General features: G+C 41.2%; 1 protein-coding gene and 1 pseudogene across 1 annotated transcript; both read right to left on the reverse strand.

The window, feature by feature from the left end:
• Window positions 1–3072: 3072 nt before the first annotated feature.
• IL6ST (interleukin 6 cytokine family signal transducer) lies at window positions 3073–45968 on the reverse strand. The gene is made up of 16 exons (XM_075541047.1): window positions 45744–45968; window positions 27422–27500; window positions 25737–26042; window positions 24396–24516; window positions 20931–21097; window positions 18940–19091; window positions 17705–17864; window positions 15449–15531; window positions 14448–14658; window positions 13749–13931; window positions 10729–10830; window positions 10448–10594; window positions 9825–9965; window positions 7933–8029; window positions 5399–5480; window positions 3073–4656 (listed from the first exon to the last, which is right to left on the reverse strand). The coding sequence occupies exons 2-16, from the start codon at window positions 27483–27485 to the stop codon at window positions 3940–3942; spliced, it is 2733 nt and encodes a 910-aa protein (XP_075397162.1). The 5' UTR covers window positions 27486–27500; window positions 45744–45968; the 3' UTR covers window positions 3073–3939.
• Window positions 39121–41192, reverse strand: LOC142439980 (WW domain-binding protein 11 pseudogene; annotated as a pseudogene).
• Window positions 45969–72089: the final 26121 nt, after the last annotated feature.

Here is a 72089-nt window from a genome sequence, read left to right on the forward strand (position 1 = left end):
CCTGTCTCTTCCTCAAACACTCACGCAGCATTGCGTTTTCTAGGACCAGTCTCAGTGCTTCCGCGTACCTTTTTATTTAAACCGTCTCTTTCAGACTATTCATGTAAAGGCTCGATAGTGTCTGCTTATGGAAAATAAATTAGAGAACCAAAAAAATCACTAGTCAATAAGCAAGCTGCATTTGCCTACGGTCAAACTACCAGGCAAACCAATGACTGCCAGGGCAGCACCCAGATGTGTACATATTCATTAGACCCTGAGCCCATTAGGAAGAGTAACATTGGGGGACTTGTCGGGAAAGGGGTCTCACTCACAGGTGCTGGGAGGGGTGGGGGGGCATCACATCAGACTGCTCAGCCCTCAAGATAGCCCAGCACTCTCCCCTCACTTTTATTTTTGTGTCACCATGCAGTTGTTTGCCATGTATCTGTTATCAGGAGAATGATGAGGCTTTCTACTCCCAGAAACTTGTCTCAGAAACCCAGAGGCAGTTCTGCTGTCCTCCAGAGGCACTATGAGTTGGAATCAACCCGATAGCACAGAGCTTGAGGTGTTTTTACATTTACTGTGTTATCTACCATCGCACCATGTGACCCTACAGGGCGGAGTAAGGCTGTTCCCGAGGTTTCCCGAGACTGAAAATCTTTTTATTATTTATAAATAGTTTCACTGGGGGCTCTTACAGCTCTGATAACAATCCACACATAAGACTGCAGACTTCTATAGGAGCAAACAGCCTCATCTTTCTCCAGCAGAACAGCCATGGGATTTGACTTACTGACCTTGTGGTTAGCAACTCAACTTACCTCACCCATCACAGTATCGACAGTGAAATGGAGGATCACACACACAAATTAAGAATAATTATTTATTTCTTAAATTTGAAGGATTAAACCTGATATATGAAAGAATATTTACGATAATATGTAGTGACAACATAAACACGAGTCATGATTACATTTAGTACATGCAATTCACTGCAAAGGTACACACACACACACACACACACACACACACACACGTTTTAGACGAGCCTTCCCAAGAAGTGAGCTTAAGTGGGGGTAAAATAAAGTAATGAGTGGACGTTAAAGTACAATATTTAAGAGGAAATGGGACAGAGAGGGGTAAAATAGACATATGCACCAAACACCAATCATTCAATTGTAGTCCTACTGAGTTACAAATTTGAGCATATTATTCAGTATACATACACATTAAGACAAAAGAATGTTCAGATCCAGCTTTGAAACTCCTCTTTGTAGCACAGTACATGCTGGTGTCCCTGGAACAGCATCTGAAACATGCAGCTATCAACTGAAACAAATTCAGGATAAAGGCTCCGAGATATCACTGTCGCCTTAAAGGAACTCTTACCGTCTCTAACAGCTTATATGAAACCCATTGAAACGAACCAGCTGGAGGGAACTAGCGACTGGGGAAGGCCCACGCTGAGCCCCTTCCCCTTTCTTAACACAATGCATACCGGATCACCATCATCATGCACAAGGGGACACATATTGATGGCAGATATGATGGGGAAAGAGACTGACTCAAAAGACATTTTTACATTTAGCTGTGGATGTTTTTAATTTTAACTTTTTACTTGCAACTCAACAGAAAAGTGAGAATGAGAAAGCACTGCTGAGGGAAGGCTGGCGGTCTCCCACGGGCCTTCGTTCTGTGTAGGAGGACTGAAAAGGAAATGCTGGGAAGACCAGTCCCGAGAATAAGGCTGTCGGCTTGCTACTTTATATCTCCTCTGACACTTGAGCTGACCTGAAACCAGTTGCACTTTATGGCTATTGGTTTTCTTAATTTACAAAAAAGTATACACTCAGTATAATAGATAACCCAAGTCTATCTTTTAACATTTCACTTGGAGTTTTAAGTAGCTTACTACTTGGACACTTTATTCAATAAACCATTACTAAAACATTAGTATTCTCAAATGCAAACAGTTTTTTAGATTAAATATATATAATTGCAGTTTAGTGTACACGTGGTTTAAAATTCTGCCTGGCTGAATGAAATCAGATGCAAATAATTAGGTGGCCTGTGACAGGAGAAGGAGTCCTCCTTGCTTGGCTCAGTTAACAATAGCTTAGGGAAGTCTACTCTATAATTGGTTACATTGATGTCGTAATTTTAATGAGTTCACTGTATAGGTAATCAAAAAAAATCCTGTAAAATGCTATTTGCCTATTCTAGAGCTATTTCAGATGATCCCTTTGAGAAGTGGGCATGAATAACCTTCAGCATTGTTCACCTTGAACTTCACAAGAAGCCCTGGGGGGCACTGATGGCTTCCTGGGGCAAAACTCCTTATCTGGGAAGGGCAGATCTAAAACAATCAGGCCCAGAACAGAGGAGAACATAGCAGAGAAATGACTGTTTCCTCCTTGCTTGTTCTCAAACTATTCTGTATGATTTGTGTTAAAAAACCAAAAAAAGTTCAAACGTTTAGTTTTGGATGGGCAGGAAGTCTGCAGTTTTTGCAGTTTCCCTGATTTAGGTGAGACGTGAGGACAGCCCATCACAGACCCCACAACACATGCCGGGTTAGTTTCCTTGGGCCTCCAAGGGGACTTCAGAAGCAGTGGAATCGTTTTCCCAGAAAGAGGTTGTTTTCTGCCGTGTTGCCATCACTTTAAACAATGACAACATTTGGGGATATTCAAGTTTCAAAGAATAGCAAATGTACTAACTTACATGTGGACTCATTTTCAAAAAAATAAACCACATTTGTTCCTTGTCCTAGCTAAAATACATGCAGTAAAACATGAGCTATTCTAAGACATGCTCAAGGAAAATAATTCTGGGTTTAAAATCAGTTTCAGGACTGCTTTTCTCTATAGGGCAAAGATGTATGCTCCGTATTAGTGCTATTTGGCGCCACTGAACCAGCTCCGACCCATAACGACCCAATAAACAACCGAGTGAAGCACTGCCTGGTCTTGTTCCAGCCTCACAATTATTCCTATGCCGGAGCCCATTCCTGCAAGTCGTTGAGTGCCTTCCCCTCCCCCCTCCCCAAGAGTGATATATTCACTTCCGGATGAGTGAGTGAGTGAGTGAGTGAGGGAGGGAGGGAGGGCGTGCACAGGAGCCCTGTGATGGGTCTATGGCACTCCTGTGGCTGGTGTACAGCCAGTAATGGCACTGTGCTCGCTACGGGCTCCAACACATTTAAGCTACAAATACATGCTGATTTTGTTAACAGAAGCTTTAGTGGGAAGGGTCAATAATTTTGCATAGAAACATATTACATTTAGTCCTTTAGAAGTGGCAAATGATTAAAAAAATTCTTAGGATAGTTACTGAAATTCATTTCTCGATCTGGGTGCTCTGCTGAGTTTGTGAAAATGGGTTCCGAAAGACATGGCTAATAAAAATAGAGAAAAATTTAAAAATCATGATTATGTAATATTTTAAGGAATATTTCTATAATCTGCCAAGATTTTGTTGTTGTTGCTCAGACTATAAATCCTTTTTAAATCATGTTGCCAACCTAAAGGTTTTAGACCTTTTTCCCTTAGTTTTTTATATTAAATATCCCCATTCCTTTACTTGATGATTAAATTCGGCAAAATACATATGGCTGTAATCACTAAGTATTCTGCTGCTTATGACTTAATGATTCTGTTTTCTATGTAGCAAAACAAAAAGGCAATCTTTCCACTTTCTTCAGTGCAAACGTCCTGAAACAGCCCAAAGTCATTCAGCTATTCAGGGGACGAAGTCCGTTTGTGTAGTGCTTAAAGTAATCCTAGAAAGTCTGGAATGGGAACAGTCCACGTGAGCAAGCGCACAGTGTACTTTCTGTCCTTGAGAGAAGTGATTATCTTCAGTGAGTGGGTGTTGCTTTCATCTGAAATGACAGATAAAGTATTTTCAGCGTTGTCTTACGGCCCCTCCTGGCGTGGTGGCAGGAACAGTATTTCACTGAGGCACATAGCCCCCTTGTCGTACAGTCTGTGGTAAGTAACTTTTTGGCATTCCTTCATCCATCCCCAATTTCTCTGCTTCTCCTTGAGTACCTAAACCAAAAACATCTGCTGTAGCAACTTCCTGAAACACTTTTATTTGCCCAGAGCCACGGGGCTGTGAAATATGGTCTGGAATTGGCTGCTGTTTAAATCTGACAAAATCTTCCTCAGTGAGTGAAGCTTGCTCTGACCTTTCAATATGTGGAACATCTTGGCAGGTTTCAGGCTGATGGCAGTTTTGTTTGAAATACTGCTGCCTGGGCAATACATCATCACCGCTGTCTATGTTATCTGCTACCTGTAGGTCTTCTGGCCGCTCCTCTGAATCTAACAAGGGCTGGGTAGACTCAGATCTTGAGAAGACTTGAACCGATGGAACCTGGTGCCGATAGCCACTATGGACCACAGTGGAGTACTGGACGTTGCTGGAAGTGGTCTGTGCAGATTCATTCTCATCACTGCTGGAAATGCTGGGCCTAGAGGATGACATGCACGAAGACCCTCCAATGCCACTGCTGTGTCCCTCGGTGCTAATTTTTTCCTTCTTAAAAAGGTCCAATGATTTCAGATCTTCTGGCAAAGGCTTTTTGACATTTGCTTCTATTTCCACAACACTCACATCAGTGAAATTGTTATCTGGAAACATTTGCTCTTTTGAATTAAAATTGTGCTAAGAAAGAGAGGAAATGCATTATTAGCTACTGCATATATTTATGCTGTTTCACAAACATGAGAACTCTTTCCCCCACAAACTTCATGAAGCACCTCATCTAGTTTAAAGCCACAGCAACAACTAAATATCACCGGCTCACTGCTCTCCACCTGCCCCGCAAACACTGAAATCAAGCTAACAAGTATACTCGGGCTCTATTCTCCAGAACTCCCCAAGCCTATTATGATAAACTCGTGGCTACAAATAGCTTTTCAAAAGCAAAGGTAAATGAGTAGAGAGTCTAGTATGAACTGAATTAAATATAAGATACATCAGAAAAAACAAACTTGCACAAACAGATTGTAGAATATGAAAGTATACACTTTGACGTTAGTGCAATTTAAGGATCTTTTAAAAAATCATTTCCCTTTTTAACATATTAACATCTGTTAAAGACGCTTGTGTTTCCTGAAATCACTCCATATCCATATTAAAATAGTAGATGCATTAAACTCAAAATATCTTTCACGCTAAATTTTTCTATTTTCAAATTCTATCACATATTTTAAAAATTTAATCTTTAATATCAAAATCCACATTTATGAGGACAATAAATCCCTAGAATGTGTAGGTATTTGTGTAAATTCATTGAAGAGTCTATTTGTTTTCCAATTTACGCTGATAATCTTTTGGTTAAGTTACACACACGAGTGCTAATGAGCCTTGACGTCACAGATAACTCAGAATCACTGTGTCTTACCCTTGGAGGGGTGTGAGGAGACCACTGGGCAATATGGCTCTTTGAAGGGTCTGGAACATTGGGCCAGATATGCTTTTTAATCCTGGAGAGAAAAGAAATATGGCATAAAGAACCACATGTCAAAATAAGGGTCTCTATTTCTAAACACAATCACCTAAGAATGTATGACCCAAACCAGTTAATCAATGAGAAATAACTACACTGCTCCAAAGATTAAAAATTACTTTTATTGGCACCAACAAAAAATACTGTTGTAACTGCATAATGATTTTAATACATTCAGAAATAAAAACTGTTAAGGCTACAGCTAATAATAAGCATTCAATTAAAAAAATCTGAAATAGAATCTTGTTAGAAAAGTAAATATAATTATCTTATCTCTAATCTCAAGGCCACAAAACAGTTGTTATACTCTCATGTGCCAAAATCCTATTTTAAAAGATAAATTTGCAGTGAAGATTTAGATAGCATTTTATCATTGCAACATTTTATTGAAACAAATAAAATATAACAAATTTGATGTTTTTTAGAGAGGGAAGAAACAGTCAACATATGCAAATCATTCAAGATATCCATTACCTAAACTTTAAAATAATTTTATCTACATGTAATTCATGTATCACACAATTCAATAGTTTAAATATATTTTTTAAGTTGTACAAAAAAGTTGTACAATCACTACCACTAGCAATTTTAGAACATTTTTTTCTTATACTCATTATTAGCTCCCCATTTCCCGCAAGCTCCTTTGCTATAATCCCAAGAAACCATTAATCCTATTACTGTCTTTACAGATTTATCTGTGCTGGATTTCATATAAAGAAAAACATACAAAAACAAAACAACACCCCCCCCAAAAAAAAACCCACTAACAAAATAAAACAAATTTAATTGAACAGAAAGTTAAATAAAAACTAGGGCAACCTAAGAATGAGTTAAAGGGAGAGATGATAGGTGTGAAAGTTTAAGCTGACTGCATCTGCATCAGTCCACGCTCCAATGCACGTTCTGATAGCAAGGCCGTTCGCATCCCCGATCAATGGTCGGAGGGATTCCCTGGAGGCTTCAAGTACATGAGGATGCTGTAAATGGATTTGGGGTTTCCACTGTTGTCTATAGATAACTCCTGCAAATTAGCTCCTCCAAATGTACGCTCTCTGGGGTGGCTTTAGTGGTTATGTGTCGGGTCACTAGCAGCAGTAGGAAACCACCAGAGATGAATAGTGGGAGGAAGCTGGGACTTTCCATACCATAAAGAGTTAAGTCTTAGGAAGTCCTAGGAGCAGTTCTGCCCTGTCCCATAGAGTCAATGAGTTGACAATTGACTCCATGGCAGTGTTTGCTTTGGCGTTGGCTTGCATACTGTCTGTGGTGGCTTGCATGGTGCTGTGATGGTGGAAGTTATGTGACCAGTATTTCAAACACCAGCAGGGTCACCCACAGCAACCAGGTTTCAGCACAGCTTCTAGGTAAGAACAGACTACAAAGAAGTAACAGGCAGTCCACAGCTGAGGAATTAAGCCACTGACAATCTTATGAGTAGCATCAGAACACTGTCAGCTGACAGTGCCAGAAGATGAGTCTCTCAGGCTGGAAGGCACTCAAAATATGACTGAGGAATAACTGCCATCTCAAAGTAGAGTTGGCCATAATGACGTGGACAGAGCTACCCTTCAGCACCTTTATTTACCGATGGGGCATGACACAAAATAGGAAATAGCTGCAAACATCTATTTGGACTTGGAATTTGGAGTGTCTGAAGTATAAATCTATAAAAATTATATTTTATGCTTTCTCTGTTGATCTATTTAAAATTTTGTTCTAGTTTTTATTTTATTATTTTTTGCTTCCTTTTGGATTGAAAATTTTCTGTTTTTGTTCTGATGGTGTCTGTTTTGTTTTTTTGGTCTTCTTTAATTTTCTGTAAATTAAACTCAGGATACATAAACCTAGGGACAGTAAAGAGTTATTAAGTTTCTTAGGGTTATAGCAGGGGAGGATGGAGGGAAATGGCAAGTTAATAATAATGAGCATAAGAATAAAAAAATGTTCTAACATTGATTTGGTGATTGTATAACTTAAATAATAACTTAAACCATTTAGTTGTATGGCATGTGAATTATGTCAATAACACTGTTAAATAAATAACTCATATGCCATATAAAAATTCATGTTATAAAAGACTATTCAGCAATGAAAGAGAAAATATGAATATAAACAACAATGAATTACTATGCTAAGTGCAAGATGTTTAATTCCTTTTATATGAAATTATAGAAAAAAGAAAGTACTACAGTTAACAAAAGGCAGTTCAGTGATTGTCTGGAGGCAGGGTTAGGTGAGTGTATTATTGTTGTAATAGGTCCCATCGAGTGTCCCCACCCCATCCCTTTACAAGTCAAAACACTGAAAGTGACGTGGGGGAACATTTCAGAATCATGTAAATGTTCTATATGATTGTAGTGCAATGCATGTGCATATAATGATCAAAACTCCATTATATGTACTCAAGGCTGAAAAATACCCATACTTACAAGTCTCGCTTATTAAAGCAAAGTAATACTCCCAGAAGAGTTGTCAATAGGAATGCTAAGCAAACAGGCACAACGATGGCTTCAATTTCTCCTTGAGCTAAAAACAGAAAGTGAGATGGGCAAACATTGTTGACACACATGCTGAAAAGAAATGATATAACTTCCCTGTCAGGTTATGGGAGAAAGCATGAAATGCTATCCTCTTGGTACTCTTCTACCTTCTTAGTAAAGCTCACCCTAGCCCTGCTCCATCCTTCCCCTATCCAATAAAGCCAAACTCTGCCACTGAGTCAATGCTGACTCACGGTGACCCTACAGGTCAGGGTATGACTGCGTCGGTGAGCTTCCAAGGCTGTAACTCTTTATGGGAGAAGAAAGCCCTGCCTTTCTCCCATGGAGCAGCAGCTGGTGGTTTCTGACTGCTCACCTTGTGGATCGCAGCCCAACACATAACCACTAAGCCACCAGTAGGCCTAAAATTAATGCTGGTTGAGAATAAAATTAATTCTACTTAGTGAAGAAATTATATGACCTGGTAGGTTAGAGCTTCTAAACCTAGCCATTTGTCACAGCTATGATGTATACTCAGTGAAATCATAGCAACAGTTTATTTCTGAATTCTAACCTTCATTCTAGAGAAACTCTAGCAGGACAGATGAGTACTGAACAGAATGGGCTATACAACTATTTTTGTTGTTACGTTGTTAAGACCATTTCACTGTTTCAACATGTATAATTCAGTGGCATGGATTACACTGTACAGCCATTCCCACTGCTTTACTGAGTTGTTCCTCCTCCTCTGACAAGCTCAACTCACTGTCCCCCCCAAGGTTCCTGTCTAGCTAGTCTTGTGAGAGTTGCTGTTGACAATTTGGAGGAGTCTTGGTGGTATAGTGGTTATAAGTTGGGCTGTGACCCGCAGGTGAGCTGTAAGGAACCACCAGCCATTCCACAGGACAAAGATGGGCTTTCTACTCCCTTAAAGTTACAGCCTGGGAAACTCACAGGGGCAGTTCTACCCTGTCCTGTAGAGTCATTGTGTTAGGCTTGGTGGACTAGAGAAACAAATTCAGTGACACTCATATATGTGTAAAGAAGAGCTTTATATCAAGGAATACTTATATATCAGGAAAGGATCCCAGCCTAGTCTAACTCAAGTCTGTAAGTCTAAGTCACTCATCAGATTCACGCAACCACATGCACTGATGCAGAGTATCACAGGCCAGTGTGTGAAAAGTCTCGTGGATCCAAAGTCAGTGGAAAACATGGCAGGGCTCCAGCAGCTCTCAGGGTGACCCGCAAGCAGGAAGGCTTCCAGAGAGGTATGTGTCTGGGTTACACTGTCAGGTGAGGTCATCAGGCTCCAACCTGATTGACAGATTAAACTCCACCGCTCTACGCTTTTATATATCTTCAAGCTGCCAAGAGATTAGGTAGCTAGCACAATCACTCTAAGTTGGAATCGACTCAATAGCAGTGAGTGAGCTGTCAGTTTGATCTCACATACATATTACCTTCAGAGAGCATATTGATTAGGTTACTAGTTAGGCTGCACTGCTATTTGATTTCAGGTTTAAGGAGTTCCTTCAACATCCATGGCTCCAATAGTTCTGCAGCCCAAAACCTTCTTAATGATGTTCCGCATTTCCCCCAATTCTGATCAGGATTCTTTCTTTAGAAGCTTGAGTAAAGCTTCAATAATGACAGTGGGGAATCATTCAGTTTTGGTCTCGTGGGAAAAGGAGAAAAAAGTGTGTGAAACAATGACCCACACATTCTGCATCCTCTTATTTTTTTCTGACTCTTCTTCCTCTTAGAGAAGAGAGACCAACTGCCTAGTCTGGCTGCGTTTTGTTAAAAAGAGAAAGATCACAAAGCATGTTATTCCTTACCAAACTTTGGAGTAGTAAAAGTGAAGTCAGGACCATACATTCCACCTTCATCGGTATATGCTGCCATGCGCACCATGTACAGTGTATCACTCGTCAAAGAAGACAGTGTATATTCTGTGTGGGAAGAATCCACATTCACGGCTGGAAGAAAAAAGCAAGCAAGTTTTTCTCAACCATTCCACGTTTTGTTTCATTTGTACTACGCGTGTAGTGGTTACACACTGGCCGGCTAGTGTCAAAATCAGTAGTTCAACACCTCCAGCCGCTCCACAGGAGATCGATGGGGCATTCTACAACTGTAAAGAGTTACAGTCTTGGAAACCCACAGGGGCAGTGTGATAGAAGAGAATTGAAATTATAAAAGTATTCAAAGGAAATGCAAATATTTTACTAGAAAGAAAACTACTTTCGTAACTGTAAGACAGTGTTATTTTCTTATAAGCACGAAGCAGTGTTTCATTAATTAGATCATTAACGTAGCCATGAGGCATAATCTCAGGTGACTCTTTTCTGAGGAAAATATACTACACACCAAGAAGTGTAACATAAAAAGGTAAAGAGTCAAACTAATATTTAAAATCGGACAAAAATGTGAATCTTCATAACTGATATGGTCTTATTACCAGTTTCATTTCCCAAGGCAGTTTTATAAAGTATAGTATAATTCCTGATAAATCCATTTTGATCATCAACAGGAAGTTCATCCCATTCTAAGACGGCTTCATTTTTTCCCACTTTCTTTGTCCGAACAGTAGGTCCTCTGGAAGGTGCTGTAATGAAATAAATGTATTTGCTAACTGAAAACCATTGCAGTTTAGTGAAATTCCCTTATCTTAAAACTATATGACCATGACATATCTTTTTATAAAATTGAAATAATTTCCCAGAGGAAGTCTGAGCTTACCAGCTTGTTTAAGGTAGGCCCTTATTGATTCAGGGGTTCCTGGGCCATCACCATATACCGGAGTCACTGTCACCAAATAACATTTGCTTTTCATGAGGTTTCCTAAAGTAAGCAGAGTAGGTAACATATTTAGTTTCCAAAATGAAAGTTGTTTGTTGTTCCACTGTCAATATTTATAATTTACTCTTATACAATAGATTCGAACTACACTGAGTAAAACTGTTTATAAAACATGTTATTAAAAAAAAACCAGGTTATTTTATTGCCAATATAGTAGATAAAAGACAGACTATTTAAATATTATTAATACAAATAAGGGTTTCATTTGTAGTCAGAATTTATATAATTAGCCTTATAGTTTGACAATTCAAAAAACATACATAGTTATCAGAAAATAGTTTAATAAAGCAGATACCACCAATGAGACTTACAAAAAGCACAGACTAACAGAGGGCCAAGAAGTCGCCATTGTTTTGTCAGTTTGTTGCCCCGTGGGGGCTTAAATGCTACTCTGATGATAGAAGCTAAGCCACCACTTTCCAACTGCCAGCAGCTCACCCATGGTCAACAGATTTCAGTGGCACTTCCAGACTAAGGAAGACCTGCTGATCAACTTCTGAAAAAAACCCAGCACATTGTCTGATTGTCTCCTCAAAGTAGACTTGGCCTTAATAACACAGATGGATGAAACTTATAGGACTTTCTTTAGCTGGTGTGAAATGAAATGTAATTAATGAGCTATTAATATAAATGTAAATGGACCAGTGACCAAACACAACAGAAATAAATGTCGCCCGGTTCCGGCGACAGCCTCCCTTGTTGGGTGAGTTCATTGTTCTAGCCAATGTGTCAACCCACCTGTCCAGTTATTTCAGCTTAAGGAATGTCGAGCTTGTTTTTCCTTTTGATTTTTTAAATAATTTTTTACATTAATTATAGAGTTGGATGTTTAGATGTTTCACATTATTTTTCATTGTAGCTAATAATCAAGAGCAAGTATCAACGACTTTAGGCCTTTCTTTCTCTCCTGTCTTTTGAATGACTTGTTTGCTTTCTTCAGGTATATGTTTATAATGTCTGACTCCTCTGGTCCGTAGTATTCAATATTCAACCTATTCTTGAGATTGTTTGTAAACTGAGGTGAAAAATGATCAAGGTTGTAATTTCACTCTCCAACTTGCATAAGAGCAATTGAGGGTCTGTTCCACAGCTGGCCCCAGGCCTTGCTATGACTGACTGATATATAGAGGTTTTCTATCATCTGTTTCAATAGACAGAGTCCATTTGATTCTTGTGTAGCCCATCTAGGGAGTTTCCTGTGTATAGTTCCCATTGTACTTTTGAAAGGGATATTTGTAATGATTAACTCATTGGTCTCGTAAAATTCTATCATGATATCTCAATGTTGTTTTAATCACCCAGGCCATTTTTCTAAATACCAATATTTCTTTTGTTCTAACTTTCACATTCTAATTATTAGTGCATAATCTTGAGTAATAGTAATATTAGCCGGTCTTCCTTAAAGGCGTATTACTGTATCATGAGCGGCACCAGGCTTCAGGTTAGATCTTGACATGGTCTTATGATGAATGTGACGCTATTCCGGTGCATGCAACATGCAAACCACCACAATATGGCACAGTGAGTGATATGAGGGGGCACCCCCAACAAAACAGATTTTTTCCCAAAGCTATGTATTTAATTTTTTTAATACAAAACAACCATATCACATTCAAAGTACTCTCCATTACACTTAATTAATTTGTCAAATCTGCGATTCCATTCTTGGAAACATTTTTCAAACTCATCTGTTGGGATGACTGACAGCATCTACCTTGTTGTGTTTTTTTCCACCTCTTCTAATGTCATCAAATCTCTGTCCTTTCATGTCCCTCTTCATTTGTGGAAACACAAAGAAGTTGCATGGAGCAAAGTTAGGTAAGTAAAGTGAGTGGGGCAAGAGAGGCATGCTGGTTTTTTGCAAAAAAAAACTGGAACACTGAGATGGCTACGTGAGCAGGTATATTGTTGTGGTGGAAAAAACAGTCCCCTATCTGCCAGAAATCAGGCCTTTTTTTGTCGCAGTGTTATGCTATCTTTTCAGAACCTCTAAATAGAAAGCTTGATTAACAGTCTGACCTGGTGGAATGAACTGCAAATGCATTATAAATCAACATTTTCGTCCATTCAGGAAGTTGATGGGCATCCAGAACAAGGTTTGTCATCAATCGACATTTTGTCTTTTTTTGAAATGAGAAAACCACTCATACACTTGAGTTTTTCCCATAGAGCTGTCCTTATAAGCTGTGTTCAACTTCACAAAAGGTTTTCTGAATTTTTTTCGGAGCAGGCAACAAAATCTCACAGCCGCATGCGGTTTTCTTAAATCAGCCATCAAAAAAAACCCTGCTTTCACCAGAGGGAACCTTCCAAGGGGATGCCACTGGGCACAATAGCTCAGAGTGAGTTGCTTGATGCTCACTTGGCAATAGAGCTTTTTTTCTGTTTTGGAGGGGGGATACCCACTTGTAGACTGAAGTACTTTTAAAACAGAGTAATCCAATATAGAGCTCTATAATATCATTTGTTTCTTTCCTAGCTCTTCCAAAACTGAGCTTTAGTTTTGCTCCCTCTATTCAGTAGTGATAAGATGCTGAACAAGTTGTCCAAGTGCTCAAAGAAACTACTTTCTCATCAGAAAAATGAAGACATTAGATACAGAGAAGACATACAGCCAGTTAAAAAACAGAATGTAGATGACCTTACAGTTATAGTTTTGGAGCATCACACTAATGATCAAACTATTGAGTTATAAAAGGAAAATTAAACATAATAGGCCGTTTTATCCATGAAGACACCCTACAGTTCAGATAGGGCAAGTGTGACTTGACAGTCACATGTGTAGTATGTAACACTGTGCTACTTACTTACTACAGGGATATTCAATGGACTACAGTATCTAAGAGCCAGGAAAGCATATATAAAAGAAAGATCTGTTTACATCATTTTTCTAAGTTTACCTCTTATATATGTGAGGTGCACAGCACCGTCTTCTTGTTGCCAGTCTGGGGTACAGGGTGGTTTATCTGACCACACACACCACTCGAGGATATATTTCTTTACAGACCCATCAGGAGGAGTCCATTCAACCCAAAGCTTGTTATCTTTGGGGAATGCCTTTAGATCCGCTACAGGTTGAAAAGCTTTAAACAAAAGTACAAATAAGGATCATAGCGAATATTTAAACATTCCATTTTGGTAGTTCATTGTTATTTCCATTATCATGTGATTGATCTATCAATTTTGTTTTTGGCATATAATATTTGTTCCCATAAATGAAGCCAATTTATTATAATTTACATATAATCAGGATAACTTATTCTAACTAATTTTCTTCTTTTTCCCAAACTCTTCAAATATTTTATGTAAGTTTGTAATGGCAAACTTTTCTTCTTTGAAAGCTACAGGGAAATATATTTAAGTCAGGTGGATTACCAATATCTTTAAAATATTAAAACGTGTTGTGGTAACATCAGAAATGTGCTAAACAAAATTAAGCATCCTTCTGTAAGTGAGCCACAGTGTGTTCAGAGTCTTTGGCTGCTAATTGACTTGTGATGCAAAAGAATAGTCTTAGATGACTCCTCCCCTCCCCCTGTCCTACCGATACCTAATTAATTTTTCCCACCTTTGAGCAAGGTTCCTTCACACACACAAACCTTGGAAGCCACAAGCAGGGACAGTTAAGAGAGAAGCGTCGGAGTGGCCAGCCAAATTCCGTGCTGTCAGAGCTGCTGTATAGCGGTCGTTTGTCAGGTTTACTCGCAGCTGTGTGTCATTAACTTTGTAAACCTGAGGGTGAGACTTCCATCTTGTAAGGGTCACTTCATAATCCAAGATTTTTCCATTGGCTTCAAAAGGAGGCAATGTCTGTAGTAAGATAGCGCACATTACAATTTTAAAATTTTTATTCTGTTAACCTTGAACAAAGTTAACCAGCTTTCCTTTGTTTTCATTAAGCTTGTCATTAAACATGCTAAGTCCTTAAGTGTTTAAATAGAAGGGACTGGCAACCTCACTTCTAACTGGATAACTAAAGCGAAAGTACTTCACTCTGAATAAAGGACAGAAGAAGCATGACCTCAAATAAAAGAGAAGTGTCATTCTGCTACTTTTAGTTCTAATTTCTCATATACAATTTTGCACTGTGAACGTGGGCCTACTTTTTTATATTTCCTGAACATTTCTAACTCCTCGTTATGATTTAAAAATACCACATCGAGTATAAGCCAACCCGAATATCACCCGTGGCACCTAATTTTATCACAAAAACTGCATTAAAAATGTGTCCAAAAACTCAGCTTATACACGAGTATACATGGTAACACATTAATGGAATATGGAACAATTTTATATTTCCTATTATCAGCATATATCTTGTATTTCTTGAGGAGTACAAGAATAATCGAAATTTCTTTCCTATGCGGTACTACGGAAAATTCAATAAAATACAAAAACCATACTTCTTATGTAACTTACACTTTTCTAAAACCTAGTAAGCAGTATGCACGTGACTTCTACAAACTTGTTATTAAAGACAGTTAGCAAGAGCTTTTGCTTATATTAAATAAAATCTAAGTTTTGGGGGACTTTCACTCATGTCATATAAAAATAGATTGTATGAGATAAAAGAATATAAACATATGTATTATTTATTTACCTGCCATATAAGTTTTACAGATCTGTAGCCATGAGTATGGGATGGATCTATCTTATACCAGAACGCTGGCTCCTTAGATGGTCCTAAAAAACCAAAACACACACACACACTTTTTAAAATAAAAAGTTTCTCATTGTAAAATAAAAAATCCTACTCTGTTCTTAATATTCATGCCTTTCAATAGCAGTGAGTAGCTAACTCCTTATAACAGCATTTTCCCATTACAGAATGTACACTTGAGTTTTCCTGAGGGCAGTATCTTGAAGGTTTAGATTGTTCTCTAGTTTTTCTAACCTCAACCTAGCAAGCATTTACATAACTATAATATGCATCATTAGTTTCTTGGGCTGAAAAGTTCAAATTGATGTCATATAATTAAATGCTAAAAGCCCCCAAAATGTATAAAAGCAAACTCATTGCTAAATGAGTTGATTCAAACTTATAACTACCCTATAGGACAGGAAGAAATGCCCCTGCGAGTTTCTGAGGCAAGGAACTTGCTACTTTATGAGTAGAAAAGTCCCGTCTTTCTCCCGAAGAGTGACCGGAAGTTTTGAACTGCTGACCTTGCAGTTAGCAGCCCAAAGCATAACTACTAAGACACCAGAGTTCCTACCCAAAATGTATACTATGTAAGAATATAAAACAAGCAGGATAAATGAAATATAAGTTCACTATTCTATAGTGGGGTGATTTAGGATAATAGGATATAGTGAACACTAATTTATGGAACTATAAAGAGTTTGAAATGTCAAATGTGTTGTTACATACATGATTAACACAGTTTAAAAAAACTCCAAATTTTTGCAATAATCAGCAACCATGCAAAAAAAAATCTCTGAAAAAGGTAAAGTGCTAAATACTACTAATTTAACTAACCAATCACAATGATCTAGCTATTACCCCTCCCCCTCTCAGGGGGATGGACAACAGAAAACTAGGTGAAGGGAGCTATCATGGGTCAATGTAAGACATGACAAAATAATAATAATAATTTATAAATTATCAAGGGCTCATGAGGGAGGCAGGGTAAGGAAGGGAGGGTAAAAAATGAGGAGTTGATATCAAGGGCTCAAGTAGAAAAAAAATGTTTTGAAAATGATGATGGCAACAAATGTACAAATGTGCTTGACACAATGGATGGATATATGGATTGTGATAAGAGTTGTATGAGCCCCCAATAAAATACAAATTAAAAAAAGAGAAAAATACTATTAATTAAATTTTTAAAATTTCTATAATATCAAAGTTGATTCAAGTAAAAGAAAAAGTGTAACAAATGGTGCTGGCAAAACAAAGTATCCATTTGTAGAAAAATGAAACAGGATCCATAAATATAAGCTAAAATGTCAAACCTAAAATGAAAATTTGTAGAAGAAGATAATAACATAGGTAGAAATCCAGGAGTCCTAATCTATGGCATAGATACACTACAAACATAACTAAAAATACCCCAAAAGATAAACTAAATTCAATGCTCTAAAAATGACATATATCTGCTCACCAACAGAGCTTCCTCAAAGAATACAAAGAGACCCCATAGGCTGAGAACACATTTTTGGGAACAACTTATCTGACAAAGGTCTTATCTCTAAATTACAAGGGAAACTTCAACACCTAGAGCAGTGCTACAGACATGGCACACCGACATGGCACACCGAAGTTCAATGCAGTATAATTCACACTAGGAAAAAGATAGCCAACAAAGGCTAAATGTATAGACAAATTGTGGTACAAACATACTATGGGATACTATTCACCACCAACAAGAAACATGAGCCTGGGAAACATTCCATGGAAGAATCTGGAGGACACTATGCTGAGTACCGAACAATGCTAGCTTTATAAAAATCCAACAGTAGGTGGACACACAGAGGGCAAGATTCTTTGATTGTTACCAGGGATGGGAGAAGAAAGGAAGGGTAGTCATGTACTGGATAACAAGCATGTTAATTCGAGTAAAGGGAAAGTGAACACACAAGAAGGAAGAAGTCAGCACAACATAATCCAGGGAAACCACGATGATAAAGGGCCATGAGGGCAAGGCAATGAGTGAAAAGTGGGAGACAGTGACCAATGACACAACAAATTGTGCACAAGTTATTAAATGGGAAATGAATTTTCTGTGTAAATAACGCAATAAGATACATAAAACACCTAAAAAATGATATGGCCAGAAGATGACCAGGCGTACCACTGATAGTTCCCAACGACCATTCTAGCAACTTTATTTCTTCATGGACTTAATTTACTTACTCGCTTCATAAGTGATCCCCCTGGCTTCTTCACTCCAGTCACTCCAGAATCCCTCGCCATCGGCTTTTCTACAACGAATCCTAAATACGTACTCTGTGTAAGGTCTAAGGTCCTGGATTGTGAATGAATCTCGAGTATATGATGTATCTTCATGAGGAATCTGAACCAAAATATATCAACCAGTAACAATCTGTTTTGTAAATTGCATAAACTATTAGAAATCAACTAATGATACAAGACTAATAAATAAATCCCAAGCTCTGGAAAGAAATGCACATCAAAAAGCAGTTGAAAGTCAGTGAGGTTGCTGGTGTGCTACTCATGGAGTTACCGTCTTGGAAACCCACCAGGGCAGTTCTACTCTGTCCTACAGGGTTGTCATGAGTTAGAATGGACTCCATGGCAGCGAATTTGGTTTTGGTTTGGTGGGTCAGCGGTCTCTGTTGCAACTCCCCCCACTGCTTACTTATTTATATAGTCAGGTTCCAGAGACTAAGTAATGTGAAAATCAGCTATACCCAAATTGATGGCCACATCAGATCACAAAGTGAAGGATGGCTAGCTACATTATCCAAATTATATTGTTATATAACTGTCAACTCACTGAGACTCATGTTCCAGCCAAAGTGATACATACGCTTCTGATGGCCAGTGCTCTGGTCTAGCACCCTCAGCATTTGTTACTCCCAGACGTACATGGACAATGCACAAAATAGTTGGAGTACATTATTTTTACTAGTGCAGTGAATGTGAAACATTGGATAACAAGGTAGTCATTTAGTGAGGAGTAGGTGTATTCACTTCTGCCATTGCAGCAGGAACAAGAAATAGACAAACAATGCATAAGCAAATAAGGGTAGCTATGTTCCAATAAAACTTTAGAAAAAAGCCTGGTTTGGATTTGAACCATAGATCTTTACCAATAACTGTTTTATTTTATTCACATTATCCTTTTAGTTGCCCTTTAATTTTTTTTCTTTTCAGTACTTTCATCTTGGATCAAAAATTATATTCTCTATTATCTTGCACACGCACACTCTTCCATATTTTACTTAAAGGTATCTGAATATAATAAGGCTCTGATTTATACATGAATGTTTCCCTATGTGCCATTGTTTGAAATAAAGATCTAGAACTGTGAAAGCAAAGTTTCCCATGTAACCAAAAACTTAAGCCACTCAGAAAATGAGACTTTCTCAGTTAGATACTGAAATAAACAATAACTTTCCATTTACCTGGCTCCATGTTGGGGCATCCTTGGCCCGATATTGAATGTTGTATTTGAGTCTTAAGAAGCGCTCCAAATTTGAATTGGTCCATGATAAATTTAAGATGCTAGGCAGTTCTGCGTTTCTGACTGATAACTTACTTGGTGGGTTGGGCTTCACTGAAAAAGAAACCCTAATGTTTACCATGTTGCACTTTTAAAACGTTGTACAAACTCAAATTATACTCCATAGTTTCCTGTATTTCACAATACTCATTCATTTTACTAGATCAATTTATTATTCTGAAAATAATGCTTATTAGTACAAATAGCTGTATCAGTAGAATAATTTATTAGCATGGAACAGTGTTTATTCCACACTATTATAAGTGTTAGAGGCAGTAGAGGCCATGTCACACTAGAACCAGGGGCTGAGGCAAAAAGCATGAGACAGAGCACAGGGGCAGCACTGAGACTCTCCAAGTATGTGAGGCAGAGCAGTCGATGGCTTCCTGGCCGTGGGCTCCAAGGGACCACATGGTTGAGAGGCTGAGGAATGAAGAGAGACTTGGCTGCTGAGCTGAGGAGGTGCTATTGTGGACAATGACTATGTCCTCAATGCTTTGTGATCCTGGTTTGTGGTAACCTGTAAACTTTCCAAATAACCCCCCTCAATCCTGAGTGTTGTCTGAGTTCTGTGAAGTCCTCACAATTAATTTTTGAACCCAGTCAAAAAGTAGAGTGTTAAGGGAGGAATGGTTGTTGTCAGAATACAGGATGGAGGGTGGAAGCGTGTCTGCCATCTGTCTCATGACAACTGGCCTTGAGCTAGAGTGAAGATGGATCCTCTTTCCCCTTTTGAGTAGCCATAGGAGGTCAGATTTTACCCAAAGCCAGGAGAGTCCAATCAAGACTTTAATGAGTCCCTATTGAAACTTGCAAAATTATCCCTGTTTGGTTGAGAGGAATGAGCAAAAGCACTGTTGTGAATGACTCTCTGGCGAAGCTCTCCTGGGGATTTTCTACCTAAGCTTTGACAACTTTCTCAAAACTCACTGCCATTGAGTCAGTGCAGACTCATAGTGACCCTTTAGGACAGGGTAGAACTGCCCCTGTGTTTCCAAGACTTTAACTGTTTATAGCAGAAAACACCATCTTTCTCCCTTGGAGAAGACGGTGGTTTTGAACTGCTGACCTTGAGGATCTCAGGCCAACGTGTAACCACTACACCACCTGGGCTCTTCAACGTCCTTAAAGGACTGTTGTAAAAGCAGATTTTACCAATCTTTGTCTCTCCAGAAAGTCAACAAGCGAAATGCTCCACCATCCCCCAAACTGTTGCCACGTCTCCCAACTCTTAGCAGCCATTGTTTGACTGTGTATTATCATCGTGACCATACTAGTAAAACTGTATTTCATCTCGTTATAATTCTTCGAGTAAATTCTTTAGGATCTTGATACCACTTATTTACAACTCCCATGGAAAGCTCTGCTCTTGTCTGCAGCTGTCAGGGGCCAACAGTTTAGTTTGGCACTTATCAAGCAGAAAGATTGCTTAACTTTAATTTTCCAGTGAAAAGTGTGTAAGGTGAAGCAACTGAGATGTACACGTGTTGCCTTTTGTTTCTACCTTCGTGGGCTTCATCTTCAGCATGATCTTGGTCTCTGCTTAAAATGAGGAATTCATTTGTAAATTGCTGATTTCTTTTGGGCACTGCACACAATTTTTTTCATAATGATTTACAAGTCTTCCAACCAAGAGTCACCATAAGTTTGATGTTCATCCATGCATCAATTTTAGCAGAATTCATGTTGTTCTGATAGGGTTCTTTTCAAACTGATGTCTTATCCTCCTTAATGCACCAAGCCACATTAGTACAAGTTTTAGTGCAAACAAAAAAGAAGTTGAAACCTGAACATAATTTTAAATGACAAGTGATAGAACATTTGTAATAATGTCTTAATTGGTGAAAGCTATATTACGATCTAATACATTTCAAAATTCGGATTCATAATTACCTTTATTTACGGGATCAAAATTGAGATGATCTGATATAACCTTCCCAAGGGCATTCTCTGCTTCCACCCAGACTTCAATGTTGACAAAATACACAGGAGTATAACTAACAGTACATAAGTTGGGGGTGTCACGCTTTGGTTTGCAATCAGGAAATATCTCTGTTGCCCTAAATACAAAATTAGAGGAGTTAGTCATTAAAAATAGATTACTTGAAAAGGATCTGATGTGATCCAGATTGGCACAGCAAACTTTATAGAGTAAGTTATCTTGATACAGGGAAACTATTCTGGATTCTGTAGACTGTCTCGATGTAATAACTAAGAGTCCCAGGGCAAATGGATTATACACTGGGCAGCTAAATACAAGGTGAGAAGCTCAAAACCACCAGTCACTCCCTGGGAGAAAGACATGGTTTCTACTCTGCTTAAAAAGTTAGTCTCTGAAGACCCAAAACTCATGTGTAAGGTACAGGACACCCCCTTACAGAAGGGTCACAGGAGACCAGCCAGTCAGTGTGCAGTTTAGCAACAAGGAAACATACAACTTTCCTCTAGTTCCCAAATGCTTCCTCCCTCCACTATCATGATCCCAATTCTACCTTACAAATCCAGCTAGACCAGAGGACGTACACTGGTACAGATAGGAAACGGAAGCACAGGGAATACAGGACAGATGATCCCTTCAAGACCAGTGGTGAGAGTGACAATACCAGAGGGTGGAGGGAAGGTGGGGTAGAAAGGGGGAACCCGTTTATAAGGATCTACACATAGCAAAATAATCATTTATAAATTATCAAGGGTTCATGAGGGAGGGGGATGTAGGGAGGGAGGGGGAAATGAGGAGCTGATAGCAAGGGCTTAAGTGGAGAGCAAATATTTTGAGGACGAGGGAAACAAATGTACAAATGTCCTTGACACAATTGATGTATGTATGGATTGTGATAAGAGTTGTTTGAGCCCTCTATAAATTGATTTTTTTAAAAAGTTAGTCTCAGTGAGTTGAGTTACTGCGTTGAATGTAACCACTGGCCCTTTATAAGTGAAAGACAAGAAAATGGAAGTCAGAGAGGGTGTGTGATGATGACAGCAGAGGCTGGAGTAATGCCCCTGACAGATGAGGAAAGGGCCATGGGTCCAAGAATGCAGCTAACCCCTAAAAGCTGGTAAACACAAGACATAAATGCCCCCATACCTTTCTGTCAGCAAATTTTGGCGTCGCTCTCTATAAGGTAATAAATCTATGTTGTTTTAAGCCAGGAATTTGTGGTAACTTGTTACACAGCAGTAATTAACAGCTATTCCCTCCTTCACACACTTAGTCAATCAATTTGTTAGAGAGTGAATTGTGTTCCACAGAAACGTGTGTGACTCCTAACCCCCACTCCTGTCACTTTGCTGTACTGTGAAGGCTGATGTGTTGCTGTGGTGCCAGAAGCTATGCCACTGGAATTACAAGTAAGAGCAGAGTCACCCACAGTGGACACATTTCAGTGGAGTGTCCAGAGTACTAGAGTATACTAGGAAGAAAGAAGAATCTGCCCACTGTTAAGGGATTAGCCAAAGAAAAGCATATGAATCACAAGAGAACACTGTCTGATACAGTTCCAAAAGATGAGTCCCTCAGATCGGAGGGCATTCAAAATACTACTAGGGAAGAATTGCCTCCTCAAAGTAGAGCTAACCTTAAAGCTCTGGATCTTCATTTGCGGATGGGGCATGAATCAAAATGAGATGGAATAGCTGCAAATATATCCACTAATAATCTGAAATGTACCAAGTATGAACCTAAGAAAATTCAACATTACAAAAATTAAACGGAAAGCAGAAATGGGCTGGTTTGGGAGTTAGAAACGATCCCAAAGCACCTAGCAACAACATGAAGGGGACCTTAGGATAATCAACAGGTGACTGGGGCAGTTTTCCTTAAGTATTTCAGGTGAAAAATAGAAAAATAAAATACCATCATTTGGGTACTTATAAGCAAATGATGATCACTGGTAGTTGCTTGAATTTTTAGGTACAAAACATGATTATATTTCATAAACATTCTGCTCGATCATAAAAATCACAAAAGAGAATATGATGTATGATTTCATTTGTATGACATTTTGGAACATGCAAAAATAATTTATGGTGAAGAAAAATAGTTCCCTCATGGGAGCTGCAATGGTGATAAGGCATGCTGGGCTAAGGCCTGCGGGAACTCTCTGGGAATGTTGGTAATGTTCTCTATGTTGGGAGGAGTCAGAGGTACACACATTTGTCACAATTCACTGAGTGATATATTTATGATGTGTGTATTTCAGTATATGTAGATTTTACCTAAAACGTTTTCTAAATTTTACACGTTGTGCTGCCGGTTAGAAAATGCTGGGCTTCCTCCTCCAGTGAACAGTTACAGTCTTGAAACCCAGAGAAGGGTGGCTATGAGTCAGCAAGTCTGGGGTGAGGATGGGGCATGTTTGGAACCAGTGCCACACAGTAGGTGAAGATTTTCAGGGCTTAGTAATGCTAGCAATTCATTTTAATCTTGATGATTGATAGTGAGAAGGATCATAGGCAAATTTATAAGTGATAGAACAATTACAATTGTAATAATGTCTTAATTGTTGAATCTACTGCTAATCTAGTACATTGTTTACTATAAATTTTGAATGTTGAACCTCAATCTTAACGTCAGATATTATGTGTCCCCTGAAGGATGTACACTGAATATGATCAAGTCTTTAAATCTAATAACAATTTTTAAGAAATATGGAGAAGAATGTTAAACAGTGTAACAGTTAAATTACAAGGAAAAATGAGGGACAGGGAGAACCTATAAATTATGAGAGACATATAAATTTTCAATGTATGCAACTTATTAGGATCTTGATTCAAACAAATGTTTTGAAAAGCATGAGAGAACTGGGGAAATTTAAATACTTTGAGAATACCTGATGATGTTAAGGTATTTTGAATTATATTGAGTCGTACTGTTGCAGTTTTCCAGAGTCCTTCCCGTTTAGATACTGAGATGTCTGAGTAGGTGTGGCAATACAATGGGTAAGCGCTCAGCTACTAAGCAGAGGCTGGTGTTCAAACCCACCGGTGGGTTCCTTGGGAGAAAGACTTGATGACTTGTCTCCACAAAGATTATAGCCAGTGTGCTGCTACAGTGCGTAGCATAGGTGCCTTCCAAAAACTAGAGTCCAATGGGAACAGTTCTTTGTCACATGAGTGAAAAATCAACTTGACAAGCTCTTAACAACACCCACTCTTATAATGCACGTGAATGAAATGAAAAGACTGGGCTCTTCTAAATACCCTGTGGGCTAATAATAGATACACAGGGCTTTCCACTTTTATTTACGTTTAGAGTATGGCAAAACTAAGAACAAATTCAGAAATTTGCATTTAATAAGGCTTTATAGAATAAAAACCTCAGCAATATTTACAGAACATCCAAAATTTAAAATGACCTACCACTCAGATTTTAAAGTATAGGTTGTTTCCAGATATGTTTTCTTTCCAGGATCCCACTGACACATCATATTCTTTCCCTCATTCACAATACAGTTCAAATTTTCAGGTTTCTCTGGAGGCACTAAAAGAGTAATTTGCATTAGGAAATTCAAAAAAATTCTATATGCCACATAAGGTATTTACAATTAGATAGAAAACACCCCCCCCCCAAAGAAAACACAAACCCAAGCAAAGAATATGGACATAAGAAAATACTGGTTACTAAGAAGTTAATTTATTTTCTATTTAAATAATATTTTTTATCACACTTCTCATTTACTAGTTTGTTTCAAATTAATTTTCTAGAAAAACATTAACCATTTCCAACTACATACTATTACCAATGGGTCTGACCATAATGCTTATTTATTGATGCTTTTGCTTTTTGGAAGTACCATATGTACTTGAGTATAAGCCGACCTGAATATCAGTCAAGGCACCTAATTTTACTACAAAAACTGCATTAAAAATGTGCTGAAAAACTCAGCTTATAATCGAGTATATACTGGATTTATATAGGAAATTAGTAGAAGCAAAATTGACTGATTTGTTTCTCACCTTCATATAATTTCCCAAACTCTGTGCCAAAAAATACACATATGTCAAAATGGTACAGTTTGGTTGATTCACAAATTTTATAATCCACTTTTGGAACATAGAAAGTTGATTATATTTGCACTGACCTACAAGAGGGGTTTTCTCTAGTATGTAATCATCTTCAGGTAGCTGGGCAATGTTGTAATCATTAAAGGAATGCTGAAAGTTATTAATAAATATATCCACAGATACCTTCTTGGGGGCCTTATAATGTTTTTCTAGAAAGGGACAGTGCTTGACTTTCAAGGACAGCTGTAAAGCTTCATGTTACTGTCTAGGCTTTCGTATATTGAGAAGGCAAATGTACTTCCTTTCTTTTTTTTCTGGGTGTGTCCAAGTCACCGAGGTCACCAATTATTATATTTCATAAAGGCAACACACTGAAAGTGTAGTTAACTAGTCATGGGAAGGGGTCCTGGTGACATAATGGGTTAAGTGCTGGGCTGGTAATTGCAACGTTAGCAGTTCAAACCTATCAGCTGCTTCTCAGGAGAAAGATGACGCTGCCTGTTCTAGTAAAAGGTTTACAACTTTGGATACCCCATGAAACAGTGCTACTTTGTCCTACAGAGCTGATATGTATTGAAATAGACGGGACAGCATTTGGGGAGTAATGACAAAATTAGAAAAACATCATCTCCCATCTCCCACGCCACAATTGCCCACCCTGCCTTCCCCCCTACATACAAACAAAACACAACTCACAGCCTGCATTTATGGTGATTCCATAAATATTTTGCTCAATCTGTTCCAGTATATAAATGTTGCAAGTAAGTTGAGTACTTAAGAAAGATACATTTGTAAGGGTTACACTAGATGCTGTTTTGTTTATGGTTTTATATTGTTCTTTAGGAACAGCAGCATGGTTTGTTTTCCAGAAGATGTTATCAGCGTTTACGGCAAACTTATCCATACACGTTTCCTTTAGTATACAAACTGCAGTGAAATTCGACCCAAGTTGTATGACTGAAGATTCAGGGTTGATATAACCACATGGATCTAGAAGTGCATCTGCAAAGGAACAATAAAAAATATTGAAAAGATTGCAAAGTCTGGCTATTAGACAGGCATAGAAAAAGAAGAAAATACATAAATGGAATTAAATGCTGATAACATTGAATGACAACATTTGTAAAGAAATACATAAACTATAAAACATAACTGTGACTTGAGAAAAATCTATTCAGGCTTAAAAAATACAAACTGTGTGTTTCACACTTGCCCCATCATCTATCCTGCCCCACGATTCACACCGAGGATCAAAACTAACCTCTCCCGACTCTTGTTGAGAAGTGAAACTGGGAGGGCAGAGAGAGAGATAGTACACACAATATTGGACAACAATGGATGGGGAAAATTAAAATATAGTAAATATTTTAGTTTGTAACAATAAATAATAAATGGGATGAAAATCCCTACTTTAAAAAAAAAAGAACCAAATTGGCTGTGTTGATACGATCTAAAGCCCTACATGTAGCCCTAACAGCCCATGTCTCTGTTAGCATATCTCAGGTGGATAACTGAGACAGCCCTCAGTTTGTAGAAACAATATTGAAAGATAATGGAATTTTTGTGTAAACTTTCTGAAGCTCCCTCACCCTTCACATTCATTCTACTCCATGTGTTCTTAGTAAAATGTGGATGCTACTCCTTCCACTCTAAGGTTGGGGCTCTATTTTGTCCCCTTACATCTGTGGGTATGTGTGAATGCTCCAGCCAATGGAGTACACTATATGACTTCCAAAGCCAGGTCACTAAGATGCAGGTTCCAACTAGGCTAGATCTGTTTCTCTAGAGATATTTCCCTTGGAACTGAAGAACATGTTGTATGGAAGCCAAGGCTACATGTGAGTGTCTGGCCCAGTTGCAGCAAAACCCTCAGCCTACTTCCAGCATCAACAGGGAATGCATACGTGACACTTCAGATGACTGCAGGCCAAAGTCTAAATCAATGATTCTCAACTTTCTTCAGGGCCCTTTCAGACAGCTCTTCATGTTGTGGTGAACCCCAACCATAAAATTATTTTTGTTGCTACTTCACAACTGTAATTTTGCTACTGTTATGAATTGGGTGACCCCTGTGAAAGGGATGTTTGACCCCAAGGAAGTTGTGAACCACAGTTGAGAACTGCTGGTCTAAATTCTATAGCCAAGGGGCCAAATAACCATAAAATAAAGATCATCTAGTCTGACTATGTCTGTCTATATTCCTGATGCACACAACCATGAGACAGGATATAAATGTTGCTTTAAGAAGCCAGAATGTTCTGAGCTAATTTTTGATACAGTAATAGATAATTCCTGCTTTTTACGACATTTTTACCAACAACCTGGGGAGAGATGTAGAATTTGATATGCCTATCCATATCATTTGATACCATGGATCTTACCTAACGATTCAGCGGTGAGGAAAATAAATGAGGCTTGTATAATCCTAGTCCACAAAGATAGCATCTTGAATAGCTATTTCTGTAAAAGATAAATGTAATATTAATATTTCTTCTCTTTTATATGCAAGGATAAGTTAACACAAGTCTTTAGAGATAGTTGCTTTTTAAGATAGGTAAAATTCCCATGAGGATGCAAAAAATAGGTCTTCTCAGTGTTTTTCCTTAGCTCCACTAAAGTTATGGTTATGTAAAATACTGCTAGGAAACAAAATTTATACTCTTAGGTTAATTAAAAGAATACCAGAATAGTAAGAAAACTTGAAAAAAATACTATGATTTCTTAAAATCAGATAAAACTGTGTATTACAACTTGGTACTCAATTACCAACACCGACTTAGCTGTTAATCGGAAAATATTATTTTAAAATGTAACTCACTCTTAAGACAATACACAATACTATGAGTGGTATACTTTATGTCTCTGGGCACCTGATGTCTACTTTCTACCCTTGGAAATAATGTTGTTGCTAGATGTCGTCAGTTGGTTCTGACACACGGTGACCCTATGTACAACGGAGGGTAGCACTGCCTGGTCCTGCGCCATCCTTGCAATTGTTCTTAGGCAGGAGCTCATTGTTGCAACTACTGCTAATCAGTTCACTTTGTCAAGGGCCTTCCTCTGATTTACTGCTCCTACACTTTACTAAGCTTGATGTGCTTCTCCAGCAACTGGTCTCTCTTGACCAACATGTCCAAAGTACTTGAGATCAAGTGTCCCTATCCTTGCCTCTAACGTGGATTCTGGCTGTACTTCTTTCAAAACAGGTTTGTTTCTTCTTTTGGCAGTACATGATGTTTTCAATATTCATTGTCAGCACCATAATTCAAATGCATCGATTCTTCTTCGGTCGTCCTTATTCAATGTCCAACTATGACGCAACCGAATCACCATAGCTTGGAGCAGGGATGCGAATAGCTAACATGCAAAATACATTGGAAAGTGGATTGTTGCAGATACAGTTAGGTTAAAATTAAAAACCCTATCATTTGATCACCCTTATTACCCACTTAAATTGGGGAAAAAATACTAAAGGTTTCTGGGGGTGGGGGGCAGGTGTTGCGGTAGGAGAGGGAGGTGATAAAGGAGAGCTGATATCAAAGAATTCAAGAAGAAAGAAAATATTTGAAACTGATGGTGATCGCAAGTATAAAATTATGCTTGATCTAACTGAATTATGGATTGTTATCGTATCTGAAAGAGCTACCAATAAAATGATTTTTTTTAAAAGAACGGCTCCATAGAATTTTACAGACTGTAATTATTATGGGAACAGATCATTAAATATGAGGGGCTTCCAAATGTTTGTGAGAAAATTCAATTATTTTAAAATTCCATTTCCCTGCACAAATTTTGAAGTCTCTTTGTAACTCCCTGATATCAAATACCAAATCAGCATTATTTATTCAGCTTTCTCTGATTCGGAAATTTGTTTTAAACAATTTGTTTATACCACACCCATATTAACTTATCACATGTTGCTTTTGAGTGACTTGATTTTCTTTCATTCTGGATTTTGTTGACTGTACTTCCATGGTGTCATTCATGTGTAATTTAAAACATTACAGCTATGCTTGGGCTTCACCTAACCAACCAAAATCTCTGGGGGTGAGGGGTCCTGGCATGTGGAGTTTCAAAAGCTCCTCCGGTGATGCTAATGTGCAGCTTAGATGAGAAGCACTGGCCCAAAGATTTTTATTTATGGCAGTTTTACAGACATGAGATTAAAAAAATATAACAAACATCCATATAATAACTATTAGGAAGAAAATAAAAAAACAAATACTGTCCCACTCTTCTCCTGCAGACCCAGTTTAATCACTGTTTGAATTTCTCACATACCTTAGGATTCTGTTATATACTTATGCATCCTTAAATAGCATAGGATTAAATTTCAGTGCACGGGGACTGCTTGGATAAGGAATAACACTTTATAAATGGTCAGTGTACTGGTGGGTTATCTTCGTGCTAAGAGAACTAAACAGTTTTGGCACAGTGGCATTTCAGGTATATTAGAAATGAATAAATTAATAGACACTAGGTCAAGCCAGTGATAGAAAATGAGTTAAAAAATGCTTTCTTTCTCTTTCTGCACGACAAAAATGTCAAGTATTTACTGTATCCTTTCCCATGCGGATGAATCCTCAATCATGTGCTCCAAGGAATTTTTGGTAATCAACTAAATAAACACATGAAATGAAGCATATTTGCCAATTCTGACCTCTCATTTTACTCAGGAATCTAAGGGTCACAAAAGAAGTATGGTTTCCAGAGATTCTAGTACCTGGAGAAACAAAATTACATTTTCTACTTTGATAAACCAGAGCAATAGGAAGGACCTACTTATTTAGAACACAGACAAAATCTCAATATTCTCATTATAGAGGTGATAAGTGCAAAAAAAAATCAGAGTTGACACAGAAGAGAAACCAGGTTTCAATTTCCAATTCAATCCTGATCAAGCGAAACCTTGAATATACCGTGTAAATGCTGAGATTGAAAACAACCCCAGAGAGACATTTTCGGCATGGCAGCAAGGACCACTAAGAACAAAAATAAAAGCCAGAGGGAGAAAGAGGGCAACTTAGAGAGGCACACCATGCCCTTCCCTTATGGAAACCAAGTGGAATAAATGCAAACAGCAGTCTTGGAACCCTGAGCACCAAGCGAAAGGATAAAGAATTAGGCTGAACACTGAATGGAAGAAGAAATTGAATGAGCAAGGAGACATACAGATTGTAGATGCCTCCCAGTTGGTCTGTCACAAATTGGCATTTTGAGACAAAGCAAGCAGTATTCTTGAGTAAGGGGCAGAGGAAACTCCCACCCCGACCTCTGTAAGAGACAGATACAATGTGACCAAATGCAGAGTGAACTAAGAAGAGCAGAACAGGAACCCACTATTGGGAGAGAAGGTACAGCCAAGTGGGGGAGAGCTCCAGATAAGTAGGGAGGGAGCAGGGAGACAGGGCTCCTGGTCAACAGTAGTCCCTGATGGTCTGGGTTGGGGGCACTCAGAGAGAGATGAATAGTCCCCATCCCTCACGTAGGGTCCCGGCAGAGCTCTGATCACTAGCATTCAGGAGTACCTTGGGGTTCAAGCTGGTAACCAGCAACCACAGGAGTACATTCCTGTCACCCGTCCCCCACCACCCAGCTGGTGACTGGTAGAGCCCCTGGACCCCTTCCTCACCCAGTGGTCTGAAACATGTATCACATGCCACTAGCTGGCCAACAATACACCTGCTCACTCCACTAACCCGAGAATCAGAGACACACACCAACTGTAGATTGTCCCCTGTGCACTCCACTACCCCTTGCCACGTTGCACAAGTGTGTGGTGCTGGCTATCATCAGTCTGCTACCCTGAGAAGTGGTGTGCATTCCCATGCTGCTGGCTTGACAACTGGCAGTAAGAATGCTCTTGTCCTTGACACATTGCTGCTTCGCAAATTGGACACTGGAAGTACATCTGACAGCCAGTCCACCCTGCTGCTCAACTCCTTCCCCTACTAATGGCCTGTACTCCATGTACTCTCGTGATGCCTGTCTGGCAAAAGATAGTAAAAGCTCCTTCCCTCACCCCTAAATCTGTCTAAGCACCTACGCCACACATCCAGACACCAGAGCCTGAGCACTCTCTTCACCCCCAATCACCTGGCAACCAGCAAATCACAGCCATGACATCCATATCTGGAGAGATGTGAACACACCCTGCACCCATGCCTGGTAACTGGCTTGCTAGCCATATCACATTATACCATCCCTCACATATCAATAGGTGCCATCTGTACTTTTACTCAAGGATGAATAGCAGTTTCTAGTGTCTGTCTCTAACTAATGTTCATCCAACTTCTATGTCACATATGCCCAAGCCCAGAGTTCCAGCAGTCTGACTGCACGTACATTTACACTCCTTAATCTCTTAACATCTACTGATATCCCAATTTATGTACAAAGAAAGGCCTACCCAATTAATTTGGGACACACTCCCTGGTACCAGCAACCCAGAAGGACCGCAACGTCCCAGAGGGCCATGATAGGACCCTAGTATCAGATAAGATCCTACTCTCCCACCTCCACTCATCCTAATGCCACTATGACAGCAGACGATTCTAATAGTATGAAGACATAGGAAAGAAGGCTCTAATTAAGATCAAGGGGCAGAACACTTTCTTGAGGAAGACATGGCAATAGGACAACTTGATAAAGAATTCAAAAGACTTATATACAGGATCCTCAAAAAAAATCAGAGGAAACACATACATAGAAGTAAAAGACGTCCAAAAAACAAGAACAAAATGGCCAGACGATTAGAAATTAAACAAAAAGAACTAAAAATCCAAGAGATTAATTAAGAAACATAAAGAATAGATAACTCATTGGAAGACGCAGAAGAATAACTGAATCAAGGGGAGAAAGAATCAGCAACACAGAGGGCCAATCCCTTGCTACTAATCTGTTTAAGTAACAATTAGGTACGAGAATGAGGAAAAACAAAAAAATCTAAGAGTTATGTGGAACACCTTCCTATCAAGAGGAAGAATTTATATGCAATTAGAACTCGAAAAGAGAATTTTTAAAGATTTATAGAAAATGTCCCTAATATCATAAAAGACAAGACTGCTTCACTCACTATAAGCTCAATGAACCCCAAACATGATAGGCCTCAAAAGTAAGTTACCAAGACATACCAAAATCAAACTTTTCACCCCCCAAAAAAATAATTCTGAGAGAAGCTGGTGAAAAATAAAATTATCAGCACGCAAAGGTGACATCAATGAGCATCAAGACTACCGTAACTATGTGCTGACTTCTAGGCTGAAACCACACAAGCAAAAAAGGCAGATAGATGACACTTTTCAACCAAACAATAGATTGTACTATAAAGCAAATAATATCACCCAAGAACTATGTGTTTCTTAATCAACTATGAGTCTGAACAACAATATTTACCTATAAAGCAAAGATGAGAAAGTAGTGGGAAGGGAAGCTAGATCAATAGAACAGAACAAATAGAATGGAAATGAAAATGATGCTACATTGTGAAAACGGTAACCAATGTAAGGGAATAATTTGTATAAAATTGTTAAATGGGACCCTAATTCACTGAATAAAACTTTCTCCTAAAAACAAAGTATCTTAAAAGAAAGACTTCACTGCCCTTGAGGCAATTCAGATTTAGTAATTCTCTAAGACAGAATAGAAGAAGCCCATTGGGTTTCCAAGGCTGTCAGTCTTTCAGGAAGAAGACTGCCAGGGCTTCTCCTGCAGAGCTAAGAACCCTCTTTTTGCTAGCAGCTAAACTTTAACCACTGTGCTACCAGGGCTCTGTAAAACAATCATAAAAGTCTCAAAACATGCTAGATACAATGGGAAACATTTCCTAGTTCACAGCATGGCCAAAGCTATTCCCTAATATCTGAAGACTACCTACAAGTCACTAAAAACAGTAACAGTAAAGTTGTGAACAAAAAAATTTGAATTAGCAATTAAAATAATTCAAATATATGAAATACACTTAACCTCACCCATAATAAAATGTGCAAACTAAATGACACCGCCTCTCTGGAAAACAACTTCATAGTGCCCTGACAAGTTAATTCAGCATTCCCACTCATAAGGAGGTGCCGACAGAAATAAAAATACACGTCCACATAAAGAGCTTATCCAAATGCTCACAGTAGCATTATACCTAACAGTCTCCTACTGGAAACAGCCACCTTGTGTTGTTTACCCTGCCTTTACACACTTTCATTTTTCTCTATAGTGCGTTCTAAACTCTCAGTGTGACCTAGCATTCCACTGAAGAACTTATCCTACAAATTATTATTTTTTTTCATGTAAAGGACAAGAATTCCTTATTTTAAAGATGATAATTGTCAGGGACAGAGCTCAGGCTTCTGCCCTGCTTGTTAGGGAATGAACAACGCACCCTGTGAGAACTGGCTTGGTAAATATCTCAACCTTGAAGTCAGGTTCTAGTGAAAATCTCTGGACAGAAGGCTGTACTTGAAGATAATTCTGAGACATAGCTGGCCTAGAGTCACAGTCAAGATAAACTTGGAAGAAAAGATGCATGAGGCCCAAGAACAGACTGAGTAACTAATTAGAAAGTTGTAAAAGCAGCACCCCCTCTCCTCTTTGAAAGTGGCATTTTAAAATTAGAAGCTTTCCCCTGGGGGTGGGGGGGAGAGAAAGAAAGAGAGACTGATCCTATCTCTGGACCATTCCTTACAAACTTGCTAGTTACCCCATGTATGGCAACCTGGGCACCACACTTCCCAATAACAGTGCAAATAAATAGCAAAAATTGGAAACTCCTCAACGTTAAAGGGACTGGACAAACTACTGTATACCCAAGCACTGATGTTTTGTACACATTTTCAATATAGTGAAGTTAATTTATCTAGCAAATATTAACTGGGTTGGGAAACTTTTCCTGTAAAAGTTCAGCCAGTAAATAGTTCAGGTTTGGGGGGCTTGATGCCTGTGTGTTGTACCTTGCCAACTGTGCTGTACCCCTGCAGAAACAGTCATGGACAAAACGTAAATCGCTACAGGGCAAATTGGATCTGCAAGTCATAGTTTGCCAACCCCTGTTCTAAAATACTTTCAGAATTTAGAATTCTGGAATACTTAAAATTTACTTACTTTGGTTATTGCCTGTGCTCTCAAAATAAAATATTAGTACATGCAGCATGAGACTGTCCATTTATTTCCTGCTCTATTCCTAGCACCAAAAATCATGCCTGGCAGTAATCCAGTGTTTTCTGGGTAAATTAACCCGATTATATTGAAAATGTGTATAAAACATCAGTGTATGAATAATTATAATCTTACCAGTCCCTTTAAGGCTTGGAAGTTTCCAATTTTTGCTATTAATTAGCAATATTATCATGAGACTCTTTGTATACGGAATACTTGCCCTTTATATGAAACTGATTTGCAGAAAAAAATCCTCAGTGGAACAAGTCACACGGAAAGTTTAAGGACTAGTTCTAATTACCCTTTTGAAAGCATCTCTGGGTTTAATATATACATAACAGGTATGTAGGCACATACTTTCTCCGGCACCTCCACTTCCAGTTCCTTTTGTTTTTTCTGTCTTAAATTAGAGATCACTGTGTGTTTGTACCATTTCCCCTACCCACACATGGAATTTGAAAGGCATATGGTTTTTAAATATTACTAATACAAGGGACTTCAAATTTGTGGAAAATGGAATTGAACTACAAAAGTAAAAAAAAAATTTTTCAACGTAAGTGATTTTTCAACAAGCTCCATCAAATCCAAAACTGTTTATGGCAATGCTATCAGCCACTTAGCTCATCCCTAGAGAACTAGGGCATCTGGGAGTTTGACGAGGCCGGTGCAGTCTTTTTCACATTACTGGCCAAAGGAAAATGAGTAACCATGAGAGAATTAAGATGACAAAACAAAACATCAGAAGGAACCAAATCAGAAATGTTAAATGCCCAATGAGTTCACGAAATGTTCATGCTTGTTCAGAGCACTGAGCATTGCTGTTGGAGAGGACTCTCTGGGTGTTTTTCTAGTCAAGCTCCCTGAAAACTCTGTCCTGATAAACAAATGTTATCTTCTTTGGATCTCCAGAAAGTCAACAAACAAAGGTCTTTGAGCATCTGAACTGTGGCCATGGCTTTTGGTTTGGCTTTGACTGGACCACTTCTCTTAGTGACCATTACTTTATGCTTTGTGTTTACAATTCCTTGGTAAAGTCAGTTCACCTCCTGTTACAAGGCTTTATATAAATGCCTCAGGATCCTGAGCTCACGTGTTTAAAATTTCCACTAAAAGCTTCCAATTCATACAGTGCCCATGGTTATTAAGCAAGCTAACAGGTTACAATTCAGCTGAGGAAAACTGCCTAGGGGCCACATCGGACACCGCCCCCACCCCCTTCCCAAGGCTTTTTGCCACAAGGCAGGATTCAGGCACCACTCCACCCTTTCCACCTTACTCCTTCTGACACCAAAAGCTCCTCCCACGGCACTGTGACTTCAGTTCCATAATTCATTGCAATGGCCACACAGAACTCACAGAAAACACCCATGATTGTGGTCTTTATTAAGGAAGTTAACAGGTTATAATTCAGGTGAGAGATTATCAGGAGCTTGTCTGTAGCTAAGCTAAGTGGCTACAGCTCGGGAACTCAACTTAATTTTTCAGTCAGAATTGTATAACCTGATCCAATTGCGATGTCTGTGGTGTTGGCTGGTTTCTGCTGTATTTCTACAGGGACCAGTCCTTTTCAAGTAAGGCAATTTTAGCAGCATTTGCACTGCTGTGCTAGGGGTCCTTCCAAACGGGTGCCTTATCCTTTTTTATCCCGAATTAGAGACTGTTCAGTACTACAACAAGCTGGTGTAGGTTTATGTTAGTGTAAAACAATTTTGAAATCTGTGCGGTTTTTATCATGATATATATTTTCCATTAACTTTTAAAGGACACCCCCCATAGTATCATTTATGACTTTAAATCATTTTAGGTCCCCCCCCCCCAATTTATCCCCTTTGGTAACAAAATCACTGACTCAGTACATATGGGGGTGGTTTCAAAAGGTTCATGCAAAAAAATTATCTTTTAATTGAAGCCTGCATGTAGCCTATAGGAAGGGGCTGAGTAACCAGAAGAAGGCTTCCCTCTCCTCTCACCTTGTCGCTGCACTTCAGTGAGGAACCTGAACCCGGACTACCCCCGTGAGCATGGCTCACCTCCTTAGTCAAAAGGCTCACATGGGCAGAGGGATTGCTTTTCTCCCCAGGGGTGGGAACCACTAATGGAAAGCCCACCAGTCTGTGCCTGGGGTGGGGCCGGCCACTGTGAATCTGCAGTGTGGGTAGAATGCTGGCACCCAGGAGCTCTTTTTCTATTTTTCCCTCCCTTCTTTTTTGCTTTTTTAACTTTTTAATTAATGTTGTATAGCTGATCAAATATTCTACACAGTAAAATTAATGAAAAATTAAATGTATTCAAAAAGTTACCCAATTTTGAGAGACAGTAACTAGATCAATAGTTATGGTAGAGGGGGCTGGAGAACAATGGGGAGCTAATAATGGGTACAAGAATGAAGGAAATATTCTAAAACTGATTGTGGTCATAACTGTGTGTTTTCCTTTTATTTAAACCATTGAATTGCATCATACAGGAACTACACTGCCAAAATTTTTTTAAAAGACGAGTATATTATTTAAGATTTTGAAAAAATTTTAAGTATAAAGAGTAAATTAAAATTAAGTAAGAATTCTATTTTTTAAAAATACAATGATATAATCAGTAAAAAAACATTGCCCCAAAATATCACTGTTGCCAATAACAAATCTAATGTTATCCAAGGGCAACTGATTCACACAGGTTATTAGACACTACAATCTATCCTTGAATCTCTCATGTCAACAACAGAGCAGTGCATTATAATTTGGGGGACATGCCACAGTGTTTTCTCTGGGCTCCCCACCCCAGATCACAGGTTTGTCCAATTATCTGTGCAGGGAAGCCAGGCAAGCAAGGACGAGGGCTCTGTGTAATGCTCAGCCCCAGGTTATGATATTATCTGGGGTTTCTTCTTCCCATGGGTCTAAAACTATTCGGTGGCCAAATGAGCACAGAAGTTACTCCTCCACTTGTGATCATCCTGTCAAGCAATGTAGAGGGTTGACCCCCCAACCTCCCCAGTCTTCTCTACACCTTTTCCCATTTATTTTTGTAGTGAGAAACTTGGATGATTGCAGTGGGGATTGCGGGTGGGGGTGGTGATGCACAAGGAGTGCCTGAGACTACGGGGTTTGCAAGTATCTCCAGGACTCTTTTGGGGTGGAACCTGCCAGATTCCCAAGCAGAGCTGTAGAATCTGAAGCACAGTTGGCAGAGTTTACTTCGTGCTGTGGTTGGGGAGAAGAGGACGGAGGGTGCAGTGGTGTGGCTGTCCATGAAACAGCACATCTGAAGGAAATCAACTGTGCACAAGGCACTAAGGAATGATGAAACCAACATACCCTAGGGAAAAGGCTAGAATGCTTAGTGTGAGTAAAGAGAAAGTAACCTTTTAGAGAGTCAGCAGGTTTATTTTATTGCCCTGACAGGAATGCAGCTCCTGCTCAGGATGTGTGCACATGCAGCTTTAAAAGCTGTCCTCTATACTCCAGTGGAGTTTCAGCAGAGGGAGCTCTTCCTCCAAGACGGGCTAGCTAGCTTAGGTCTCAATCACATCTCAAATTAAATAGAATGAAAGCGCCAGAAACCATTCTAACAAGCCCAAGTGCTCCTCAAACATCTCATATGGCTCCCTGCACTTCTTGAGCTTCTCATATGCCCTGGTTTCCCTGTAACCCTATCAGGGTCACACGGTTACAGGGTTGAACTCTTTCCTAATCTCCCCCAAAATAAAGTATATGGCTGCTACTCTAGCAATTTCTTTAGAGACAAGACTTCAACCATCAGCTGAAACAAGCATTCTGTCTAGGACTTTTCCTGTAATTCCAGCTGTCTGTTACCTTCCTGGATATGCTGCCTGACAGATCAACACACTATCCACACAATCACGAACCTTTATGGACATAAATGCACACACGATACTTCTTAATCAGAACACTCCCTACACCCCACCGCAACCCTCCTCTAAAGGAACTCACTCTCTTGAGCTACCTGGGTCAACTAGGTCCATCTTTGACGCTTTCTATTGTATTCTATCTTTCCTCAGTTAAATTTTATTCAGTCTTTTTTAGCAATCTATCTCGCCTGTCTCTTCTTTCCTATCCTGTGCTCTCACTAATCTAAGTTAGGCACTGAGTCCTTCACTACTTGCCTTTCTGATTCCAATCTCTCCTTCCTCCACATCATTCTGGACACTGTTGGTGAACAAATCACTTGGAAACAACGATCTTTTTTCCTCAAAGATTTTGAGCAGGTTGGTATCATGACAAATAGTTAAGGTCTTCAAGGCCTAAACTTCTGGCTCTAACTTATCTGTCCAACAAAATTTCTCCAATATTCAAGCTTCATGCTCCCCTGAAACTAGCCTTTCTACAAGTGGCATTAACACTCAACTGTGAGCAAATGATCTGATTTTTACTCTCATATTTATGGGGAAAAAATTTACTTTTTGGAAAGGGAAATCATTTTAATCAAAGAATTGTACATTTTCTTCCCACAATCCTGCTTTATAATAGGAAATGACATTGAGATCCATTTCGTTATGGGCAAAATACTGTAAAATATTTACAATAAAATATTAAAAATAACTCAAACACAAGAGCCAAGATGGTGTGAGATAAAGTGATTTCACAGAAATTGTGCTCACAGTACCCACGGCCCACAGAAGAGAGTCAAACCAGAAAGTAAGCCTCCCCTGATCACACACTTCCAAAGAAACGAAGGGAAAGAAGCAGGATGAAAAGACAATGGATGCTAGCAGCACTGCTTCAATAACCAAATCTTTTTTTAAATGAAATATCCTTTCTTCTATGCAAATAAACTCTGACCAAGGATACATTTTAGGATACAACTTCACTGAAACTAGAAAATACCCTGACAACTGAAGTAGATTGTTCACCTAAGAGCTCTTTCTCTATGAACCACTGGTGTGAACAGAAGAAGTTGGTTCTGGCATCTAAAGCTGTCACTGTAGCCCTTCCATCTCTTTCATGAAAGCTTCATATACATCATCCTTAGTGTGTCCTGAAACAGGAAAGGAAGGACCGGATTTGGGGACTGCTTTGGCAAGAGGTGCAGCAGAATCATTCTCTGACTTCCTTTGGGGAGCGGCAGTAGCCCCTTTGTTCTCCCAATGTACTCTCAGTACAGTGGGCTCAAATGGAGTAATCTCCGCTTTGTGATTGGTGATCTGTGGTTTGGCACTGATGGTTGCGGTCACTTTCTTCTGGATGGTGGCTGCACTGGTATCATCTGCCTTGGGTTGCTGAATCTAGTTGGGTGGGGCACTCAAAACCCCAGGGTTAGGCAAGGAAGCTGGTGGGAAAATCCATTGTGGGGCAGGTCCAAGTAGAGGCACCAAAGGTGGGTGGATCATGACAGGACGAGGTGGAGAGATACCTAGAGGTACAAGGGGAGGTATCCTTGGTGGAAGTCCTGGAGGAGGAGGGCCTGGAGAGGGGCCCAGAGGTCACCCCGGGGGTGGTCCTGGAGGTAAAAGTCAGGGGGAAGGCCCTCAAAGTCCTGGCATTTCAAGTGGTCTCAGGAATGGAGGAGTTCCTGGTGGTGGTCCAGGTGGTCGTAAAGGTAGAGCGGATGGTGGACCAAGAGGTGGTGGTCCTGGCATGGGAGGTGCTTGCATCTGAGAAGGAGGAGGAGACTGTGGAAGTCCCTGCTGCTGTTAAAACCGGGAGATGTGCCATCAGAAAGAGATTCCTCCTTATGTTGCTTTTAAGATGGTTTATCGGCTTCAGAATTATCTGTAAATTCCTCTGCTTCTTGTCTCTCCTCAGGGATTTCCTGACCTGCCATTTGAAACACAACTTGAAGAGGAGTCAGCTCCTTCATGTTCTTTTTCTTCCTTGATTTTCCAGGCATATCTGCAAATAGTACACTCAGACCTGACTATTTTTCTTCGTTGTTGTCTCTCTGTCATTCCAGTGCAGATTCATCCTCCTCACTTGCTCCATCAGAGCTGATGGTGTTGCTGTCATCAATGCCCAATGCCCTCATCATGCTCATCTTGTCCATGTCCTCAGGATAGTCATTGTCTTTACTAGTGCTAGAAACATCATTATGCCCTCAAGCAATTTCAGGACCATATGACATGTCTTGTCTCCTGAGGAGGAATATTTATAGCAGGGGTGTCAAACTGGTGGCCCGTCCCAGAGGTAATGTTTTGTGGCCCATGATGCTCTGAAATAAAATGTAACGAGGGAATTATGCGTACGATATTGCCTTGATCTCCCCTAAGTGCTATTTTCTTCATAACAATTTTTTCTATTTTGATTTTATTTCAGAGCATTTTGGGCCACAAAAATTACCCCGGGGACCGCATATGGCCCATGGGCCACAAGTTTGACACCCCTGATCTACAGCAAAGCCCACTTTACAGCCATACATCTGCAAGACTTGAGGAGAACAAGGTGATTTTCTGCCAGGGGGCAAACATGGAACAGCATGTCCAAGAAGAGGAAGTATTGAAACGGACTGAGTTGGAGGTCCATCGGCTCAAGTCTTCTTAAGGATGGAGCGTGACTGAGCACCAGGAAGTGGAATGTCCTGAATCAAGATGTTGGCAGGTGCATGGGGCTTATCTGGCAAAGGAATACTCTCAACTTCCACAAGTTGAGAATTCTTAACAGCATCAGAATATTGGCTAAATTGAGCCCTCTTCTGTTCATATTCTACTTCTAGCTTCCTCGAGTCTTTGTAAATATCTGGATTGTCTTTTTCACAGAGTCCTATAATATATTCAAAGGCTTCACGTAGCTTTGTATGCTTGTCTTTGAACACCTTGTCATGTAACTGTAGCTGGTGCGCTGGATTAAACTCCATTCCATCTCGTGTCTCCATGTCCCGGGTAATCTGTTTGGGAGCCTTCATCTTCAAAACTGCAGCTAGTACAATCATGAGCTGTTTATGTGCTTTTTCAGTTCTCCCTTCTGGCCTTCCTTTCCAGCCTGGTCTATGAGGTTCATAAGTTTTTCCACTCTTGGTGGATGATGTACATCTCCACTGCATGATGACAATCTGCATGGTTTACTTAAGGAACAAGACACTTCTGCTGGGATCCCAGTACTGAGAGAAATGGGGCAGGGAGGATTCCCTGTTTCCTTTGCTACGTAGGGGCCTTCACCACTGCCTGCCCGTCAGCCACGCGCCACCACCATCTTGAAACCTTGCGCCACTCCACCAGTTTCTGAAATGATTTTGTAGTTTCCCAATTGCAAAGTGCATAAGTAAGCTCCCCACTTGGACTCAGCGAGCCATTCACAATTCGGTCTCGCCTCTCATTTGTCCTTACTACTTCTCTCGACAGTTCTATGCAAAAGGCACAGCAAACTAGACTTTCTCTTACACACTTGTTCCTTTAGAGTTTGTGCTTCTACTTCCACTTGGTGCTTTTTCCCGACCCTGCTGACCAATGAAGAACCAGATGACACATGATCTTTTCTATGGAATTTTTCCCATGTTACATATTATAGGAGGCATGACGGCATGATGGTTATGGACTTGGGCTGCTAATTGCAAGGTCAGCAGTTTGAAGCCACCAGCTGTTCTATGGGAGAAAGATGAGGTTTTCTACTTCCATAACGAGTTAGTCTTGGAAACTCTACTCTGGTTCCAAAGGGTCAGCATGAGTTGGAATCAATAATACGAGTGGGTTTTTTTCTTTTCTCAAATAAATGTAGAGTCCTGCTGGCATAGTGTGATACACTTTGGGCTGCTAATGCAAGGTCAGTAGTTTGAACCCACCAGCCACTGTGGGAAGAAAGATGAGGCTTTCTGCTCCTGTAAGATTCATAGCCTCAGAAAATGCACAGGGACATTCCTACTCTGTCCAATAGAGTCAATATGAGTCAATATTAGCTCAATAGCAATGAGTCTTTGTTCTCCAGGAACTTAAAAGGAGATAGCTGTCTAATAGGATTCTTAACCGTGCACTGTAGTTACTTGTTCATATGTCTATATCATCAGGATCTAACATACCCTATGAGGGCATATCCAAACCGAAAACTAATCCTACTACCAGAGCGGATTCTAATGTACAGCAATCATATATAGGGTTTCTGTACATCCCTTTGAAAGTAGACTGCCTCATCCTTTTCCTGCAGAGCAGCCGGTGGAGCTGCTCCTTTCAATAAGCAGCCTAATGCATATCCTACATTACCACCAGGGCTCCAAGCAGACACTTACAGCGGATTTGGAAAAGACTTTCTACTATGACCATATTCTTCTGAAGAGGAAGTACGTACCACGGTTTAGAGAATAGTCTGAAGCTAGACTAAGTATGTTTGCTTCCAACACTTCTAAGCCATGTGACACTGGACAAGCTAATTCACCTCTGTGCCTCAGTGTTCCATGTGTAAAAAGCATTGCACAATTACTACCTTGTAAGATAGGACTTAAATGAACTAATATGAGCCAAGTGTTGAGAAGAATGACTGTCACAAAATAAGCATCACATTGTGCGTTAATTAACTATTTTAATATGCCTTTTCCACATGCTAATTCTCTATCTGGATTGGGCGACCCTCATTTTTCCACCAATCCAAATCTTACTCAGGTGTCAAAGCTTATCTGATAAACCCTTTCATCATTTCAATCTATAAATAAATTATTGATCTCTAATTAAAATTTTATAGCACTTTTCTGTATCACTCTGGGAAAAAAAAACAAATTCACTGCCATCAAGTGGCTTCTAACTCAGAGGGACCCTATAGCACAGGGTAGAACTGCCCCTGTGAGTTTCAGAGACTCTTAACTCTTTACAGGAGTAGAAAGCCTCATATTTTTCCTGTGGCACCATTGGTGATTAGCCACCCAATGTGTAACTCGCTACACCACTACTCCTTGTACCCCAGGAGTGGAGTGCATCCTTTGGAGTTGGGGTGCCTATACTGAGAAACAACTAGATCTAGATCAGTGGTTCTCAACCTTCCTAATGCCGCGACCCTTTAATCCAGTTCCTCATGTGTGGTGACCCCCAACCATAAAATTATTTTTGTTGCTACTTCATAACTGTAATTTTGCCACTGTTATGAATCAGGCAATCGACCCCTGTGAAAAGGTCATTTGACCCTCAGAGGAGTCGCAACCCACAGGTTGAGCACTGCTGATCTAGAGGCAGATTAATGCCAAGACACATGGAGATCTCAAAGGAATGCTGGCCTACAGATGCTGAAAGGAGCCAAGTATCGCTTCCCAGTGCCAACCAAGGAGGCCTTCCCCTAGAGCTGGCACTCTGACTTCTGAGGTTTAGCCCCTGAGCTGTGAGAGAATAATTTTCTGTTAAAGCCAAACAAATATACAGTAAGTAATTAAATAGCTTTATCCTTTCTCACGTAAATGTTTGTCAACCCCCTTTCTCTACTCACCGAGGGTTCTGATGACATCTCATGCATCTTTGTAAGTTCCTACAGCCAGTGGTTATGTACTTGGTATTTGCCATTTAAAATAATGAAAATTTAGAAAACTCAGTTTTGATCATCCTGCCTTTGCATTCAAAGAAATGGAGATGCTTCTCTAGGCACCAAGCTGCAAAAATCTTATGTTTAGGGAATTCTCTCATTACAGTGAGGAACACTTTAGTGTGTTGGGCTGCTAACCACATGATGAGCTCCATGGGAGAAGATGGAGCTTTCTGCTGCCTTAAAGATTTACAGTCTTGGAACTACACAAGGCAGTTTCCCTGCCCTATAAGATAGCGATGAGTTGGAATTGACTCAATGGCAATGAGTTGGAGTTTTCTTACAGTTCCAAACCACACTGTAGCAGCGGATTATCTGTGAAAAAGGTGTCTACCTCCAACGGAAAAGGGGGTGAAGGGAGACGTCAGACAGTGTAAGATATGCCAAAATAATAATAATTTATAAATTATCAAAGGTTTATGAAGGAGTGAGGAGCAGGGAAGGAGGGAAATATGAGGAGATGATATTAAGGGCTCAAGTAGAACACAAATGTTTTGGGAATGATGATGGCAACAAATGTACAAATGTGCTTGACACAATCGATGGATGGATGGATTGTGATAAGATTTGTATGAGCCCCAATAAAATGATTTTTTTTAAAAAGAAAAAGGTGTCCACCTTACAAAATAATTTTTTTGTCACACAGATCTAGATTTCACAGGGACCCCAATTCTCAGTTTCTGACTCTATAAAGGGGGCATGGTAGCCTCTATTACACAGGTACATTTCCCAAAGTTTACTCCAAATGATGTGCAAATTTCCTTGGAAAGATTTAGATAGACTGTAAACATTGTAATTTATAAATAAAATTAAGACCACAGCACACTGTTAGTTATTTAAGAGAATGTTGTATGGTCATAGCTGACAGTATTTATAATGCGCTTACCAATTTTCTTACTGATATACTTTTTTTAGCGATAAGAAATCGAAACACAGACTTGAGATGAGTGGAAAATGTTACTGCAAGGTTTGGCCTTTTCTCTTTCCTATTCATATTTCCTCCAAAGAAATACATTTTTAAAAGCCCAAAGTTTTAACAACATCAAGTTGGTCCTCCATATCTACTACTCTACAATAATTCAAATATACCTTGAAGAAACAAACATGTATTAACAACATTAAGAATGAGTAAACTCAACAGCTGAGACAATGATCCCTGTACTTGCAAATGAAAAGGTGACCTAACATGCAACCTAACATCCAGTCTGAAGGGTTTCCGTGCAGCCTGGACGAGGACAAAGCCTCAGTCTTCTGGAGGGCTCACCAAGGAATTTAAGAAGTATTTGAAAGCACTGCGATTGTTGAAACGCTCAATGCTACACAAAATCAACCCAAATCAGGCTCCTCCTTCCCAAGGGGGTTTAAAAAAGACAAGAACAAAAGTTACACGTGTGTAACTTTTTAACCTGGGTTATTTTCCAGCTTGGTGGAAAAGAAATGCCCTCCATTCGCGGAAAGGCAGCCTTGATGCTTGGAAGAATCTTTAAACTTGGGGGTGGGGGTACGGTCGGGGTGAGGCGTGGAGAGAGAGAGATTGATTTTGATTTTAAAGACAGGCGGATTTGTAGCTTTGGGTCACAGCCGTGTGTGGGATTAGTTAGGAATGACGGTGACATTGGGGGAAAGAAACGTTGGTTACTAATGGTCATAAGCCCTGTAAACTTACAACCACGTTGAAATGCCTCTTTATAAGGCTGAAAAGATGGTTTGGGGACGGAAGGGGCCCATGGCAGTGAGCTTGGGGTCCCGAACCTCGGGTAGAAACTGAAGGATCCTGCGCGGCGCTCGAAAATTAAAGAGGTGGCGGGGCCGAGGGATGCAGGGGGCACCTGGTAATCAAGTAGGTGTTCTGGGTGCGGGGCTGAGAAGGGCGGGTGTGGGTGCGTGAGCGTGCCCAGAGGTATGCACTCCGGGTTGAGAAACAGCGGTGACAAAGTTGGGGGAAGTAGAATTCCGAGGTCTGAGAGCAGGGAGAGGAAGGAATGCGGGGGTTTCCAGGTTCCGGCTGGCAGTCGGGGCGCCCCTTTCTCGGGAGCCTGGCGCGCTTGCCCGTCCTCCCCGACGGGCCGGGATCCTCCCGCTACGCGGCTCCTCACCCGCCCCGGGCCCTCCTCACCTCAGGCCGCGACGCCTCGGTCCTCGGCTTCTCCACGGCGCCCGTCCCTCCCGGCACAGGCCGCGCCGGAACCGTCCGCCTGGCGGGCCCGGCGGCCCGACCCCGCAGCGCCCGGGAGCGTAGGGCGCGACTCGGAGCGCCTCAGCCGGCTCCCGCTCACACCGGACCCTTTCCCAAGGACGCCCGACACGGGGCCCCGCTCGCCGCCCGCCAGGGGCCCTCCTAGTCCCTCCCCGCCGCGCCCCCGCCGCGCCCGCCCCCGGTGCAGGGCCTGCGCGCTGATTGGCCCTTGCGGGACCCAGCGCGGGCCACCATTGGTCCAGCGGCTACTCGGCTAGCAGTGGGCGGGGCGCCAAGAGCCTGCGATTCCCGTAACGCAGCTCCCGGCGTCCGGGATTCCGGTGGCTGTGCTGTGTCGCCGCTCCCAGACGATAGCTCAGGGTCCCCCCACCTTTCCTCTGCTGGCGGGGGGCCGGAGTGTTTCACTTTTCGTGGAATCAAGGGACCGTGAGCGGAGGACTGGGTGCTGCCTGCTTATTCCGCCCTCCTGCTCTCCGCGGCCCCGTGCCAAGTTTCGCGGCCTTTCCAGGGGCACCGGGATTGCTGCTAGGAACCACCGCCACCCCCCACCCCCCCCGCCGCCCTTGGGGACCTGAGAGGCGTGGGAGCGCCTTGGGAAAGTAGAGGACTCGGTGACCGTGACCCCACATGAGTCTGCCCCAGATGATGGCAGCGGCAGAGACTTGGTCCAAGTCTAGTGTAAACGAATGTTTGTGTGTGTATGTATGTAAACACACATATTGAAATTGAGTGTGATTAATCAGTGAACTCCAGAGCTGTTGATCCACCACGCAACTAGATTTTCTTTGCATTGTATACCTCTCAAATCTGTGATTTAAAAAAAACACGAGTGAAAAATACTTCTATTGCAATTCAACAATCCCCACTCCAAAAACCTGTGAAAAAAACCTGGCTCCCTTTGGTGTAGATATCTATATTCACTGTCATGGTAACCCTGCAGGATAGAGTTGTGAGCTGCCTTCCAGAGCGTTTCAATTCATAGCCAAACGCCATACCTCTAGGAAAGAGCAGATTGTCTGAGGAGCTGATTGCCTCATCTGATGGAGCGGATGACCTTCGGGTTAGCAGCCCAACACGTAACCCACAAGGTCACCGTGGCTACACACACACACACACACACACACACACACACCTATACTCAGACATTTTTTTCCTAAAGAAGGACAAACGTTTAAAAAGGCCTATTTCCTGTGTGTGTGTGTGTGTGTGTGTGTGTGTGTGTGTGTGTGTGTGTGTGTGAAAGAAACACCCAAGAACAAGGCCTTTTGTGGAAACCACTTAATGGCAGTGAGTGAACAGGTGGTATGTCCGTCTAGAAAGGAGTCTGGGTGGTACGAAAAATGGTTTAAGAGTTAGGTATTAGGGCGTCTGTCACTGCCTTGGGACATTAAAGCTAAATTAAAAGTGAAAAAAAAAAGAATAAAAGGGCAGCGTTTCCTTGAGGAGAAAGTTCAGAGGGTCTCAGAACGAGGTGGAATGGAAACAGAAAACACAAGCAATGGGATAAGAAATGGCTCATTGAGGGGATTACAAGTGGATTTGTGAAAACAAAATATGTATGAATTGTTGAATATAAAATTGAGTGTCTGCTCTGTTTTGTAGACCTTCAGCCAATTCACAATAAAAAAAATTTAGGTGATAAAAAAAAGAGTTAGGTTGCTCATAGCATGGTCAACAGTTCAAACTCACTAGGTAATTCACGTGAGAAAGATGAGGGTATCGCCTCCTGGAATAAGGTACAGTCTCAGCGACACCAGGGAGCAGTTCTCTTGCTGATAGGGTCACCATGAATCAAAAATGATTGATATGTGGCCAGACCACCACTCAAGTGTGTCTGATTGTGGGGGCTTGTGTGTTGTTGTGATGCTGGAAGCGATGCCACTGGTATTTCAAATACCAGCAGGGTCACTCACCCATGGTGGACAAGCTTCGGCAGAGCTTCTAAACTAAGACAAGCTAGGAGGAAGGAAGCTGCAGTTCATTTCTTTAAAAAAAAAAAGCCATTGAAAATAAGAGAATACTAAATCAATCTGTAAGCTGAGCAGCTAATCCAAGAAGCTGGATTTTATGAAGAAGAAGAACCCAACATCAGGATTAGAGGAAGACTCATTAACAGTCTTTGATATACAGATGACACAACCTTGCTTGCTGAAAATAAAAAGGACTTGAAATTTTTAAAGTCCTTTTTCATAACAACTCCATACAGGGTTCCTGAGACGAAATCTTTATAGGAGCAGACAGCCTCATGTTTTTCCCATGGAGTAGTTGGTGGGTTTGAACTGCCAACCTTGCAGTTAGCAGCCCAATACCTAATTCAGCATTGTCAGGGCTCTGGGTGCTGAAGATTAAAGATTGCAGCCTTCCGTATAGATTGCAACTCAATGTAAAGGAAAGCAAAAGCCTCACAACTGCACCCAAAACAAAACCCACCAAAGTCACTGCTACTGAGTCGATTCTGATTCATAGTGACGCTATCAGACAGGGTTGAACGGCTCATGTGGGTTTCCAAGACTGTAATTGCACAAGCAGAGAAAGCTTTGGTGGTTAGCAACCCAACATGTAGTCATTATGCCACTAGGACTCTTTGCAGTGACAGAGGACATCAACAGAGGACAGAGGACATCAACAGAAAAGATGGTTTCTTTCTACTTGCATCAGGGACCAGCTCTCAGACAAGCCAGCCAGCTACCTGTAGTCAAGAAAACAAAGTACTTGTTGCAAAGGTGTCCCTTTGAGGACGAATGTGAGTCAAACCAGGATATTTTCCATTGCCTCATATGCATGTGAAAACTGGACAATGAATAAAGGAGACAGTAGAAAATGTGATGCATTTAAATAGCAATGTTTGCTAAGATTATTGAAATTACTGCCAGAGCAACAAACAAATCATTCCTGGAAGAAACAGAGTCAGAATGAGCCTTAGTAGAAAGGATGGGGAGACTTTATCTCATCCTTTGGGCGTAGTATTATCAGGAGAGACCGGTCCCTGGAGAATGACATAATGCTTGATAGAGGGTCAGACTCTCAATGAGATGGATTCAGGGGGTTCTAACTTAATGATTGTGAGGATGGCACAGGACCAGGCAGAGTGATGTTCTGTTTCTAGATAGAGTTGCTATGAGTAGGAACCAACTCAAGACACCAACCAACAACAATAATGTGTGTCCAGAGATGATCCCTGGGGACACAGTGGTTAATGACTCGGCTGCCAACCAAAATTCTCCAGTTCAAACTCACCAGCAGCAACTCTATAGAAAACAGACTTGGAGTCTGGTGGGTCAGTTCTATTCTGCTCCACATGCTTGCTATCAGTGGGAATTGCTTGGAAGGCAACTTATGTGACTGGAATAAACGCATTCCAGGAAAATTAGAAGACTGTGTTACAGGAGAAGCAAATCTTCATCCTATTTATACTAGAACTGCAGAGTGTGGCCTGATTGTTTTTATATTAATTTTAAATTGTTTATATTAAAGAAAAGTTCTATAAAAGTTTGTTACATTGAAAAAAAGATTTCGATCTAGTAAACATTTAACTAGGAGCCCTGGTGGGGCTTTGATCCACACAGTCACAGTTTGAAACTTCCAGCTGCTCTGCAGGAGAAAGACGAATGTTCTAGTCCCATCAACAGTGACAGCCTCAGAAACTCACAGGACAGTTCGACCCTGCCGTAGGGTCATTAGGAGTCAACATTGACTCAAGGTCAGTGAGTTTGAGTAACCATTTATTAAGCAGCAATGTGTAGTGGTTCAGGATACCTTCTGGTCGAGACTCCTTGGGTTTAAATCCTGCTGCTGCTACTTTTGCCTCTCTCTGTGATGTTGGGCAAGTGTTGTCAGCTTCCTCTTCTTCAGAATGTACCAATCTAATAGAACTTTTGAAAGGGTCTTTGCTGGTGATTTTAGGTGACAGCAAGATGATTCCAATCTTAGCAACCCCATGCAAAACACAGCCAGCGTGTGAGACGCAGTCTAGCCATCCTTACTTCTAAGCAGGATTTTCAAACCCAAACTCACTGCCTCTGAGTTTATTCTGCCTCATTCAATCCTATAGGACAAGATAGAAGTTCCCCCAGTGGGTTTCTGAGACTGACACTCTTTCCTGGACTAGAAAACCTGAAATTTCTCCCTTGATGCTACTGGTGGTATAGAACTGCTGACCTCGAGGTTAGCAGCTCAATGCGTAACCACTGCATGATCAGAACTCCCTTCTAAGCAGGATTAAATGAGTTAAAATATATGAAGTGCTTGGCGCACTTGATATTCCTGGTATGTCAGAGTAGAAACTTTTTTTCCACTATCTTGGAAGTAAATCATTTTATCAGAGGTGCTTCTGCATAGATTTGAACCTCCAAACTTTCCATTATCAACTAAACATTAACCCTTTGTATCACTCACAGACCACCTAAACCAACAGAAAACCAAACACGCTGACATTGAGTAAATTCTGACTCATAGGACAGATTAGAATTGCCCCCTTTGGATTATCAAGGCTGTAAGTCTTTACAGGAGCAGTAAGCCTCATGCTTCTCCCTCTGAGGTGCTGGTGATTTGAACTGCTGACCTTGTGGTTAGCAGTTCAAAACATAATCCACTGGGCTTCCAGGGCTCCTTGTCAGGTCACCAAATGCATAGTATATAATAAATATCAGCCATTACCATTACATAACAACATCATCAATATTGAATGTCTATTGTGTCAATGCTTCCCAAAAACTTTTAGGGTCGCAGATATAATGAAAAGGATACTACTACTATAGCAAGGGGTGTGCGGTGTGGGGGGGGCAACCAAAGGGGCTCATTATTTCAAATCATTCCAGCCTGCCTTGGCACACTGATAAGGAAAACAAAGGAATGAGATTGTCCTTTTGTGGATATTCTTGTATTGGCACAATTCCACACCTACCTCTCAGAACCTCACATTTCATAGGGTCACTCAAAGCCCCAGACTTAAGGAATGACTCGATACTGAAGAAAGATTTTTCAGGACGATTTTGTAATTCTGCAGACACTTCAATAGGGTATTTTCCCAGTAAACTTAAAAACTCAAACTCATGGCCGTGGAGGCCATTGCAACTGCTAGCAACCCTAGAGGACAGAGTAGAACTCCCCCTGTGGGTTTCGGAAGCTGTCCATCTTTACAGAAGCAGAAAGCCTCAGCTTCCTCCTGGGAGTGGCTGGTGGGCTCAAACCACTAGCCTTGTGATTCGTAGACCAATGCCTAACCCAGTATGCAACCAGGGTCCAGTAATGATCACTATTAGGTTAAGGATTTGTCACTAGAAAGCCCTATCAAAACGCAAATGTAAGTGGGAGAAAGTGACATCTCATTTGGGAAGGGTCTATAAACACCTTCGGGTCATTTGGGATTTTAGATTTATCAGGAGCTGACTGGCAGTGGTGAACCTGTTCAACATAGGACACTGGGGTTGCTTGGAAACAGATGAACAAAGTCACAGAAGAAAAAAATTCTCCTGAATGAAGTTAATAAATGTTGAAGATATACTTTGCCTGCCTTGGTATTTGTTTAAATATGGTCCTGGCTGGGTAGCTGGACCTTGCCATGACTCTGAGACCCTACAACAGTCGCAGAACTATCACCATATCCTGCCTTCACCCAACGATTCAACATCCAGGTTTGATGGCTGTGTTTGTATCCTAACTTCACAATCTCTCATTCTCTCTTCCAATGATCTTCAACTTCACAATGACCCACAGTTATACCCAAACCACCAACCTAGTCATAAGATGAAATGACGCTACCCTCATGATTTTGGTTTGTGAGTCTCCCCTTCTGTACCCACAGCAACCTACTCCTCTACCTCTTTCAGGCCTTCACACTCAGTAGACCTGCAATTTGCCCTTGGTGTGACCGTCAGTCTTTGCTCTCTGAGCTTATCAATTATTTCTTACCTTCTCTTATCTTCTCAGGCTTCTTATCAACTTTTTAAACTTCTCTTTCTAGTATCATCAATTTCCTTGACCTTCAGTCATGTTTTGATAGCCTATCAATTCTAATCCCTACTAACTCTAATCATTTACTTTTCCAAATTGTTTCTATGTTCCTTGAACAATTGACCCCTCCCCACAGTTATTCAAAGTAAGGAACCTTGTTTCATTATTTCCTAGAATTGTCACTATTATTTGTGAGAATTCTCAACACTTACCCCACTTTGCTGTTGTGTGTCCCGGAGTCAATTCTGACCCATAAAGACCCTGTAGAGCCCAGCAGACCTGTTTCACTGGGTCTTCTAGGCTAAATCTTTATGGGAGTAGGTGAGCAAGTTTTTTTCCTTCAGGGTTGCTAGTGGTTTCTAACCACTGATCTTTCAGTTAGCATCTGGGCTCCTAGTCATTGTGCTTCCTTCTTTAATTTACAAGGCAATTATATAAGAGGGGATACTCCCCCAAAATAAAAAAAAAAACAAAAAAACACCCTATGCTAGGTAGAGCTTTCAACAGTACGCATTTTCCCCACTAGGTGAGCATCCAGCAGCTCGCTGAGTTAGGGCACTCAGTGACATAACCTGGGAAAATTCTCTTTCGCTACAGGGAGTTTTTTCATGAACGTGGTTTCACTTGAACTTCATTTATTATGATGGCTGATTTAAGAGAACAGCATGGCGGGGGATTTTTTTTTTTAATTCTGTTCAGGACAAATGCCGTAGACACTGTTGTGAGGTTGAACACAGCTTACAAGGACAGCACTATGGGAAAAACTCAAGCATACGAATGGCCTTCTTCTTTCAAAAAAGATGAAATGTTGAGTGATAACAAACCTCATTTTGGACATCCGTCAACTACCCAAAAAGACAAAAATGTCAACTTGTAGTGCATTTGGAGTTTGTTCCACCAGGTCAGACTGTTAATCAAGCTTTCTGTTTAGAGGTTCCGAAAAGATTGTGTAACAGTGTGCGACAAAAAAGGTCTGATTTGTGTCAGACAGGGAACAGGTTTTGCCACCACCACAATGCGCCTGCTCATGCAACCATCTCATTGTGCCAGTTTGGGGCAAAAAGAAACATGCCTAGCATGCGTCTCATGCCTCACACACCTAACCCTGCTCTGTGTGACTTCTTTTTGTTTCCGCAAATGAAGAGGGACATGAAAGGATATGATTTGATGACATAGAAGAGATGAAGAAAAAAACAAACAAGGGAGGTGCTGTCAGCCATCCAAACATGAGTTTGAAAAATGTTTTCAAGAATGGAATTGCAGATTTGACAAGAGAATTAAGGGTAATGGGGAGTGCTTTGAATTTGATAAGGTTGTTTTGTAAAAAAAATTTAAATATATAGCTTTGAAAAAATATTCTTTTGGAGTACCCCATTGTATACTTTTCCTTGCCTCCTGCCTCAGAAGAAGAAAAACCCACATTTTGGAAACCTCTTCGCCCTGTTTGTGTCTCTACTCTCAATAAGTTCCATCTCCTGCTTTAACATTTCTCGTTATTAAAATCCAATCCTTTGTTGTTGTTAGGGGCTATAGTTCCAACTCATAGTGACCCTATAAATTATAGAACGAAACCTGCCTGGTCCTGCATCACCCTCACAATCATGGCTATGGTGAGCCCATGGTTGCCGCCGCTGTGTCAATCCATCTTATCGACGGTCTTCCTCTCTTTCATGGCCAAGCATGATGTCTTTTTCCAGGGATTGGTCTCACTTGATAACTTGTCCAGAGTACATGAGTCTTGCCATCCTTCCAAGGAGCATTCTGGCTGTATTTCTTCCAAGGCAGATTTGTTTGTTTGTTTGGCAGTCTATGGTACTTTCAACATTTGCCATTAAATACTTTAGAAATTAAACAGCAACAAACACTGAATGGTGAGAGAGGAACATCCTCTCTGTATGTATTAAAACCTCTCTGTGTTAGTCCGGGTTAACTAGAGAAACAAATCCAGAGACACTCATATGTGCATAAGAAAGGACTTTATGAATGTGCGATGTGCTTTAAACAATTGATGTATGTATATGTATGGATTGTGATAAGAGTTGTATGAGCCCCTAATAACATGTAAAAAAAAGGACTTTATATCAAAGAGTAATTGTATATTAAGAAAACATCCAAACCCAGTCCAGATCAAGTCCATAAGTCCAATATTAGCCCATATGTCCAATACCAGTCTATAAATTCCTCTTCAGGCTCACTCAACTCATGCAATGATGCTGAATGCGGGAAATCACAGGCCAGTCGGTGGAAAGTGTGTGGATACAGTGGTGGTGGAAGCATCTCAGTGCTGGCGTGGGTCTCCACGTGGTTTCTCCAGCTCCAGTGCTCTGGCTCCATCCGGGTGTCTCCATGAGGCTTGTCAACAGGAATGTCTCACAGGAACATGAAGCAGAGAGTCTGTAAGGGTCTGGCCTCCATGAGCTATTTATTTCTGTCCCACTTTCAAATGAGGACATAAAGCTGTGACCTGATTGACAGGCTATACTCCACCCCTTCACAAATTGACAGATTATGTAACTGCCACACTCTGTAACTATTAACATACTAATTAATTAAAAGTAATTAATTAGCTTTTTAGTGAAATGTCTTAAAATGGAACAGGTGAATCTGCATCATAATCTGCTTAATAAAATGAGTTTGAGGTGAAATATGAACTTAAATCAAATTATAACAAAATCCCAAGCTTCTTCTTGTTGTTAGGCCTAGAGTCAATTCTGATTCATGGTGACCCCACGTCTGCCAAGTGGAACTGCTCCATAGGTGTCAAACCCTAAGAACAGTCTTCTGAGATCTCTGGATCAGTTCAATCCATCAATCGTCAGCTAGTAGTTGAGTGTTTAACTGTTCGTACAACCCTGGAACTCTAATTTTCCAGCCAGAAAGGCTTATTTCACAGCAAGAAACCAGCAAAAGTTTTGACTAGAGTTTTAAAATGTTTCTGAAGAATAATATATATTTCAGGAAAAAAGAACATATCATGTAAGTACTGCTTGATACGTTTTCACAGACACACTCAGGTAAGTAGCATCTACAATAAGAAACAGAACATGCCAGCCCTCTCTTAGCTGCTACCCTAGCCCCCTGTCAAGTTGCCCGGCCTGTCATTGGGGCCATTCTTCTGACTTCAAACAGGATAGTTTATGACTATCATTATAAAACTAAGATGTCATCAGAAGCTTCTTCATGCCATTAGTAGTCGCATATTTTATTTCATTTAATAAATAATTATAATAATGGAATTTGAAATGAAATACTAAGCACTGCTCTGTAAGAAAGCTAACCACAGATGCAGACTGCAGTTTGCAGAAGAGGGTATCAGCTTCTAATTTCTCTGAACCCCTTGGGAATCTTGTCAATTGCCCATGCGCTAGTCAATGACTGAGTGTTCGCCAGTCTCCTAGGGGAACTTGGCTCCGGCGAAGCAAATGCGATCACTGACGTTGAGAGTTGGCATGGCCTATCCCTGACGTATACAGAGAAAAGGAAGTCAAGCGCTAGAACTGCAGCTTTGGGATTGCCCAGACTTGCTCGAGAATATCATTCCAAGAGTTTAAGCACACTACTTTTGTTAATTCTAATATAACCTGCGCAGATGCCAGGGTTTTCCTTCATTGAGTTTTGTGTGCGGGTTGTGGAAGTTATGTAATCTCCTGTCAACTTGAGCAAAGGGATGGAGCCTAGCCTTCTAATCAGGTCATAGCCACGGAGGCCTCAGTGTGGGCATGGCCTTCTCCTGAGGATTCTGGGAACTCCTGTCTTCCTCCCTGGAGGCAGAACACACACTCTCTCTGCTTTGCTTTCCTGTTGATAAGCCACAGGGAGCCACGCTGATGGCAGCTAGATCTCCGGAGCTGGTTCCACAAGATTTTCCACCCAGAGGCCTGTGATTTTCCTGCATTCGACATCATTGCATGTGTTGTGTGAGTCTGCAGAGGAATTTATAGACTGGTACCGGACATATGGGATAATATTAGACTTATGGACTTGATCTGGACTGGGCTGGGATGTCTTTTTAATATACAATTACTCTTTGTTATATGACTCTCTCTTAAATACATATGCATGTCTCTGGATTTGTTTCTCTAGTCAACCCAGCCTAAAAGAAGGCTCCAAATCTAAAATTTATGCTCAAACCGAATAGTGAAAAATAATTGAACTTCATTTTGTTAAAAAAATACTTATTTTGTGGCCTTATGTAGCTAACAATTCTAAGCCCCTTACAAAGGACACGAGTAGACATTCAGTACTAATTGTATTAAATAATGACTTGGGCACTGTCTCATCAAGTGAATAAGGCAATGTCTACTCAAAAGGCAAATATTAAATGAATATACACTTAGCTCAGAGCGTTAGAATTTTTTTGAAAATTAACTCTATTTTTTTTTTCAGATTTTCGATGAAAACAGAAAATACTAGAAAGATAGTTAACTGGGTTCTCTTGACTATCCAAAGGCATTTGACTGTGTAGATCATGCAAATTATGTGAAGATAACATTGGGGATAGTGAGAATTCCAGAATACTTTCTTGTGCTCATATGGAAACTGTATAGACCAAGAGGCAGGAATCACAGACAAGGATATAGACTGCCTGGTTTAACATTAGGAAAGTGTTCAGCAAGGTTGTATCCTTTCACCATGCTTATTCAATGTGTATGCCAAGCTAATTTCTGAGAAGTTGCACTACATGAAGAAGAAGGTGACATTAGGATCGGAGGAAGACCCGTTAACAACCTGCAATATGCAGACACGCAACCTTGCTTGCTGAAAGGGAGGAGGACTTGAAACATGTACAGATGATGATCAGAGTCTGCAGTCTTCAGTATGGGTTGCACGTTAACATATGAAGGACTTCAACATTTTGGTGGGAAGAATCCCATTACCTTTTAATTCCATGTTTTGAAGCCCTGCATGTAGAATACCAAAACAAACAAACAAACTTATCTGCACACGTGGGTCAATAAGCAATATCATGATAGATAAAAGCTGGAAGCTGTGAAGGAATATCATTTACTTGGATTCACAAGTGACACCCCAAGAAGCAGTCTAGTCACGAAGTCAAAGGGTGTATTGCCCTGAGTACATCTGGGGCAAAATGGTCCCTTGAAGTGTCTCAAAGCAAAGATGTCCTTTTGATCATGAAGGTGTGCTTGAGCCAAGCCACTGGTATTTCCAACTGCCTCCCATGCCTGGGAAAGCTGGACGATGACTAAATGACACTGAATCAGAATTGATGCATTTGAATTATGGCGTTGCAGAATCATGTTGAGGATCCCATGGGCTTCCAGGAAAAGAGCAACCATCACAAAAAACCCTGCGTGGGAAGCTAACTACGGTATTCTGCACTCAGTATTGCTCATTCTCTTTCTCTCTTCTTGGCATCACTCAGAATAGCACTTTCCCTTCTCAGATGAGGAGCAGGTCAAGCATAAACGATGGAAGTAGACTGAAAATCAATTTGGACTTATCTCTGGTCTCTTGCGCCTTAGAGTTATCCTCCACAGCATTGGCAAAAAAAATAAAGAAAGAAAGAAAAGAAAAGTGTGGAACATAAATCTGATCACAGTAACTTTCGGCAGTGATTTCAGAATTAAATCCATTTATTTCAGAATTTTCTTCTCCTGTTCCTTTCCCCCTCAGAGCCAGTCACCTTCCGACATAGAAGGAGAGAGGTTCTCTCCTCCGTCTTCATGTGCCTTGGCATCTGTTCAGATGAAAAACATATATTTCATGTGGTCCTTGGGTACCATCACCCCACACGAAGCACCTGCAGAGATGTCCTTGAGCCCCTTTGGGTTCTGGATGCATCATTCACTGACACTTTCCACTTTTCAGCATCATGTTTATGATGGAAATTCTTTGGGCTCTATGCTAACAAAGTTCGATGCCCCTTTGGGGTGGTCACGGGGACAACTGAACTCTTGTCCTAGACCTCCGTGGGGCGGCTAGGGATTTGGAAGGACTGTCTAAGGCTTTTCCTGTCCATGACACTGTGTCTGGTCATCTTTATGTTAATGCTGTCACGCTGTGCAGCCTAGGAAACATTTACCAGGTTGCTGCCTCCCCAGGATTCCAGATAGTAACAGATTCCCAACATTCCCATGACTGCCATCTCTTCCCGCCTTGGTGTTAAGGCCCTGTGAAGGGGCAGCGTGACGGCAGAAATGTAAATGGAAGTAGTAATGTTTGTGTGTTTACATACAAATGGTAGGAAAGGAAGTTGAGTGTGTCTTCTAGTGGCTAGCCACAGATGGACTCAATCGTCCAACCCATATGGTTCAACCAAAATCAAAACCATGGTGTTTTATTAATTCAAACTAAACGATAAAGTACTTTGTCTCTAAGTAGGAATAAGTTGTGCTGTTTTCCCTAATCGGTCAAAGGCAAATTTTCAAATCCTTAATAGCAAATGTTACCTTTCCTTGAGTCACAGCTCTGTGAGCGGTCCTCATCACACTAGGGACTTTCGATGCAATGAGCCTTTATTTTATTTTTAGAAATCAGTTGATTGGGAGCTCTTACAGCTCTTATAACAATCCATACATCAATTGTATGAAGCACATTTGGACGTATGTTGCCAGCACATTTTCAAAACATTTTCTTTCTACTTGAGACCTTTGTATCAAGCTCCTCTTTTTTCCCTCTCTCCCTCCCCACCCACCTTTGTGACCCCTTGATAAATTCTAAATTATTATTATTTTCAAATCTTACACTTCCCGTGGTCTCCCACATAACGAACATTGTGATATTGGTTCCCCCCTTCTCCCCCTACCTTGTCCCTGCCCTCATGATATTGCTTCACCATTATAGTTCTGGTGGGGTTTATCTGTGCTGGATTCTGTGTGTCGTTGAGAGCTCTTATCAGTATCCAACAAGACTTTAAAACAAACCAATGTGAGTGGTATTGTTTTTCTAATTTTATATCTGGATACACACAAGCATTGAGAGTTTGGACAACTTTCCCAAGGCCACTTGGTTAGCTACTTGGTGAGCTGGGATTGTTTCCACTTCCCAAATCACGCTCTTTCCTGGTGCCATCTGTCCATCCCAGCCACATCTTATGAATTCTTTATAATGATTTTCACAAGTGTGATCTTCTCAAAAATGTAATGGGATAGAGAAATTGGGATGAAAATCCTCAATTAATTGGATCCACCTCCTTTTTCAGCTTTGTAGTATCACTACCTCTGATTCCTGGCACTATGACAAGGGCAGAGTGGTTACCCAAGAAAATACAGAAGGGAAATATTTGGGGGTGGTAATAAGTTATACTCGGCAGGAAATGGCAAATAAATCCACTGCACCCAACTTCCTACTGCCTAGAAGTGTTCATATTTTGATATATTTTCTTCAAATCTTATTTTCTAATAATTATATATTTATCTTATTTATTAATTTTTAATTACTATCATGACATAATCACTTCCCTCATATTGTGAAACGCTCATTTTAGCAACCTTTTCATAGCTCAAGGAAATCTGCCAATAAACCATCTCACTGCCATCGAGTAGTAATTTCTGACTCATGGATACAGACAATAGCAGTAGGCATGGAATCAGGTTGTGGTGACTTTACGTCGTTGTTGTTAGGTGCTGTCGAATTGGTTCCAACCTGTATCGACTTTATGCGCAGCAGAAGGAAACACTGCCTGATCCTACACCATCCTCACAATGATTTCCTTTCCTGAGCCCATTGTTGCAGCCGCTGTGTCAGTCCATCTCCTCGAGGGCCTTCCTCTTCACTGCCCCACTACTTTACCAAGCAGGATGTCCTTCCTTCTCCAAAGACTGGTTTCTTCTGATAATATGTCCAAAATACATGAGATGAAGTCTCGCTAGCCATACCTATTTCTGAGCATCCTCCTGGAACCGTGTGGCTGCCTGCTGCTCTTCTGGTTTTCACAGCTCTTGTCCCTCCTACCATCCGGCCTCCAGCCCCTGCCGACCTGACTTGTCGGGCGTGGCTAGTGAAGGGAGGAGGGCAGGAGAGGCTCTGCTCATACTTCACAGCCGCTGTCTGTCCCCACTACTGTCCAGTGGGAAACGTGGGCACCAATACAACTTCCTCATGACCTAAGGAATGTTCTGGCTGGGATATAAAGACTGAAGAATGGGAAAACATTCATCAGAATTATGGCCAATAGCAGGAGCTACTGCGGCATGACCCTGAAAACCCTCAGCCACGACCCTGTGATTGGCTCTCTGAAGGAAGACAGGATTGCTTCTGTTCAAAGTATTTGTTGTTGTTGTTGTCGGAATGTTCACTTAAGTAGGCCAATTTCTTTAGGCTTTGGCTCCGATGTTTCAGATCCAGAATCTGTGGATCTGCACTCCTTGGTGCTTATTCTACACAGGATGGGAAGGCTAAGTCTGTGGATCGACAGTTGACATTGTGCCAAACAAAATATTTCCCTTATTTGAGACAAGTAATGAGTTCCAATGTGCTTCTCGCGCCTCACACACAGAAGGAAACAGGCTATGTCATTAAAACTGCCTGCAAGGAAATGGTAAGATTGCATTCTGGAAAGCTAAGATTTTCAAAGAGAGGATGTTACCCAATACAGAAAGTTATTAATCGCTCGTTTGTGCCCTCAGAGGACTGGCCATTTTGTGTGCTGACCTTTAAGTGAAGTTTCCAGTGGTGGCTTTGCGTGCGATGCAAGGGTCCTGCCCAGCTGACTCGGTTCTGCTGGGTTGGTGGCTGGGACGAGTGAGGCAAATATAGCTAGGATAATTCTGAGGAGAGGGCCGAGAGAAATCATTTTATGTGGGGACAGAAGACCAGATTGCTCTACCATTTCTTAGCTTTTAAATTTCAAACAGGTCACCCTGTCTCCTATCTCTCAATCTCCCTTCCGAAGGGGAAGCCCTAACTGCTGTTAGGGAGTTAGGGTGACAACTGATCTGACTAGTTGCAGCTGTAGGGGGTGGGCTCTGGGTGGGGGAACAGAAGTCACGGCCCCTCCACAAGAGGTCTATCGAGTGGACCACAGCAGAAAGTGGGTTGAGACATTCATGGTTCTGGGTTAACTGTCTTAAGAAAGGATAAGGTCTCTGAATTCGTTGAGATTCTTTCAGCTTATCTCCTCTGAATTCCATTTCCTTATCTGCAAAATAGAATTCAATCTATCAAGCTGTTGCAAAATCTACATAAGACAAAGCAAAGGTGCTACTTTAAGGACTAAAGTTGCTCTCAAGTGCAAGTGCAAGTTGGGCATTGAATAAGGAAGACCAAAGAAAAATTGATGCATTTGAACGGGGTGCTGGTGGAGAATATGGAAAGAACCACGGACTGCTAACAGGACAAGCCAGTCTGTCTTGGAAGAAGTGTGGCAAGCGCGCTCCTTAGAGGCAAATAGGATGAGACTTTGTCTAACATACTTTGGAGATCTTGCCAGGAGAGAACAGTTCCTGGAGAAGGACATCATGTTCAGCAAAGGAGCGGGCAGTGACAATGAGGAAGGCCTCAAGGAGGTGGATTGACGCCACTACCACACTGGGTTCAGGAAAGGAAATCATTGTGACGATGGTGGGGGGTCAGGCAGTGTTCTCTTCTGTTGTGCATAAAGTCGCTATGGGTTGGAATCTACTCGATGGCACCTAACAACAACAACAACATACAAGATACTCTATATCAATGTACTTTATTGAACAAAACCCTGTACAAATAGTAAAGCATATTATCATTATTATTACTATTATTAGGTTGACTCAGGAAGACTTACAGATCGGCTGTTGGTATGTGCTGTGGGGTTGATACTGTTCATTTCAGACAACTGCCCCATAGGGTTTCCTGGGCTGTCACCCTTAAGGAAGTCACCTGCCTGGTCTTTCTCCCAGGGAGCCATGGGGAACTGTATCTGCTAGCCTTCTAGGTTAGCAGCCGAGCCCATAGCGGACAGGGATCGACTAGTCAACTGACTTGAGGATTTCAGAATAACAATGAACAACTATACATGTCAGCCCCTTTTCTACACACACACACACACACACACACGCACGCACGCACGGTAATTCCTTTAGTTGGTGCCGTTGGTAATAATGAGATTGGCTTGTTCCCCATTCACCGGTCGTCAAGGTGGAACTCTTGGATGCTTTCCAGATTCTATAATCACAGATTCAGAAATTGGGGGAGCCCCTGGAAATATGACGGCAACATTTTTATTTTACAGATGAGGAAGTTGGGACTTAGTTTGGTTTCAATTAGCCTCTGATTTAAACAGTAAGTAAGTAGCCGAGTCCAGAGAACCATCTACAGTTCTGGGCTCTGTTCACTGTCCCAGGTTAATGTGCTATTGGATGGGGTGACCTGGAGCAGCCCGAGTCGGACGTTACTTTCTAAAGTGATCCTTTCACCTGGAGATCCAGATGCTTTTCCTCGTAAATAATAGATTTTCAAGGAACCGGCAAGACAGAGGACAGTTGTTAAGGCTGAGTATGGCAATTGATTTTGTCACTTTTCTAACAACATTACATTATCATCCCAAAGGGCATTGTTTAGAAAACATTCAAAGGATATAATTCTTGTCAATTGCTTTGGATAAGAAGTAATAGCTGCCATTCACCCATCAGTCACTGTGTGCTAGGTATCCCACTTCAATTAGCTCACCAATTTGGGAAGTTGAAATTACTCGTCCATTTTATAGACCAGTCTCCCTTTGGAGAGGCGAGGGGCATCGCTCAAGGGCTCAGAGATGGCTTCTAAGCCAGTGCTGTAAAACACTGAAGCCCAAGCGCTTTCCACCGTTAAAATGGTGGGTGAATACCAGACCAAGCATGACTGTAACACGGAAGAGCACATGTTCGTTCCTGGGCAGTTTGAAAACAAAACTTCGACAAGGCTTGCTTAACACAGTTCCCTCTGTTAAAAGACTGCTCTCCTTTAGACCACCAGCGAGGAGCTTTCGCTTCAGCAGTGAGTTCCCACTCAGCTTTGACCCACGCTCTTCAAATCTTTCTTTTTGAACTTGCCCTGCTTTTGCAAGTTTCATAAGCACGACAGACTCCTGCCTCGAGTGAGGGGAAGAGAAGAATCACTACAGATAATCAAGTCTCAAATCTTGGGTTTAAATGCACATGGGCAAATGCTCCTGTTTTAGAGTGTGATTCGGTTACTGTTTAGGAGTAAAGGCATCGTGATAAACATTTTTTGGTTAAAGGCTAACCGTCTTGGAGACCTTCAGGGACAGGCCTTGCCTGTCTTGTAGGGTGGCTATGAGGCGGAACTGACTGGATGGCAGTGAGCTGTGGAATGGACAGACAGACCTGTCCCCTCTTTTTCTTGGGAATTTCCTACACTTGTGAACATTAAACAAAGATTCACAGAGAGAGAGGTGAAACATCTTTGACCATTAGGCTGAATGCATTTTATATGTAGAAAATGTTAGGTTTCTCTCTCCAGCCTAAATCTCAGCCTCGGTCCTTGGCTTCACGCAAGAAAGATTTCATGCCGAAGCCGGGCTTGTGATCCAAGTGAATTTAATGAAAGTTCAAAGAAGCATCAGGTTTTACGCGGCACCCATAGGATTCCTTTGACCTTGTGGCCTGGCAGAGACTGCTCTGGGACACGCAAGGATCTCTCCCCTCCCACGAAGACGACCAGACCGCCCAAGCAAGACAAGACCAAGAGCCCAAGAGCCCCTCTCCCTTCAGGTCCCTGCCTTTTAAGGGTTCCCAGGGGAGGTGTGGTGAACGACCCCAGGTCGATCCCATTGGCTGAATTGCAATCACCCGGCCCAGGTGGGCTGCTCCAGGTGTAACGCCCATCTGGGCCCACCCGTGGGAAAATCCAGCCTTTGTCCTTTGCTGGCTCTCCTGGGCATGCGTAATGGACTTCCCACTTCCCTAGGCTAAGCTACCTAACAAAAACACACATTATGCTTTTCTCTGGAGAACCTCATTCTGTGTGCAGGGCACATGGAGATGGGCAGATGACTCAGTGGAGTCAGACGTGTGTCTTTGAGCCCTGACTCTGTCACTTCCTGACCTTGCCGCCTTTGGCAAATCACACAGTTGTACTCAGTTTTACTTTCCTAATTGGTAAAATGGACTAATGGAAGGCCCCAGCCCCGGCTACTGCACAAGGATGATATCAGGGTCGAATGAACAGATGGAAAAGGGTTTTATAAGCTGTGGAGTGCTGGGCAAATGTGAGGAAATCTGGAAACCTACTTAGATCTTCCTAGCTTTTTATGGGATTATCTATGATAGGAGTCCTGCAATTGTTAAGCACTTGGCTCCTAATCCAAAACTTGCTGTTCATCAAGATCACAGCCTAGAAAGTTCTATGGGAGCCATTTTACTCTGTTGTGCGGGTCATCATAGGTCGCAGAAAGAGGCCACCATCGGCGATCCTTGATGTGCATCAAGCGGGAGGTCGGGTGTTGCGTTAAGGGGGATGCTGGCAATTTTACACGCAGATGCTAAACCAGAGTACTGTGCAGGCAATCAGCCGAGGCTAAGCCCGCTCTCCCTAGTACAGCTAGCAATTCCTCTTCCCCTCCTCACTAGTCTCCCTGCCGAGCCTCTGAAGGTAAGGCCTCCCCCCCCCTCCTGTCTTCTTCCCCTGTGACAGGGAGGAGATAAGCTACTACACAGTCAAGAAACAATGGGTTACTGCTGATAAGAACTACTATTTATAGAGTGGGTCGAAGATTGGAGGCATGGCTCAGAACCTGCACTATCTCCTTCATTCCTCGTGTCAGTCAATGAGGTGGGGATGATTACCATTTCCATTTTACACTTGAGGAAACTGAGGGTCAGAGACAAGTAAGGAGTTCCGGTATGTTCTGTGAGCCGCTTGCGTGCAAAGAAGCAGGCCACAGCATGAAATAACCAGCCCGAGATGACACCGTTGGTAAGCTGGAGAGCCGAATCCACTGGGGTGATCTGACTCTGAAACCCACGATCTCAGACACCACCCTATGAAAGCATTCCTAGAAGCCCGCTGCACCTTCTGGCTCACGTGTGTCCTCACACTGTCAGGCTCCTGCCTGCCTCTGGACATAACCCCACTGGTGGTATCATTTCCAATGAGAACAGAGAAAGGGGTTCGCGCTGATGGTGGTCTAGCAATTCGGATTTCTACTCACCACACCAAGCTCGTAGAGATCAGCAGTGTCCTGTTCTGTGCGGGTGGCCAAGCATTTACCTGGTAACCCGTGTAGCTTTTCTGGAGTCATACAAACCTTTTGCTCCTGTAGATTTTGCCTGATAGGTGCCATAAGATGTTTAGCTCTAGTTAGGCCACAGGAGGGTTAGAGTTGTAATTCAGGCAGGGTCTGGTGCGATAATCACAGCCAACCTGTGATGCAGGAAGGAGTCTCCTCTGATCCCGATTCCTTCTCTCTTTAAAAACAGCAACAGCAACAACAACAACAACAGCCAAACTCATTGCTATCAAGTTGATTTCGACTCACAGTAACCCTACAGGACAGTGTAGAACTTTCCCTGTGGGATTTGGAGGCTAGACATCTTTACAGGGAGCAGAAAGCCTCATCTATTTCTCTTTGGAGTGACTAGTGGGCTTGAACCGTCGATCTTGCTGTTAGCAGCCCAGTGGGTAACCCAATCCACCTCCAGGGCTCCTCCTTTCTGCTATAGACCAATAGACTTGCCATCTCTAGGAAATGTTTGCTGAGCACTTGTGGTGGGCCACGCTCAATGCTAGAACCTGGCAACTTACCCACAGGAAGCCACCTAGGCATGAGAGAAGGCAGTAGGAGGCAGTGTGCAATGGAAGCAGAGTGGTGGCTCATAAAGTAATTAGAACCATTTTGGAGGGGGGAAGCCACCTCCGGGTGGAGTGGTCAGGTTGGCTTATGTGAAGGGGAACGTCTACTGGAGTTCAAAGTGTAGGTGGGTTCTGACTCCTATAAAGAGAGATTAACTGGGAGCTTTGACAGAGGACATTGCAGGAGGGGAAATAGGGCAAGGAGAAAAAGGCGGGTATGAGCACTGCCCAGCTACTAGAAACAGGTATGACTTAGCTTTATTCTTCTATGTCACCCACAGAGAGGGCGGGCTTCGGGATGGCTTGATGCCAAAGCTAAACAGTGTCATCGGAGACCCAGGGTTTCCCCATGTCTCTGCTCTGCACGCTGCAGTACTGGTTTCAACTTCAGGTAAAACTAAACAGTAGCCACTGAGTACACACTCTCTCATGGTAACCTCATACGTGCCAGAGGAGAACTGTGTTCTATAGGGCTCTCAATAGCTGATTTTCAGAACTCTAAAGCACTTCTTCTAAGGCATCTCTGAGCAGACTCATACCAAAAGCCTCTTGGTTAGCAGTGAGTCCCATTCAGGGACTCCAACCAACCTCAGGCACGATCTCCCTATCGCAGCCCTTAAGAAAGAGATAGTCCGGGCTTTCCCATAAGTCTCAATCAAGCCTCCTTTGTATTTATTGCCCCAAACTGACTTGGGACCTATCTATTCCTGAGCCCCTCCCGATTAAAGGAAATGGAATACTATGAATGGTTTAGGCCACTTGATCTCCAATTTAATCATGAATCAGACTCTATTGGAGGACTTATAAGAATAGATTGTTGCCTCCTCCCAAATTTCTGGTCCCAAGATTTGGGACCAGCCTTGGAATTTGCACTTTCTGCAAGTTCCCATAAAGACCTAGTATTGCTGGTCTAGGTACAAACTTTGAGGGTCATGGTCTTAAACTCATCAGGTGGGATTGTATGTGTGTTGGGCTTTCAACCGCATGCCTCCTTCAGGTATGGTTTGCTGGGGTTAGTTCTTCTGTCTGCCTACGGTTGTTTGTTAGGCGCTGTCAAGTCAGTTCGGACTCATAGCAACCCCAAGTACAACAGGGCAAAACAATGCCCAGTCCTGTGCCACCCTCACATTGCTATGTTTAAGCACCTTGTTGCAGCCACTGTGTCAATCCATCTCGTCTTCCTCTTTTTCACTGCCCCTTGACTTTTCTCAGCATAATATCCTTTTCCAAGGACTGGTTTCTCCTGGTAAGATAGCTTGAGCGCTTGAGACGAAGTCTCACCATCCTCGCTTCTAAAGGAGCATTCTGGCTGTGCTTCTTCCCAGACAGATGTGTCCGTTTGCTTGGCAGTCCATGCTTCTTTCACCGACACCACAATTCATTGCATCAGTTCTCCCTGGGTCTTCCTTATTTGGTTTCTAACGTTCACAGGTATATGATGTCTTCGAAAACCCCATGGCTTGAGTCAGACACACCTTAACCCTCACAGTAATGTCCTTACTTTTCCACACTCTAAAGAGGCCTCATGCAGAAGACTTGCCCATTGTAAGCTGACTTTCGATCTCTTGGTTGTTGCTTCTGTGAGCGTTGACGGTGGTTCAAGCAAGAAAAATGCTCGACAACTTTGTTTTTCTGCATTTATTATTATAATCGCCTATTAGTAAAGTCATGAGGGTTTTGGTTTTCTCTACCCTGAGTGGTGGTTCACACAGAAGGCTGCATTCCTTAATTTTCACCAGCATGTACTTCCAACCCTCCTCATTCTCAGGAAGCAACGTTGTGTTATCTCCATATCACAGATTCTTAATAAACTTCCCCGTAAACCTGATGCCACATTCTTCTCCATTGAATCCAGTTTCTCTGATTTTCTCAACATTCCGATTGAAGAACTATGGTTAGAGGATTCAAGTCTGACACGTACCTTTCTTGATTTTAAAGCAAGTAGTCTTCTCTTGTTCTGCTCACACAACTGGCTGTGGACTTACGTATAGATTCCACATGAGCCCTATGAAGTGTCCCAGAATTCCTTTTCTTCTCAAGCCTACTCATAGCTTGTTATGACCCTCACAGTCAAATGCCTTTGGATAGTCAATAAAACACAACAAAACATCTCCTGGTATTTTCTCTTTTCAGCCAAGATCCATCTGATATCAATGATAAATTCCCTTGTTCCACGTCCTCTGATGAATTTGTCCTGAACCTCTAACAATTCTCTGTCAATGCACTGTTACAACTGATGTTAAATGACCTTCAGCAAAAGGCTACTAATATAATTGATATTGTTCTATAATTTGAGCATTCCATTGGGTCCCCTTTCTTTGGAATAAGCACAGATGGAAACTCTTCCAGCTAGTTGGCTAGGTAGCTCTCTTACAAATTTCTCAGTATAGAAGAGTGAGTGCTTCCGGTGCCTCATCAGCTTGTTGAAACATTTCAGTGGATATTTCATCCGTTCCTGGAATTGTTTTAGGCCAAGGTCTTCAGTGAAGCTTGAACTTTTTGCTTCAGTACCATTGGTTCTGGCCCATATGCTACTTCTTGAAATGATTGAATATCAACTAGTTCTTTAGGGTACACTGACTGTATTTTCCCATCTCCTTTTGATGCGTCCTGCATTGTTCAATATTTTACTTATAGAATCTTTTAATATTGCAATTCAAGGCAAGATTTTTTAATGCCTTGTTGGTGTAATTATATCATGCTTTCACTTTCAAAAATGTCCTTGACATTTTGACAAACTTACATGGTCACTTTATCACAGAGTATTTGAAGTCAAGCTCAGGACTTTCTCTGCAACTGAAGTAGGCTAGTAAAGCAGAATTTATTGTAAAATGGGATTCTAATGAGAAATTTCTCCTTGGACCAATGTCTAAGAATCCAAGAGTGAGGGAAAAAGCGTCATCCTTATTAGTTATATTTTAATGCTCTTGGAATCTGAGTGATATGTACTAGGGGCATTGTTCCTTGTTTATGGGAATGATTTTCTGCTTATTATAACGATAGTTTTTGATATTTATTTTGCTTAAATTTTACTAAACAGTAAGCCATAAGCTATAGGTAATTTTATGTCTTATAGTCATTGAGTGGCAATTCTTATTAAAATATTAAATGTATTTTATATTAGGTTAAAATACAAGAGCAAATTAAAACAGTATTGCTGCAAAATTGTTGTGATTGGTAGGTATTGTCATCACTTCTTACTCCTGTGTTGTTATTGCTGTTGTTAGGTGCCATTGAGTCCATCCCAACGCAATGCGTGACCCTATGTACAACAGAGGATACACTGCCTGGTCTTGGGAAATCCTTGGAATTATTCTGCTCGAGTCCATTGGTGCAGCCACCATGTCAGTCCATTTCATGGAGGTTCTTCTTTGTCTCTGATCTTCTACTTGACCAAGCGTGATGTCCTCTTTCAGGAGCTGGGCTCTCCTGGTAACATTTCCAAAGGACATAAGATGAAGTTTCGGCACCCTCACTTCTAAGGAGCCTGCCTGCTGTACTTCTGAGATAGTCTCGCTTATTCTTCTGACAGTTCATGGCAGAAGCATTTGACTTGCTCTAAGTTCACATAGAGAACAGAGAATAATTTTTAGTATCAGGCTAACATGAATATTTGTAAAATAATACTTTTATTGACATATCTTACACAATCCTATATATCCATTCAAACACAATTCTGTTGTTCAATCCCAATGAGTGGAGTTATATAATCATCAATGCTATCAGCTCCCCATTCCCTCTTCCCCCTGCACTCTCTACTTGTACCCTCAGGGGACCATTACTCCTGCTACTGTTTCTGATGGGTTATCTATCTTGACTTACGTGTACTGAACAATTTTAAATATACAAATGAACACACGTAAATCTAACATGATTAATGAGGTAAAACAAACACCAGCCTTTATATTAAGGAGGGAAATATTAAAGAACTAGTGGATAATTATGTGGTTCATCAACGCCATACTGAATCCTGGATTTATCATCCTTTCCATGTGGCCCTTCTAAGGGGGATTGTCCAATTACCTTGCAAGTGAGTTTTGGCTTCCCAGTGCATCCGTGTTCCTTCACATCGACTAGCATGGATTTCTATGTGAAGGGTGTCAGACATGCCACTTCTTGTTTACCAGATCTGACGGCAGCCATCCTCCTTTGATACTCTTCTCAACTGGGTTCAATAATTCATTTGAATGGCCATATAGACATACTCCTGGTTCTGCTGCTGCTGCTTTCCTGCCACTTCGTGTCATCTCTAGGGTCACAGCTTTCTGTGTCCTGGATCAAGGAGGCGCAGCACAGGGATCTCCACTCCTGGCTCTTCTGTCTTGATGGTACTGGGATATCCTTTTCCACTTCTGTGATGTCTCTCTAAGGCTAGAGAGATGGCAAAATGGACCAATCCCAGCTTACACCTATCTGATTAGTCCTATCCCAAAGGGCGCCAGGCCCCTTATTTATAAGATTAGCAAGCTATCCAGTCCCCTTAGTGGACCGCATACCACACATTTGCACAGTTCTACTTGTCATTTGGTAAGAGTTACAGGACTATGGCTGGAAGCACTATGACAAATAGTATATTCAATATTCTTCATCTACATCATAATTCCAAGAGATTTACAAAGGGAGCTCAAAATGTTCATGAAAGAATCCTATTATCTCAAATTCTACTTTTTATAAAATGTTTTATTAGGGGCTCATATAACTCTTATCACAATCCATACATACATCAGTTGTGTAAAGAACATTTGTACATTCATTGCCCTCATCATTTTCAAAGCATTTTCTCTCCACTTAAGCCCTTGGCATCAGGTTCTCTTTTTTCCCCTCCCTCCCCATTCCCCCCTCCTTAATGAACCCTTGATAATTTATAAATTATTATTTTGTCATATTTTGCCCTGTCTGATGTCTCCCTTCACCCCTTTTCTGTTGTCCGTCCCCCAGGGAGGAGGTCACATTTGGATCCTTGTAATCAGTTCCCTCTTTCCAACCCACTCTCCCTCTACCCTCCCAGTATCACCACTCACACCCCTGGTCCTGAATGTATAATCTTCCCTGGATTCCCTGTGCCTCCAGCTCCTGTCTGCACCAGTGTGCATCCTCTGCTCTATCCAGAATTGCAAGGTAGGAAGTGGATCATGATAGTGGGGGATGGGGGGGGGGAGCATTTAGGAATTAGAGGAAAGCTGTATTCTTCATTGGTGCTACATCCCACCTTGACTGACTCATCTCCTCCCCTAGACCCCGCTGCAAGGGGATCTCCAGTGGCTGACAAATGGGCTTTGGGTCTTCACTCTACACTTCCCCCTTCATTCACTATGGTAAGATTTTTTTTTCTGATGATGCCTTATACCTGATCCCTTTGACACCTCGTGATCACACAGGCTGGTGTGCTTCTTCTATGTGGGCTTTGTTGCTTCTGAGGTAGATGGCCGCTTGTTTACCTTCAAGCCTTTAAGACCCCAGATACTATACCTTTTGATAACTAGGCACCATCAGCTTCCTTCGCCACATTTGCTTATGCACCCGTTTTTTCTCAGTGATCGTATCATGGAGGTGTGCAGCCAATGATATGATTTTTTGTTCTTTGATCCCTTATAACTGACCCCTTCAGAACCTCGTGATCACACAGGCTGGTGTGTTCTTCCATGTGGGCTTTGTTGCTTCTGAGCTAGATGGCCGCTTGTTTATCTTCAAGCCTTTAAAAGACCCCGGGTGCTATATCTTTTGGTAGCGGGCACCATCAGTTTTTTTCACCAAATTTGCTTATTCGCCTGCTTTGTCTTCAGAGGTTGAATAAACACAAGACTTATAACTGTTGCAATTTGTTCTATAAAACATTGTCGTTAACTTAGGTCTCATTTAAAAGACTAATAGATCAGCTCTCAGAACTGGCTGATTTTCACCCAAGGCTTTTTCAACCATTAATTTGAAAGTTTACTGAGGTCAAAATAGAAAATGCCAAGCTCCGTGAAATCCTAACTTCTGTAGCCACCAAATCCATGGTAATTCTACAGTCTTCTTCCACTGGGTTCTGAATAGCCACAAATTGTTTTATTCATTGAGGTTGATGGTCTTCCCTTTTCTTGGTCCATCTTTGATGCCTGTCCAACAATCTTCAAAATGCTTAATCCACTTAAAACTACTGATCCATGTCAGGGCAGTATTCCTGAAAACTTGTTGCAAAGCTTCAATGACTTGGGAAGACGTCCCTTTGAGATTTGTTAAAAATTTGACGTTAACCTTAATCTCAAAATGATTTCTTTTCCATGTTACAAAAAGGTTGCCAAATTCAGAATTAATAAATTGTGCTGGTTGCCAAGAATTTCTGGCTCCTCCAGAACTGAAAGGTTTTACTGAAAATGAACTACATCTGACAATCATAATAGAAGGCTATGCAGTTTCTGGAAGAGAGATAGTAAAATAATATTCCTGTTTTTCTTTCTTAATCTAGGTTTCTTCTTTCTTTCTTTTGGCCTTTTCTACCTAAAGGTTACCTAAGACTAGGTTTTAAATGCTCTTACATACTTATTCATGGGATCAGATTGAACTTCACTGTGGTTCTTGCTTAAGAAACTGATATGTCTTAAGAAG

The sequence above is a fragment of the Tenrec ecaudatus genome, chromosome 2, assembly GCF_050624435.1.
Source record: "Tenrec ecaudatus isolate mTenEca1 chromosome 2, mTenEca1.hap1, whole genome shotgun sequence".
Taxonomy (NCBI): Eukaryota; Metazoa; Chordata; class Mammalia; order Afrosoricida; family Tenrecidae; genus Tenrec; species Tenrec ecaudatus.

Excerpts from the sequence above, each read along its gene's own strand:
- IL6ST (XM_075541047.1), bottom strand. The coding sequence starts at position 27,485 with ATGCTATCTTTGTGGACTAGGATTATACAAGCCTCATTTATTTTCCTC. Across the intron at positions 17,865-18,939 it reads ATGCCCCAACATGGAGCCAG|ATTCCTCATGAAGATACATC; the intron begins GTAAATGGAAAG and ends ATTTTGGTTCAG. Across the intron at positions 4,657-5,398 it reads CTCCTCACACCCCTCCAAGG|CACAATTTTAATTCAAAAGA; the intron begins GTAAGACACAGT and ends TCTCTTTCTTAG.